The sequence below is a fragment of the Felis catus genome, chromosome X, assembly GCF_018350175.1.
Source record: "Felis catus isolate Fca126 chromosome X, F.catus_Fca126_mat1.0, whole genome shotgun sequence".
Classification (NCBI taxonomy): domain Eukaryota; kingdom Metazoa; phylum Chordata; class Mammalia; order Carnivora; family Felidae; genus Felis; species Felis catus.
The window spans coordinates 73072195-73144283 of record NC_058386.1 but is presented as its reverse complement, the minus strand read 5'-3'; the positions used below and the strand labels follow the sequence as shown (position 1 = coordinate 73144283).

At 35.9% G+C, this 72089-nt stretch overlaps 1 pseudogene; it reads left to right on the top strand.

Annotated features, from left to right (window-relative positions):
* The first annotated feature begins 30790 nt into the window (after window positions 1-30790).
* On the top strand, window positions 30791-47215 carry LOC101100285 (annotated as a pseudogene).
* Window positions 47216-72089: the final 24874 nt, after the last annotated feature.

Sequence of the window (72089 nt, the reverse complement as noted above, 5' to 3'; positions counted from 1 at the left end):
TCTTTAGATCATCTAACCATTGATGTAATCGAGGTGTTAAAATCCCCTAGTGTTATTGTATTATTATCAATGAGTTGTTTTGTTTTTATTATTACTTTTTTAAAATATATATTTGTGTTCTCCCTTCTTAGGTACACATATATTTACACTTTTTAGATCTTGTTGTATTACCCCTTTTATTATGATACAGTGCCTTCTTCATCTCTTGTTACAGACTTTGGTTTAAAGTCTACTTTGTCAGGGGCGCCTGGGTGGCGCAGTCGGTTAAGCGTCCGACTTCAGCCAGGTCACGATCTCGCGGTCCGTGAGTTCGAGCCCCGCGTCGGGCTCTGGGCTGATGGCTCAGAGCCTGGAGCCTGTTTCCGATTCTGTGTCTCCCTCTCTCTCTGCCCGTCCCCCGTTCATGCTCTGTCTCCCTCTGTCCCAAAAATAAATAAACGTTGAAAAAAAAAATTTAAAAAAAAAAATAAATAAATAAAGTCTACTTTGTCAGATATAAGTATTGCTACTCTGGCTTGCTTTTGACGTTCATTTGCATGATAAATATTTCTCCATCCCCTCATTTTCAACTTATAGGTGTCTTTAGTTCTTTTTTTTTATTTTTAATGTTTATTTACTTTTGAGAGAGAGAGAGAGAGTGGAAGTAGGGGGAGGGCAGACAGGGAGGGAGACACAGAACTTGAAGCAGGCTCCAGGTTCCACACTGTCTGCATGGAGCCTGATGCAGGGCCCAACTCATGAACTGCGAGGTCATGACCTGAGCTGAAGTTGGACACTTAACCAACTAGACACCGGGTGCCCCAACCGATGTCTTTAGTTCTTGTATGCAGCTTATAGATGTATCTTGTTTTTGTTTGTTTGTTTTTTGTTTTTTTATCATCCATTCTTAAAACTTGTGATTTTGATTAGAACATTTTGTACATTTACATTCAGAGAAAGTATTGATAAGTATGCATTTAGTGTCATTTAATTAATTGCTCTGTTCTTGTTTCTGAAGATTTTCTCTGTTCTTTTGAAGTCTTGTTTGCTTTTGGTCTTTTTGTCCCCACTCAAAGGTTTCCCTTTAATATTTCTTGCAGGGCTGGTTTACTGGTCACAAACTGCTTTAGCTTTTGTTTGTCTGGGAAACTCTTTTTCTCTCCTTGTATTCTGAATGATAGTCTTGCTCGATAGAGCCTGTTTAATGGCAGCAGAAGAAATATAAACTAAAGGCAAGCTGCAGATTATTCCCATTCAACACTTGAAATTTGTCATGCCACTTTCTTCTGGCTTGCCAAGTTTCTGTAGAGAGATCTGCAGCTAGCCTTATTGGACTCCTTTTTGTAACTTAGGGACTTCTTTTGTCCTGCTGGTTTTCTGATCTTTTTCTTTATTGTTATATTTTACAAATTTAATTACAATACATCTTGGTACTGACCTGCTTTTGTTTATTTTGATGGGAGTTCTCTGCAATTCATAGATCAAGAAGTATGCTTCTTTATCCAGATTAAGTAAGTTTTTTCACTATTATTTCCTCAAATACATTTTCTGTCCATTCTCTCTCTCTTTTTCTTCTGTGACTCCTATAATACGAATGCTATTGCATTTGATGTAGTCACCAAGTTCCTTATGTCTATTATCATGTTCTCATGCTCCCTTTTGTTCACATTTTCATTTCTCTACTTTTTCCAACCAGCCTGTTGTTCATTAAATCAAGCCTGTTTCCATCCTCAGCTATAACATTTCTCATTTCTGACTGATTCTTTTTAAACTCTTTTATTTCTGTGGTAACAGTCTCCCTGAAGTCTTACACTCTTTTCTGAAGCCCAGTGAGTAGCCTTGTGATTGTTCCTTCAAATTCCTAATCAGGCATGTTACTTATATCTGTTTCACTTAGATCTCTGGCCATGACTTTACCTTGTTTTTTCATTGGGAAAAATTCCTCCGTCTTGACATTTTTATCTAAGCTTCTGCATTCTTCTATATGCTAGAAAAGCCTGTTATGCTTCCTGCTCCTGAGGATAATGGCTTTATGAAGAAGAGGTCATAATCAGAGCCTGACACTTCAGGGAGTATCTCTGATGTGTGCTGCATGCACTTCACTATTGAATTTTGTCTACTCTATTCTTCAGGCCCGTTGTCTGCAGAGGCTCTCCTTGCCTGTAGTTGGGCAATGTTTGGTCTTTGGCCACAATATGGCAACTTTTAAGTAGGTGTGTTCTGATCTGCTAGTTAAATGAGACCTGACACTACTTCCACTGGAATTAAAGCACTTCAGACCTCTCTGGTGAGGATTATCATGTGGACAGGGGTTTCTGCTGGTCTTGGTGGAATGGGCCTACTGCACTGGGACTGATCCAATCTTGACTGAGAGGAGCAGTCTTGCCAGAGCACAGAGGTGAGGGACTTGGTGTAAGCAGGTTAGGCAGCTAGTGTGAGTGCTGTATTGCTTACTACAAGTCGTTCTGTCCACTAGCATAGGAGGGAAATGGCGCAAACCAGGTCCTTTGTCCTATGAGACATGTCTCCCTAAAAGCTTCCTTTCAGGGAAGCTCTCTGACAAGAGCTAATAATCTCCTCGCTGAGTACCTAAGGTGTTTTACAGATTGCTGTTTTTACACTGTTTACCTCCAGGTTTTTTTTGCTTGTGTTCTCTCTAGGAGCTCCTTTTCTAGGCTTTATTGCAGCCAAGCATGCTGACTTAAAAAGTCCAGGCTTTAGAGATGTGGTGTGGGGAGGGCTTTGTGCTGGTCTTCTGGGGTGGGGCCATGCCACAGTGAGACTCAGGAAAACTTGATTGAGCAGGGCAATTACTTGAGACTTGATGTAAGCAAGGTAGGTAGCCAGTGTACGTGCTAAGCTGCTTCCAGCATGTAGCTCTGTGTTTATGTTGAGTTGCAGGGCAGGGAAATGGTGCCAAGAGGCACGTTTTTTTTTTTTTTTTCCAAGAGAAGTATGTTGGTAAATGCTGCCTTTCAGGGATATAGGCCAAGAGGAGTGAATAATTCCCTTGTGCCCCAGGAATTCTTCAGATTGCTGTGTCTTTGCTTCTTTCCCTGGGGAGTGTGCCTGCCTTCTCTTCAGGAGTAGGGCAGTACCCTCATGACACTACCCTAGCCAAGCATGTTGACCTTTAAAACTCATCTTTAAGGCCCATAGTTGCCAAAACTCAGGAAAACCAGCCTTTCTCATTTTCCCAGAGAATTCCTATGGGGAAAATTTTCTTTTGTATTCTCTCGTGGGCTCCTTTCTCTCTCACCTTTGTCTACAACCATGACTCTGTCCCCTCCACAGCACCTGTGATCCATTTCTCCCCTAAACCATGTCTCTGCTTTTCCTACCTTCTTTGATGTGGCTTCCTCTTTCCCTTTAGTTGTGGAGTTTGTCTGTCTTCAGGTTGATTTCTGGGGTATTTCAAATGATTTGGTAGTCATCTAGTTGTGTTCAAATGATAAGATGAGTCTATGGTTTCTTACTCCTCTGTATTCTACTGGAATTTTTAACATCTGTTTACTCTTAAGAGGAAAACTTGGTTAGAATACTTTAAGAATTAGGTTATCTAGAACTTCTAACAGCTAAATAGCATTATCCATTTAATAGTATGGATACATGTTTGAAAATTTGCTATTATACGGCAAACAAACAAAGAACAACAAAAAACCTGCTACTTGAATGTAGCCAAATAAACAGACTTGATTCCTTTGATTATCATGTTGCATTGGTGGAACATTATTTCTTAAAGTAGAAGTAAATTAACACCATATTTCTCGTAAAGGTAAGTATAATTTAAAATTGTTCATTATTAATCTACTTTTAATTTTTCAACATTTTCAACATTGCAGGTACAACTTGAAATATTAAGATTTAACTTAAGCTATTTTTTATACTGGATAAATTCTCCACTGTACTTGCCAAATAACATCTCATCTATTTGCTTGGAAAATAAATTCTTTAGCAATTCAATCACGTATTCAACAAATATTTATTAGTATCTATGATATGATGAGTACTGTTATAACAAAAATTTCTGTCATAATGGAGCTTACATTCTACTGGAGAAGTACAGGAAATAAAATAAATATGCAGAATATTAGTGATACATGATATAAAGACAAAAATAGAGTAAAGAAGGAGACAGAGAGTTGGTTGTGTAAGTTTTAATTTCCTGTTTAGGGAAGGTCTGCCTATAAAGATGATATTCAAGTAAAGTCTTTAAGGTGATAAAGGAACAAATTGTGTGGATAAAATTCTAAGCAGAAAGAACAGACATCCCTGAAGAAGTACCAAGACTGTAATTTTCAAAAGATTGATAAGAAGCCTATGTGGCTATAATGGTATGAAGAAAAAATGAGAGATTTCAGGACATAAGGTCAGAGACAGTGGATGGGCCAGATAGTGCAGAGCCTAGTAGGCTGTTCCAGGGATTAGTCGTTGGGTAAACCTTTACATGGTTTTGAGCAAAGTAATTATGTTAACTTATTAATATTATATTATTAAGTAATATTTTTTTCTCTGAACAATGGGCAAAATGGAATGACCACTAACTAGAATAGGAGAGGATTTTAGTGAATCAAGTTTTGTGGAGAAAATGAGACTTAGCTTTGAACTTACTAAAATTCAGTTGTGTTAGACATCCAATTGAATCTTCTACTAATTTACCAGATACGTGAATGTGGTTTAAGGGAGATTTCCAGGCTGGTAATAGAAACCTGAAGCTTGTCAACATATTGATGGGGTCAGTACTAAAATTCAGTTCTGGAAATAACATACTGGATTTATCACAGACCACACAGTTTAAAGGCACAGTTCTCAACAAAGCTTTCCTCATGTCCAATGCCAGCCATAATTTCAGAGATCCCCAGGCCACTCACACTCTGAACAACTGGCTAAAAATTTGGGAGTTCCCATACTGCCTCAAGGTTTGATAATTTGCTAGAACAACTCACAGAACACAAGAAACTGCTATACTTACAATTGCAGTTTAGTATGAAGATTAAAAATCAGAACCAGCCAAATAAAGAGACACTTATGGCAATGTCTGGGAGAGTCCTGAACACAGTATTCCATGTCTTCTCCCCACAAAATCAGTCACCTTCCAGCACATCAATGTTTTTACCAAAAAGGAAGTTTATACTCATTGTCCAGAATTCCATTGGAATGTCAATAAAATTAAAAATTAGGCATGACTTATTGACTCAATGACCATGTGATTGAACACAACCTATAACTTTCCTCCTGTCACCAAACAGGTAGGTAAGGCTAATATCATATGGTTCAATATCTCAACTCTCTAGTCCTAAAGTTGTTCTTTTTGGTGTGGCCTGCTCCCATTCTGATTCATCTCATTAGTATTAACTTGGGGCCCACAATGAATGACCTCATTAACATAAATTGTCTTGGTCTACCATGATAACACAGGCACTTCTAATTTTTTTAATGTTTATTTACTTTTGAGAGAGAGAGATGAGAGAGAGAAAGAGAGCATGAACCAGGGAGGGGAAGAGATAGACAGAGACACAGAATCCAAAGCAGGATCCAGGCTCTGAGCTGTCAGCACAGAGGCCAACGTGGGGCTCAAACCCATAAACTGTGAAATCATGACCTGAGCCAAAGTCAGACACTCAACTGACTGAGCCACCCAGGTGCCCTAATAACACAGACAGTTCTACAATTTAGAAAATTCCAACACTTTAGAGGTTCATTCCCAAGAATTAGAACAAACACCACACAAATTATTATACAATAGATGGTATTTAAGGTCATTACACTGGATGAGATTACCTAGAAAAGTGTGTAGAAAAGAAGAGGTCCAAAGACAGATTTCTGGGGTACTCCAGTAATAAAATGTCAAGAAGATGATGGTGTATAAGCAAAGGAGACTGAGGAAAAGGCACCTATCAGGTAGCACGTGAATTGAGTGTCCTAAACACTACGTGAAGAAAGTATTACATGGAGAGAGGAATGTTTAACTCTGTAAAATGCAACTGACATATAAGGCATGATGAGGTCCTAAAAATGACCATTATATACAGCATGGTGCATTCTCACTAATAACCTTAACAAGAATAGTTCAGTGTGGTGATAGCAAAAATATTAATGGTGTGGATCCAAGATAAGTTTGGAGAATATGGATCTGGTTGATAGGTATATGGGAATTATTTGTGTAATGCCTGCAACTTTTGTGTACATTTTATTTCAATACAAAACTTTAAAAATAAAATAAGCAAGAATAAAAAAGAATTTAAGTAGAAGAATTATGAAAAAAACTACCCTGTACATAAATTTTCAAAGGATTTTCTTATAAAGGGAAGGAAATGAATGCAACAATATCTGGAGAGGGAAGTGGAACTAAGAAGTTTTTTGTTTTGGTAGGATGAAAGAAATAGCAACATATTTTCCCTGATAATTATGTGGTTAGAGAATGGAAGAATTTCTGGAAGAATATCCGTTAGTAGCTAAGGGGGTATGGAATCATATGCCAGTGGAGAGGCTGGCCTTAGCTAGGAGCATGGGCATTGCACTAAGTAACACAAAAGAAAGCATACTGTCTAGGCACAGATTCAGGTATTTAGGTAAGTGGGGTGGTAAGATCCTATGGAAAATGTCTTCTGATTTCTTCAATTTTCTCTATGAAGTAGGAAGCAAGGTTAGCAGATGAGAATGAAGATACATAGGTGGTTTGGAAGTTTGTGGAGAGAAAAGAAAGTATGAAACAATTATCTAGGAGAATGGAAGAATGAACAGATCATGGAAATACCCTATGATTACTTGTCAGCCTTTAGTACCCACTAAATTCATAGTCATGAATTTAATTTTGGAACACAAAGTATTGTTTTCCTCCAGCAACATGCAGTTGCCTGAATGCAGGCTTTTTACATTAGGCAATGTATTAAATGAGTGTTGTAGTTCTGCTAAGTAGGAGAAATGTAGTGGAGAATATATTCAGGGTCTAATGATTGGAATTCAAATTCAAAGAGTAGTAAAAGGGAGCAGTTAATATGGTGGAGTGGTAAGGGGACCTTGGGCTTGTCTCATCCTTGGAATACAGCTATATCAATATCAAACCCTTTTGGATACCCAGGAAATCGATCTGAGGATGAACAGAACAATCTACATAATTTTGAGAGACAGAGAACATGGAAGGTACGGGGGGGGGGGGAGGTGAATTGGGGAAGAAGAAATCCACGGTACCATAGAGGGAATGGAGCCCTTTTTGTGAAGCAGAAAGAGGTGGGGATATTGAACAGTGTGTTGGGTTCATGCAAGAAAAACAGTCCCCACGAAAGTAGCTAGAGAGAAACAGAGAGAAAGATGAAAATATACACAAGGAACTGCACAAGTAATCTGTTTCTTAAAGCTATTTAATGGGAAGAAGTGCATTTCAGTACCACCAGTTATTTTCATATAAACAGTGGAACACGAAGTCTGATGTTTCAGAGTTCTGTGTCTGACAGTGCTCTGAAGGGGAAGCAGGGCAGAGCCCCAGGAGTAGGCAGTGCAGTCTGAGGATCCCCTGGGTTGCATGGGGAGGAGTAGTTCCCCTGCTTTGAGTGCATCTGGAGAGGCAATACAGCCTCTCTATGGGCAAAAGACCCAGCGAGTGCCATAGATCTGTCCCCCATTCACTGGTATAGGAACAGAGGGAACGGTGCCTGGGAAAACCCTGGCAACAGCTGTGTGGTGCGATTTACCATAAACTGACCCACTGCTGCTGTAAAGTTGTGTGAACATTTTCTGGGACAAGATAGTACTGGATATAGTGCAGCAAGACCCTCTCCCAGACGATCAGCACAGTCAGAGCCTCGGGGGTCTCTGACGTGTGGAGTTTTGAAACAGCCTTGCCTGAGATAAAACTCAGTAGAGAGATGCCAATTGGTAGGCAGACAGCTCAGACACAGATAGGGTGAAGATGGGGAGCTGAAGGAAGCCAGGGACATAGGAGAGGTGATTGTCACACATCTGTGAGGACATCTGTGAGAATGTGAACTTGTCACTCCAGAGACTAGAAAGCAGAGTGAAGCCATTTTCACCATTAACCCATCAACATTGATCAGCCAGAGGGAGGTAAACAGAACCATCAAGTAGAGAATGACACCTTTACACCAAGCCCTGCCCCACTGTGCCCTCCAGGCCCATCTCCACTAGGGCAAGTTAGCTGAGAATCAGAGCAGCAGGCCCTTCCCACAGAAGGCAGCACAAATCCTTTCCACACTTTGAGTCTACTGAAAATGGAGTACTGAAGTTTCAGCTCTAGGGGAAAGTGAATCTAGATTCATTTGGGTTTTTTTGTTTGTTTGTTCATGTGTGTTTTTTTTTTTTTTGTTTTTGTTTTTGTTTTTGTTTTTTTTGCTTCTGCTTTTGTTTTTGTTTTTTTTCTCCCTGGATACAGAAAGACCAAATTTCTTTATTTCATTTTGTTTTTAATTTATTTTATTTTTAATTTATTTTTATTTTTTTCTTAGTTCCCTCTTTTTTTTTCTTTTTGACATAAAGCTTCACGTATATAGCAGACAAAAACATTTTATTTTTTTTAATTTTTTCATAAAAACTTTGTACTTTATTTTATTATCTTTTTCTTCCTCCAGATGACAAGATGGAGGAATTCATCCTAAAAGAAAGACAGAAAAAAAAAAATGATGGTCATCAATATAATCAATACAGATATATATAAGATGTCTGAACTAGAATTTTAAAACAACAATTATAAGGCTTCTATCTAGACTTTTAAAAAGCATAAAAGAGATTAAAGAATCCCTTCCTTCAAAGATTAAAAGGTTAAAATCCCATCAGGCTGAAATTAAAAATGCTATAACTGAGACACAAACTCAAATGGATTCCATGACAGCGAGTATGGAAGAAGCAAAGGAATGAATTAGTGATACATAAGATAAAATTATGGAAAATAATGATACTGAAAAGAAGAGGGAAGAAAGGTAATGGATCATGAAGGCAGACTTAGGGAGCTCAGTGACTTATTAAAAAAAAATAACATGCATATCATAGGAGTCCGAGAAGATGAAGAGAAAGAAAAAGGGGCAGAAGGTTTATTTGAGCAAATTATAGCTTAAAACTTCATTAATCTGGGGATGGACACAGACATCAAAATCCAAGAAGCACAGAGAATTCCTATTAAATTCAACAAAAGCCAGACATCACCAAGGCATATCATAGTCAAATTCACAAAACACACAGACAAGAAAAGAATCCTGAAAGCAGCAAGGAAAAAAAGTCCTTAACCTACAAGGGATGACAGATTAAGTTCCCAGAAGATCTATCCACAGAAATGGCAGACTAGAATGGAGTGGTAGGATATAATCAATGTGCTAAATGGGAAATATATGCAGCCAAGAATACTCTATCCAACAATGCTGTCATTAAGAAAAGATAGATAGTTTCCCAGACAAATAAAAAGTAAAGGAGTTGGTAACTACAAAACCATACCTGCAAGAAATAAATACTAAGCAAGAAAAAAAGACCAAAAGCAACAAATACTAGACAGGAGAAGAGAACATAACCAGAAACACCAACTTTGCAGGTAACACGATGGAATTAAACTCAACCTGAATGTTAATGTACTAAATTCTCCAAAGAAAACACATAGGGTATCAGAATGGACAAAATTTTTTTAAAAAAGCAAGAAAAAAAAAGCCAGATCCATCTATATGATGCCTATAGGAGACTCATTTTAGACCTAATGACACCTCCAGATTGAAAGTGAGGGCATGAAGAACCATCTATCATGCTAATGGATGCCAAGAGAAAGCCAGATTAGCCATACTTATATCAGACAAACTGGATTTTAAACCAAATACTGTAAAAGGAGATGATGAAGGGCATTTTATAATAATTAAGGAGTCTATCCATCAAAAAAAAAATAACAATTGTAAATATTTTTGCCTCCAAATTGGAAGGACACAAATATATAAATCAATTAATAACAAACACAAAGAAACTGACAATAAAACAATAATAGTAGGAGACTTTAACATCCCACTTAGAGCAATGGAAGGGTCATCTAAGCAGAAGATTAAAAATGAAACAATGGCTTTGAATGACACACTGGACTGGATGGCCTTAACAGATATATTCAAAAGATTTCACTCTAAAGCAGAAAATATACATTCTTCTCAAGTGCACATGGATCATTCTCCAGAATAGATCACATTCTGGAGGTCACATATCAGTCCTCAAGCACAAAAAGATCAAAATCATACCATGCATATATTCATACTACAATGATATAAAACTTGAAGTCAATCACAACAAAAAGATTTGGAAAGACTACAAATACTTGGAGGAGAACATTATTTGAAATAATAGATGGGTTAACTAGGAAATTAAAAAGAAAATTTAAAAGTACATGAAAGCAATTGAAAATGTAGACACTACAGTCCAAAATATTTGGGAGGCAGCAATGGCAGTACTAAGAAGGAAGTATATTGCAATACAGACATACCTCAAGAAGCAAGAATGGTCTCAAATACACAACATAAACTTATACCTAATGGGCCTATAAGAGCAACAGCAAATAAAATCTAAAGTCAGCAGAAGAAAGGAAGCAATAAAAAGTAGAGCAGATATAAATGATATAGAAACAAAAAAGGCACAGTAGATCAGATCAAAGAAACTAAAAGCTGGATCTTTAAAAGAATGAATAAAATTGATAAATCCCTAGCCAGCTGAGAAAGAGAGAGAGAGAGAGAGAGAGAGAGAGAGAGAGAGAGAGAGAGAAACCAAATAAATAAAAACCACCAATGAAAGGGAAAGAGCATAAACACTACAGAAATACCAACAATTATAAGAGAATATAATGAAAAATTATATGCCAACAAACTGGGCACCCTGGAAAAACAGATAAATTCCTAGAAACTTACAAACTACCAAAACTGAAACAGTAACAAATAAAAAAATTGAACAGACTAATAACCAACAAAGAAATTGGAACAGTAATAAAAAATCTCCCAACCAAAAAAGTTCAGGGCCAATGGCTTCCGAATGGAATTCTACCAGACACTTAAAGACTAGTTAATACCTATTTTTCCCACACTGTTCAAAAACAAACAAAACAAAACAAAACAAAAAATACAAACAGAGAGAGAACTTGCAAACTCATTCTACAAGGCCAGCATTACCTTGATTGCAAAACCAGACTAACACCTCCTAAAAAGGAGAATTATAGGCCAATATCCCTGATGAATATGGATGCAAAAATTCTCAGCAAGATACCAGCAAATCAAATCTAACATTACATTAAAAGAATTATTCACCACAGTCAAGTGGGATTTATCCCTGAGCCACATATTTGCTTCAGTATTCTGAAATCAATCAACATGATACACCACATTAATACAAGCAATGATAAGAACAATATTATCTTCTCAATAGATGTATAAAAAGCATTTGACAAAACACAGCATTCATTCTTGATAAAAACCCCTCAACAATATAGGTATAGATAGAGCCTCAACATCTTAATGGCCGTATATGAAATAACCACAGCTAACATCATCGTCAGTGGGGAAAAAATGAGAGCTTTTCTTCTACAGCAAGGAACAGGACAAGGTTGTCCACTTTCATCATTACGATTTAACATACTACTGGAATTCTTAGCCTGAGAAATCAGAAAACAAAAAGAAATAAAAGCCATCCATATTAACAAGGAAAAAGTCAAACTTTCACTATTTGCAGATATAATTCTCTAAATAGAAAACCGAAAATACTCCACCAAAAATTGCTAGAAATAATACATGAATTAAGCAAAGTCACAGGATATATAACCAACATGCAGACATCTCTTGCATTTCTAAACACTAATAACAAACCAGCAGAAAAAGAAATCAAGGAATCAATCCCATTTGCAACTGTACCAAAACCAATAACATACCTAGGAATAAACCTAACTAAAAAGGTAAAATATCTGTACTCTGAAAACTATAAAAAGCTTATGAAAGGAATTGAAGATGACACAAGGAAATGGAAAAACATTACATGCTCATGGATTGGAAGATCAAACATTGTTAAAATGTCTATACTACCAAAAGCAAACTATTAATTTAATACAATCCCCATAAATATAATACCATTATTTTTTGAAGAGCTAGAAAAAAAATCTTAAAATTTGTATGGAAACACAAAAGACCCCAGATATCCAAAGCAGTCCTGAAAAAAAAAAAAAACTGGAGGCATCACAATTAGGAATTTCAAGCTATATTATAAAGTTGTAGTCATCAAGACACTATGGTATTTGTACAAAAACAGACACATAGATCAATGGAACAGAATAGAAAACCCAGAACTGGATCCACAACTATATGATCAATTCATCTTCACGAAGCAGTAAAGAATATCCAATGGAAAAAGGACAGTCTCTTCAGTAGACGATATTGGGAAAACTAGACAGCAACATGCGTAACAAGGAAGCTGGACCATTTTCTTCCACCATAAATGAAAATAAATTCAAAATGAACAAAAAACCTAGATGTGAGACATGAAACCATAAAAAACTAACTGGAGAAAACAGGCAGCAACCTCTTTGACCTTGGCCACAGCAACCTGTTACTAGACGTGTTTCTAGAGGCAAGGGAAATTAAAGCAAAACTAAACTATTGAGACCTCATCGATATAAAAGTCTACTGCACAGCGAAGGAGACAATCAACAAAACTAAAAGGCAGCTATGGAATTAGAAAATATTTGCAAATGACATAAAAGATAAATAGTATCCAAAATCCATAAAGAAATTATCAAACTCAATACCCCCAAAACAAATAATCCAGTTTAAGAATGGGCAGAAAACATGAATAGACGGTTTTCCAAAGAAGATTTTCAGATGGCTAACAGACACATGACAAGATGCTCAACATCACTTATCATCAAGAAAATACAAATCAAAACCACACTGAGATATCACATTACACATGTCAGAATGTTAATGCTAGCATTAACAACATAAGACAATTGTTGGTGGGATCCAGAGAAAGGGGGACCCTCTTGAACTGTTGGTGGGAATGCAAACTGCTGAAGCCCCTCTGGAGAATAGTAATGAGGTTCCTCAAAAATTTAAAAGTAGTAGTACCCTACAATACACAGAAATTGCACTACTGGTTTTTACTCGACCTATATAAAAATATAGATTTGAATGGGTACATGCATCAAGATATTTATAGCAGCACTATCAACAATAGCCAAGCTATGGAAACAGCCCAAATGTCCATTTACTAATGACATGTAAATATAAATATATAATGGAATTTATTATATGACATTATATATATAATATATATATGACATATATTGTATGTTATTATATACATGACATTTTTATATATGTCACATATACATATATATATATAATATATATATATAATATATATATATTATATATATATATGATGGAATATTACTCAGCCATCAAAAAACGTGAAATCTTGTCATTTTTAATGATGTGGATGGAGCTAGAGTGCATAGTGCTTAACAAAATAAGTCAGAGAAACACAAATACTACATGATTTCACTCATATGTGGAATTTAAGAAACAAAACAGATTAACATATTGGAGAAGGGAGAAATAGAGAGAGGGAAACAAACACTTAAAAAAAGAACAAACAGGGTTGATGGAGGGAGGTTGCTGGGGAATGGGCTAGATCAATGATGGGTACTAAGGAGGGCGCATTTTATGATGAACAGTGGGTGTTATATGTAAGTGATGAATCATTGAATTCTACTCATGAAAAAATTGTTTCATGAGAATTTTATGTTCACTAACTTTGTAACTAGCATTGTATGTTAACTCACTAGAATTTAATTAAAAATTTGAAAAAAAAAGAAGTAGCAAAGGTTAGTATAAAGATGTGCTTAATTAGCTATGCAAGATAAAGTGGTAAATTTTTATATTTATGTGTCAGGATGTTAGATAGTGTTATTGTTATAGAAGACTTTTTTTTAATAGAAAACATAATTATTAGGACTACATGGTTCTATACACCTTACCTTATTTAACAATTTTATGATATATGTTATTTTACTATTTTTCAAATTTTTATTTAAATTCTAGTTCACATACTATGTAATATTGGTTTCAGGAATATAACTTATTGATTCATCATTTACCCAGTGGTCAACCCTAATACCCATCATCCATTTAGCCCATTCACTGCTAAGATCCCCTGCAACAACCCTCACTTTGTTCTCTATAGTTAGGAGTCTTTTATGGCTTGCTTCCCTCTCTTTATTTCCCATTCCCCTATGTCCATCAGTTTTCTTTCTTAAACACCACATATGAATGGAATCATATGGTATTTATCTTTCTCTGAGTGATGGATTTCACTTAGCATAATATAATATATCTCCATCCACAATGTAAATGGCAAGATTTCGTTCTTTTTGATGACACAGTAATATTCTATTTTATGTGTATACCACACTTTATAGTCCATTCGTCATTTGATGGACTTTTGGGCTCTTTGCATAATTTGGCTAATGTGGATAATGCTTCTATAAACTTTGGGGTGTAGGTGACGTTCAAATCAGTATTTTGGCATCCTTTGGGTAAATACCTAGTAGTGCAATTGCTGGGTCTTAAAGTACCTCTATTTTTAACATTTTTAGGAACCTACATACTATTTTCCTCAGCGATTGCACCAATTTGCATTACCACCAACAGCGTAAGAGGGTTCCCATTTCTCCACATTCTTACCAACATCTGTTTTTTCCTTTGTTGTTAACTTCTGCCATTTGGAAAGGTGTGAGGAGATATATCATCATGGTTTTGATTTGTATTTCCTCGCTGATGAATGATGTTGAGAATCTTTTCATGTGTCTGTTAGACATCTGAATGTCTTCTTGGAAAAATGTCTATTCATGTCTTCGGTCCATTTCTTGACTGGATTATTTTTTGGAGGGGGGGATGTTGAGTTTGATAAGTTCTTTATATATTTTGAATAATAACCCTTTATCACGTATGTCATTTGCAAATATGTTCATTCATTCCATAGGCTGTCTTTTAGTTGTGTTGCTTGTTCTCTTCACTGTACAGAAGATTTTTATCTTCATGAAGTCCCAATAGTTCATTTTTCCTTTTGTTCCCCTCGTCTCCAGAGATGGGTCTAGCTAGTAATAAGTTGTTATGGCTGAGATAAAAGGTGTTGCTGCGTGTGTTCTCCTCTAGTATTTAGGTGGTTTCCTGTCTCACATTTAGGTGTTTCATTCCCTTTGGATTTTTTTTTTTTTTGTGCGTGATGTAAGAAAGTTGTCCAGTTTCATTGTTCTGCGTGTTGCTGTCTAGTTTGCCCAATATAATTTGTTGAGGAGACTGTCTTTTTTTCCATTAAGCATTATTTCCTGCTTTGTCAAAGGTTAGTTGACCATATAATTGCGAGTACATTTCTGGGTTTTTTATTATGTTCCACTGATCTGTGTCTTTGATTTTGTTTTTTTAAATTATTATTATTATTATTATTATTATTATTATTATTATTATTTTGCCAGTACCATACTGTCTTGATGACGACAGCTTTGTAATATAGGTTGAATTCCAGAATTGTGATGCCTCCAGATTTATTCAGATTTAGTTTTTTTTTTCTTCAAGATTGCTGTAGCTATTCTGGATCTTTATGGTTTCATAAAGTTTTAGGATTATTTGTTTTAGTTTTGTGTAAAATGCTGCTTGTATCCTGATAAGGATTGCATTAAATGTGTAGATTGTTTTGGGTAGTATACACATTGTAACAATATTTGTTTTTCCAATCCATGAGTATAGTTTTTCCCTTTTTTTGTGTCCTCTTCAATTTTTTTTTTCCTGAGTGTTCTATACTTTTAAGAATATAAATCTTTTTACATCTTTGGTTAGCTTTATTCCTAGGTACCTTTTGAGTTTTGGTGCAGTTGTAAATGGAATCAATTCCTTGATTTGTCTTTCTGTTGTTTAATTACTGGTACATAGAAATACAGAATATTTCTGTATGCTGATTTTATATCCTGCAAATTTGATGAATCTGTGAATCAGTTCTAGGAAGTTTTTGGTAGAATCTTTGGGATTTTACACATAGAGTATCATGTTGTCTGTGAATAGTGAAAAACTGATTTCTTCCTTGTTGATTTGGATGTCTTTATTTCTTTTCATTGTCTGATTGCTGAGGCTAAGACTTCCAGTACTATGTTAAATAACAATGGTGTGAGTTGACATCCTTGTCTTGTTCTTGACTGTTGAGGAAAAGCACACATTTTTTTCCCATTGAAGATGATATTAGCTGTGGGTTTTTTGTATTGGTGGTTATGATATTGAGGTATGTTCTATCCATACCTATTTTGTTCAGGTTTTTTATCAAAAATGGATACTCTATTTTGTCAGATACTTTTCCTGCATCTATTGAAAGGATCATATGATTCTTATCCTTTCTTGTATTCATGTGGTATATCATGTTGATTCATTTGTGAATATTGAAACACCCCTGTATCCCAGGAATAAATCCCACTTGAATGTGCTGAATAACTCTTTTAATGTACTGTTGGATTCAATTTACTAGTATCTTGTTGAGAATTTTTGCATCCATGTTCATCAGGGATATTCGCCAGTAATGCCCTTTTTTAGTGGAGAGTTTGTTTGATTTTAGAACCAAGATATTGCTTGCTTTGTACATTGAGTTTCCTAGTTTTCCTTCCATTTCCATGTTTTGGAACAGTTTGAAAAGAATGTATATTATCCTTTAAATACTTGGATGAATTCCCATGGGAATTCATCTGGCCATGGACTCTTGTTTTATGGAAGATTTTTATTACTGATTCAATTTCTTTGCTGATTATCAATATATTCAATTTTCTATTTATTCCTGTTTCAGTTTTGGTAGCTGTCATGTTTCTGAGAATTTATCCATTTCTTCTAGGTTGTCCAATTTGGTGGTGTATAGTTTTTCATAATATTCTCTCATAATTGTTTGTATTTCTTTGGTGTTTGTTGTTATTTCTCATCTCATTTGTGATTTTATTTATTTTGGTAGTTTCCCTTTTGTTTTTGATAAGTCTGGCTAGTGAGGAGATAGAGAAACATCTACCACGCAAATGTGTTAGAAGAAAGCTAGAGTAGCTGGGGTGCCTGGGTGGCTCAGTCAATTAAGTGTCTGGCTCTTGACTTCAACCAGGTCATGATCTCATGGTTGGTGAGTTCAAGCCCCACGTTGGTCTCTGTGCTGGCAGTGCAGAGCTTGCTTGGGATTTTCTCTCTCTCTTTTTCTCTCTGCCCCTCCCCTCACAAACTCTGTTCCTCTCTCTATGTATATATATATATATATATATATATATATATATATATATATATATATACTAAGAGAGAGAGAAAGAGTAGCAAAATTTATATGGGGCAAATAGACTTTAAACCAAAGTCTGTAACATTTGAAAGGCAGTATATCATAACAAAGAGGCAATTCAACAAGTTTTACATTTTTTGAATATTTATGCCCCCAAAAAGGAAGAACCAAAATATAAAACCAATATAGAACCAAAATATAAAATACATTTAATAACAGACATAAATGAAATCATTGCTAATAATGCAATAATAGTAGGGTATTTTAAAACATCATTTACATTAATAGATAATCTAAGTAGAAAAATAAACAAGGAAACAATAATTTTGAATGAAAATGTAGACGAGATGGACTTAACAGATATATTCAGAACATTCCATTTTAAAGTAGCAGAATACACATTCTATTTTTAAAGTTAACTTATTTATTTTTGAGAGAGACAGAGACAGTGTGAGTGGAGGACGGGAAAAGAGAGGAGAAGAGAGAGAATCCCAAGCAGGCTCCATGTTGTCAGCAGAGAGCCTGATGTGGTGCTCAAACTCATGAAACCATGAGATCATGACCTGATCCAAAAACAAGAGTTAGATGCTTAACCAACTGAGCCACGCCAACGGCCCAGCAGAATACACATTCAAGGGCACATAGGACATTCTCCAGAATAGTTTACATACTAGATCAATGTACAAAAAGATTGAGATCATACCATGCATCTTCTCTGACCACAACACTATGAAACCTGAAGTCACCCACAAGAAAAAAATTGGGAGACCACAAATATGTGGAAGTTACACAACATGTTACTAAAGAATAAATGGATGAACCAGGATGTGAAAGAAGTAATATATATAGATGATATAGATGATATAGAGATAGAGATAGAGATAGAGAGATAGATAGATATATGGAAACAAATGAAAATGAAAACACAATGGTCCAAAACTTTTGGATGCAGAGGGAAGTATATAACAATACAGGTCTACTTCAAGAAGCAATAAAAATTTCAAAGAAAAAATTACCTTACACCAAAATGAGCCAGGAAAAGAACAACAAATGATTCCTAATGCAAGTAAAAGAAGGTAATGATAAACGTTAGAGCATAAATAAATGAAATGGAAACAAAATAACAGTAGAACAGATCAGTGAAACCGGAAGGTGGTTCATTGAAATAGATTAATAAAATTCATAACCACTGTAGCCAAACTTATCCAAAAGAAAAGAGAAATGATCCACATAGATAAAATCACAAATGAGAGGAGAAATAACAACCACCACCATAGCAGTACAAACAATTATAAGGGAATGTTTTGAAAAATTATATGCCAACACATTGAAAAAGAGTAGGAATCGATAAATTCCTAGAAACATATAAACTATAAAAAACTGAAACAGGAAGAAATAGAAAATTTGGACAGAATGATAGCCAGAAAGGAAAGTGAATCAGCAATTAAAAAAAAAAAAATTCCCAGCAAGCAAACTCTAGGGCTTGATGTCTTCACAGGTGAATTTTTACTGAACATTTAAAGAAAAATTAATACCTATTTTTCTTGAACTGTTCCAAAAATAGAAAAGGAAGGAAAATTTCAAAATCTGTTCTATGAGGTCAGCATTGCCCTGATGCCAAAACCAGGTAGACTCCACTAAAGAAAGAAAACTACAGGCCAATATCTCTGATGAACATGAATGTAAAATTCTCATTAAAATATTAACAAAACATATCCAACAATACATTAAAAGAATAATTGACCAAGATCAAGTGGGATCCATACCTAGGCTGCAAGGATATTCACAAATCAGTCAATGTGATACACTACATTAATAACAGAAAACATAAGAAACACATGATCCTTTCCATAGATGCAGAAAAAGTATTTGACAAAGTACAGTATCCATTCATGACAAAAACCCTCCATAAAGTAGGTTTATAGGCAACATACCTCAACATAATAAAGTTCATATATGAAAAACTCACAGCCAGTATCCTCAATGGGGAAAAACAGAGTTTTTCCTATACGGTCTAGAGCAAGACAGGGATGTCCAGTCTCACCATTGTTATTTAACAAAGTATTGGAAGTCCTAGCCTCAGCAATCAGACAACACAAAGAACTAAAAAGCATTCAAATCAGCAAAGAAGTTAAAATTTCACTATTTGTTGATGACATGACATTTTGTATAGATAACTTGAAAGATCACCAAAATTTGCTACAACTGATATACAAATTCAGTAAAGTACCAGGATATAAAATCAACATAAAGAAATCTATTGCAGTGTGCCTAGGTGGCTAAGTTGGTTAAGTGTTTGACTCGTGATTTCAGATTGATCTCATGAGATCAAGCTCCATATCGGACTCTGCCCTGACAGCACGGACCTGTTGGGAATTATCTCTCTCTACTCTTTCTCTCTTCCTCCCCTACTCCTTCTGTCTCTCTCTCTCTCTCAAAATAAATATATAGATAAATAGAACTTAAAAAAAGGGGACTCCTGGGTGGCTCAGTAGGTTAAGCGTCCAACTTTAGCTCAGGTCATGATTTTATGGTTCATGAGTTCAAACCCCACATTGGGCTCTCTGCAGTCAGCAGAGTCTGCTTCAGATCCTGTTTCCTCCTCTCTCTGCCCCTTCCAAGATGGATCTCTCTCTCTCTCTCTCTCTCTCTCTCTCTCTCTGTCTCTCTCTCTGTCTCTCTCTCCCTCTTTCCCCCTCTTAAAATAAATAGGTAAACTTTAAAAAAGAAATCTGTTGTATTTCTATACATCAATAATGAAGAAGCATAAAAAGAAATCAAGGAATCTATCCCATTTACAATTGCACCAAAAAACATAATATACATAGGAATAAACCTAACCAAAGAAGTAGAAGATTTGTACTCTGAAAACTATAAAACACCCATGAAAGTAATTGAAGAGGACAGAAAGAAATTAGATAATATTCCATGTTATAGATTGGATGAACAAATATTTAAAATGCCTATAGAACCCAAAGTAGTCTACATATTGAATGCAATCCCTTTCAAAATTCCAACTGCATTTTTCACAGAGCTAGAACAAACAATCATAAAACTTTTATGGAACCATAGAGGTCCTTGATTAGCCAATGCAAACTTGAAAGAGAAAAGCATACCTGAGACATCACATTCCAGAATTAATGTTATATTACAAAGCTATAGTGTTCAACACAGTATGGTACTGGCAAAAAATTGACACATAGGTCAGTAGAACAGAATAGAAAACTCAATAAACAAACCTAAAACTATACATTCAATTAATATTAAACTGAGCAGGAAAAAGTATCCAATGTTAAAAATACAGTTTCTTCAACAAATGGTTTTCAGAAATCTGGACAGCAACAGACAAAATAATGAAAACAGACAACCTTCTTACATGATACACAAAAATAAATTCAAAATAGATGAAAGACCTATGTGTGAGGTAGGAAACCATTAAAAGCCTAGAGAAGAACACAGGCAGTTACATCTTTGACTTTGTTGGTAGCAACTTCTTACTAGATATGTCTCCTGAGGGAAGAGAAACAAAAGCAAAAATAACCTATTGTGACTTCATTAAAATAAAATCTTCTGCACATTGAAGGAAATAACAAACAAAAATCAACCTATGGAATTGAAGTAGATATTTACAAATGACATATCTGATAAAAGGTTACTATCCAAAATTTATAAAACACTTACAAAACTCAACACTCCCAAACCAAATAATCCAGTTAACAAAAGGGCAGAAGACTTAAATACACATTTTTCCAAAGAGGACATTCAGATGGCAAACAGACACATAAAAATATACTCAACATCACTCCTTATTTGGGAAATGTAAATCAACACTACAATGAGATACTACATCACACCTGTCATAATGGTTAAAATCACCACACAAGAAAGAAGAGGTGGTAGGCAAGATGTGGAGAAAGGTGAAATCTCTTGAAGTCTTGGAGGGAATGCAAACTGGTGCAGTCCTATGGAAAACAGTATGTAGGTTCCTCAAATTTAAAAGAACCTATTATCCTCTGATAATGCAATTATGATCCAGCAATTGTACTGCTAGGTATTTACACAAAGAATACAAAAATACTGATTTGATTTGAAGGGATACATGCACCCTGATGTTTATAGCAGCATTATCTACAACAGCCAAATCATTGAAAGAGTCCAAATATTATCCACCAACTAGTGTATGGATGAAGAAGTTGCAATGTGTGTGTGTGTGTGTGTGTGTGTGTGTGTGTGTGTGTAAAATGGAATATTACTTAGCTATAAAAATTAAATCTTGCTATTTGCAACAAATTGGATGGAGTTATAAATTATTAAGCTAAGGGAAAGAAGTCAGAGAAAGACAAATATCATATGATTTCACTCAAATGTGGAATTCAAGATTCAAAACATATGATCATAGGAGCCAAAGGAAGAAAACCAAGAAACAGACTCTTAACTATGCATAATAAACTGATGGTTACCAGAGGGGAAACAGGTGGTGGAATGTGTTAAATAAGGAATGCACTTGTTGTGATGAGCGCCAGGTGTTGTATGTAATTGTTGAATCACTAAGTTGTACACCTGAAACTAATATTACACTGAATGTCAACTAGAAATTTAAATAATAACTAAAACAGAAATAAAAATGAATACATTCATGCATTATTTCTCTTATACCTTAATGTTGTTGCCATAGATTACATGTACAGATTAAAACAACTTTCACTGTGTAATTTTGATTCTTAAAAATCCTCCTACATTCCACATACTTTGTTTTATACTTGTGTTTATATCCTCATTATTTTTTAATTTAAATTAAAATTACATATTCAACCAGAAAAAAATTAGATTGTTTGGTTAACCTTATTGATTATATTTTTAAATTGATAGTTTTTCCATTACTGTATAGATGAGCACAAATTTAAGATTATTATATTTTCTAGTCATATATTTATTTATTCATTTCTATACAGTTCCAGCCATTAAGAATTCCTTACTTGTAATTTCCTTCTTTAAGGTAATAATATTTCCCTTTAACTTTGGAGAAAAAGCCATGTTTTCTGGCACTTAACCAATCAGAATTCATCTGCCTATCTAAGCATTTTTATTGGTATCTTGCCATTTTACAAGCCTATTAATTTAGTACATTTCACTATGGAAGTTACTGGCAATAGAGATTGCTAGAGGATTTTGATTTTACTCTCTTGCTGTTGAAGAGGGAAGTAAAAACAACATCTCTGATCCTTATGGTGCCAAATACTCTTTTTTTTTCATTTGGGGTTTATGGAAGGGGAAGACCATTTTTAGTTTGTCCAAAAATTATACTAAAACCAATACTCTCATTCAGTCAACATTCTCAGTGTAAGACTTCTATAGTACTTAGGTGATTTAGTGTAGTGGGTAAAATGCTGAAATCTAAAAATTATAACTTAGTTTGTAGCCAAACAATATTACTTAGAAGATTTGTGGCCTTTGACAAGTTAATCTCTACAAACTTTCGTCTATAAAACAGGGATAACAACATGGATTGTTATAAGAATAAAGTAATATACAATAAGTATTTTAAACTGTTTTGAAAACAACAGAGCACTAAATAATTCAAAGAGTATAGATACAGACATAGGGATAGATATATAAAGATAGTTGGGTAAATTGTGTCTTGGATTCTTCCTTACCTCTAGTCTGTCCAGCTGCAGGTATTCCCACTTTCAGTGTTCTGCATTTCTACCTATGCCCAGAGTTCTATGTTACCATTCTCCTTACCATTAGAAACCAAATGCGAAGAATTCGTTCACAGGTGTTAGAAGCTTTTAGTTTCTCTTCATAGTGGCATTTGCCTGTAAATGAATTTGTAAAGAGGATTTTGAGTAAAACGTATTCTCTTTTATAGCATGTTTCTTACTTGAACTTTTCCTTCATGTTGTATTTTATTTATCATCCAAATCATATACTTGTATGATATTTTGAAAATAGTAAATCTTTCTTTGGAATCATTTGTTCAGGTTGTCTTTAGCTGCTAGTGGACCTAGACATAGTCATGGCTCAAGTTATGTAGATGGTTCTGATGAAGTTATTTTCCTTTCTATTTTTGAATTTTATATGAAATAACTTTTATATCTCTACTGGATTAACTCTTCTTTTCCATTCTTAATATTGTAAATATTAAATATTTTATTTTATTTCTTTTAATTTTTAATTTGTTTAATCTTTTATATTTGAGAGAGAGAGAGAGAAACAGATAGACAGAGCTCAAGCAGGGGAGGGGCATAGAGATGAAGACAGAATCTGAAGCAGGCTCCAGGCTCTGAGCTGTCAGCACAGAGCCTGATGCAGTGCCCAAAATCACAAGCAGTGAGATTATGACCTGAGCTGAAATCGGACACCCAACCAACTGAGACACCCAGGCACCCCTTAAATATTAAATATTTAAAAAAAATATTTATCAGTTTCCAAATTTGGTTTGCTGCCAAAATATCAAATCATGCCTAAAATGTTATGTACACAATTTCTAATATTGATATTGATTACTCTTTTTATTAATTTGCTAGGGATTTTCTAATGAAGAACCACAGACCAAGTAGTTTAGACAGCATAAATTTATTGTCTCACAGTTCCAGAGGAAGTTCTAAAAGTCTGAAAACAAGGTATTGGTTAGGTTGATTCCTTCTGAGGGCTGTGAAGGAAGGATCTGTTCCAGGCCTATCTCTTTGGCTTGTGGATGGTTATCTTATGTTTTGTTTCTTTGTACCATCTTTCTTCTGTGTGTGTCTGTAACCAAATTTCGACTTTTTTGTAGAGACATCAGTCATATTTTATATGGGGTCCACCCTACTCCAGTATGACCCCATCTTCACTAATTATATTTTCAATTACCCTATTCCCAAATAAATTCATATTTTGTGGTACTGGGAGTTAGGACTTTGACATATGAATTTTGATGGAGGACACAATTAAACCTATACACTTCCCAGGTGTCTTCTACATATGGTGAGAGAGTTTTTTTCAATTATAGCTTCCATATGAGACATTGGTTATTAACACCAGTGTTACATGGTGATAGCCTGTAGACCCATAACAGACCGTTTTAGAATATCAAATCAATATTATTATCATCAATATTATTTAAATCTATTTTTAACATTTTTTTACATATTAACTTAATTGGATATTGTCAAATCAACCCTCCTGATTTAGAGACACCTAGATACAGAATTTTTCCTTTTACTTGATTATTATTAGCAACTTCATTTTGAACTGGCTGCATTTGCTTACATACTACTCCACCAATCCTCAGCTCATGTACAAGACCACTCCAGTGTGACTCAATCAGATATTCAAAGCAATTAACTAACATTTTAGTATTCTTTTAAGATGCATAGACACAGACGATAATCATTAGTGGTACTATATTAGGTATATATTGTGCCCACTCCCATATGCCCTCTCACCAGGAATTTGTTTATGACACTCAACTAAAATATTTGAAGTCACTCTTCATTAAGCCAGCAGCAGATTAAAAATCACTTTTCTAAATAAATTTCAAGGAGAATTTTTTTTAACATTTTATTTTATTTTTTTATTATTTATTTTTTAAATTAATTTATTTATTTTTTCAATATATGAAATTTATTGTCAAATTGGTTTCCATACAACACCCAGTGCTCATCCCAAAAGATGCCCTCCTCAATACCCATCACCCACCCTCCCCTCCCTCCTACCCCCCAAAACCCTCAGTTTGTTCTCAGTTTTTAACAGTCTCTTATGCTTTGGCTTTCTCCCACTCTAACCTCTTTTTTTTTTCCTTCCCCTCCCCCATGGGTTTCTGTTAAGTTTCTCAGGATCCACATAAGAGTGAAACCATATGGTATCTGTCTTTCTCTGTATGGCTTCTTTCACTTAGCATCACACTCTCCATTTCCATCCATGTTGCTACAAAGGGCCATATTTCATTCTTTCTCATTGCCACGTAGTACTCCGTTGTGTATATAAACCACAATTTCTTTATCCATTCATCAGTTGATGGACATTTAGGCTCTTTCCACAATTTGGCTACTGTTGAGAGTGCTGCTATAAACGTTGGGGTACAAGTGCCCCTATGCATCAGTACTCCTGTATCCCATGGGTAAATTCCTAGCAGTGCTATTGCTGGGTCATAGGGTAGGTCTATTTTTAATTTTCTGAGGAATCTCCACACTGCTTTCCGGAGCGGCTGCACCAATTTGCATTCCCACCAACAGTGCAAGAGGGTTCCCGTTTCTCCACATCCTCTCCAGCATCTATAGTCTCCTGATTTGTTCATTTTGGCCACTCTGACTGGCGTGAGGTGATGCTTGAATGTGGTTTTGATTTGTATTTCCCTGATGAGGAGCGACGTTGAACATCTTTTCATGTGCCTGTTGGCCATCCGGATGTCTTCTTTAGAGAAGTGTCTATTCATGTTTTCTGCCCATTACTTCACTGGGTTATTTGTTTTTTGGGTGTGGAGTTTGGTGAGCTCTTTATAGATTTTGGATACTAGCCCTTTGTCCAATATGTCATTTGCAAATATCTTTTCCCATTCCGTTGGTTATCTTTTGGTTTTGTTGGTTGTTTCCTTTGCTGTGCAGAAGCTTTTTATCATCATAAGGTCTCAGTAATTCATTTTTGCTTTTAATTCCCTTGCCTTTGAGGATGTGTCGAGTAAGAGATTGCTACAGCTGAGGTCACAGAGGTCTTTTCCTGCTTTCTCCTCTAGGGTTTTGATGGTTTCCTGTCTCACATTCAGGTCCTTTATCCAATTTGAGTTTATTTTTGTGAATGATGTGAGAGAGTGGTCTAGTTTCAACCTTCTGCATGTTGCTGTCCAGTTCTCCCAGCACCATTTGTTAAAGAGACTGTCTTTTTTCCATTGTATGTTCTTTCCTGCTTTGTCAAAGATGAGTTGGCCATACATTTGTGGGTCTAGTTCTGGGGTTTCTATTCTGTTCCATTGGTCTCTGTGTCTGTTTTTGTGCCAATACCATGCTGTCTTGATGATGACAGCTTTGTAGTAGAGGCTAAAGTCTGGGATTGTGATGCCTCCTGCTTTGGTCTTCTTCTTCAAAATTACTTTGGCTATTCAGGGCCTTTTGTGGTTCCATATGAATTTTAGGATTGCTTGTTCTAGTTTTGAGAAGAATGCTGGTGCAATTTTGATTGGGATTGCATTGAATGTGTAGATAGCTTTGGGTAGTATTGACATTTTGACAATATTTATTCTTCCAATCCATGAGCAGGGAATGTCTTTCCATTTCTTTATATCTTCTTCAATTACCTTCATAAGCTTTCTATAGTTTTCAGCATACAGATCTTATATATCTTTGGTTAGATTCATTCCTAGGTTTTGTATGCTTCTTGGTGCAATTGTGAATGGGATCAGTTTCTTTATTTGTCTTTCTGTTGCTTCATTGTTAGCGTATAAGAATGCAACTGATTTCTGTACATTGATTTTGTATCCTGGAACGTTGCTGAATTCATGTATCAGTTCTAGCAGACTTTTGGTCGAGTCTATCGCATTCTCCATGTATAATATCATGTCACCTGCAAAAAGCGAAAGCTTGACTTCATCTTTGCCAATTTGGATGCCTTTGATTTCCTTTTGTTGTCTGATTGCTGATGCTAGAACTTCCAACACTATTTTAAACAACAGTGGTGAGAGTGGGCATCCCTGTCGTGTTCCTGATCTCAGGGAAAAAGCTCTCAGTTTTTCCCCATTGAGGATGATGTTAGCTGTGGGCTTTTCACAAATGGCTTTTATGATCTTTAAGTATGTTCCTTCTATCCCGACTTTCTCAAGGGTTTTTATTAAGAAAGGGTGCTGGATTTTGTCAAAGGCATTTTCTGCATCGATTGACAGGATCATATAGTTCTTCTCTTTTTTTTTTTATTAATGTGATATCACCTTGATTGATTTACGAATGTTGAACCAGCCCTGCATCCCAGGAATGAATCCCACTTGATCATGGTGAATAACTCTTTTCATATGCTGTTGAATTTGATTTGCTAGTATCTTATTGAGAATTTTTGCATCCATAATCATCAGGGATATTGGCCTATAGTTCTCTTTTTTCACTGGGTCTCTGTCTGGTTTAGGAATCAGAGGAATACTGTCTTCATAGAATGAGTCTGGAAGTTTTCTTTCCCCTTCTATTTCTTGGAATAGCTTGAGAAGGATAGGTATTATCTCTGCTTTAAACGTCTGGTAGAACTCCCCTGGGAAGCGGCTGGTCCTGGACTCTTATTTGTTGGGAGATTTTTGATAACTGATTCAATTTCTTCACTGGTTATGGGTCTGTTCAAGCTTTCTCTTTCCTCCTGATTGAGTTTTGGAAGAGTGTGGGTGTTTAGGAATTTGTCCATTTCTTCCAGGTTGTCCAATTTGTTGGCATATAATTTTTCATAATATTCCCTGATAATTGTTTGTATCTCTGAGGGATTGGTTGTGGTAATTCCATTTTCATTCATGATTTTATCTATTTGGGTCATCTCCCTTTTCTTTTTGAGAAGCCTGGCTAGAGGTTTGTCAATTTTGTTTAGTTTTTCAAAGAACAACTCTTGGTTTCGTTGATCTGCTCTACAGTTTTTTTAGATTCTATATTGTTTATTTCTGCTCTGATCTTTATTATTTCTCTTCTTTTGCTGGGTTTAGGCTGCCTTTGCTGTTCTGCTTCTAGTTCCTTTAGGTGTGCTGTTAGATTTTGTATTTCGGATTTTTCTTGTTTCTTGAGATAGGCCTGGATTGCAATGTATTTTCCTCTCAGGACTGCCTTCGCTGCATCCCAAAGCGTCTGGATTGTTGTATTTTCATTTTAGTTTGTTTGCATATATTTTTTTTAATTTCTTCTCTAATTGTCTGGTTGACCCACTCATTCTTTAGTAGGGTTTTCTTTAACCTCCATGCTTTTGGAGTTTTTCCAGACTTTTTCCTGTGGTTGATTTCAAGCTTCATAGTATTGTGGTCTGAAAGTATGCATGGTATAATTTCAATTCTTGTAAACTTATGAAGGGCTGTTTTGTGACCCAGTATACGATCTATCTTGGAGAATTTCCCATGTGCACTCGAGAAGAAAGTACATTCTGTTGCTTTGGGATGCAGAGTTCTAAATATATCTGTCAAGTCCATCTGATCCAATGTGTCATTCAGGGCCCTTGTTTCTTTATTGACTGTGTGTCTAGATGATCTATCCATCTCTGTAAGTGGAGTGTTAAAGTCCCCTGCAATTACTACATTCTTATCAATAAGATTGCTTATATTTATGAGTAATTGTTATATATTTGTGGGCTGCGGTATTCAGCGCATAGACATTTATAGTTGTTAGCTCTTCCTGATGGGTAGACCCTGTAATTATTATATAATACCCTTCTTCATCTCTTGTTACAGCCTTTAATTTAAAGTCTAGTTTGTCTGAAATAGGTATGGCTACTCCAGCTTTCCTTTGGCTTCCAGTAGCATGATAAATAGTTCTCCATCCCTTCACTCTCAATCTAAAGGTGTCCTCAGGTCTAAAATGAGTCTCTTGTAGACAGCAAATAGATGGGTCTTGTTTTTTTATCCATTCTGATACCCTATGTCTTTTGGTTGGCGCATTTAATCCATTTACATTCAGTGTTATTATATAAAGATACGGGTTTAGAGTCATTGTAATGTCTGTATGTTTTATGCTTGTAGTGATGTCTCTGGGACTTTGTCTCACAGGATCCCCCTTAGGATCTCTTGCAGGGCTGGTTTAGTGGTGACAAATTCCTTCAGTTTTTGTTTGTTTTGGAAGACCTTTATCTCTCCTTCTATTCTAAATGACAGACTTGCTGGATAAAGGATTCCCGGCTGCATAGTTTTTCTGTTCAACACATTGAAGATCTCCTGCCAATCCTTCCTGGCCTTCCCAGTTTCAAAAGAGAGATCAGTCACGAGTCTTATAGGTCTCCCTTTATATGTGAGGGCACGTTTATCCCTTGCTGCTTTCAGAATTTTCTCTTTATCCTTGTATTTTGCCAGTTTCACTATGATATGTCGTGCAGAAGATCGATTCAAGTTATGTCTGAAGGGAGTTCTCTGTGCCTCTTGGATTTCAATGCTTTTTTTCCTTCCCCAGTTCAGGGAAGTTCTCAGCTATAATTTCTTCAAGTACCCCTTCAGCACCTTTTCCTCTCTCTTCCTCCTCTGGGATACCAATTATGCGTATATTATTTCTTTTTAGTGTATCACTTAGTTCTCTAATTTTCCCCTCATACTCCTGGGTTTTTTTATCTCTCTTTTTCTCAGCTTCCTCTTTTTCCATAACTTTATCTTCTAGTTCACCTATTCTCTCCTCTGCCTCATCAATCCGAGCCGTCGTGTTTTCCATTTTGTTTTGCATTTCGTTTAAAGCGCTTTTCAGCTCCTCGTGACTATTCCTTAGTCCCTTGATCTCTGTAGCAAGAGATTCTCTGCTGTCCTCTATACTGTTTTCAAGCCCAGCGATTAATTTTATGACTATTATTCTAAATTCACTTTCTCGTATATTGTTTAAATCCTTTTTGATCAGTTCATTAGGTGTTGTAATTTCCTCGAGATTCTTTTGAGGGGAATTCTTCCGTTTGGTCATTTTGGATAGTCCCTGGCATGGTGAGGACCTGCAGGGCACTTCCTCTGTGCTGTGGTGTATAACTGGAGTTGGTGGGCGGAGTCGCAGTCAGACCTGAAGAGTGCCCCCAGCCCACCGCTGGGGCCACAGTCAGACTGGTGTGTGCCTTCTCTTCCCCTCTCCTAGGGGCGGGATTGACTGTGGGGTGGCGTGGCCCATATGGGCTACTTGCACACTGCCAGGCTTGTGGCCCTGGGGATCTCACGTATTAGCTGGGGTGGGTAGGCAAGTTGCACGGGGGCAGGAGGGGCAGGCTTAGCTCACTTCTCCTTAGGTGATCCACTTCAGGAGGGACCCTGTGGCAGCGGGAGGGAGTCAGATCTGCTCCCGGAGGTTTGGCTCTGCAGAAGCACAGAGTTGGGTGTTTGCGCAGAGTGAGCAAGTTCCCTGGCAGGAACTGGTTCCCTTTGGGATTTTGGCTGGGGGATGGGCGAGGGAGATGGCGCTGGGGAGCGCCTTTATTCCCCACCAAACTGAGCTCTGTCGTCTGGGTGCTCTGCAGCTCTCCCTCCCTTTGTCCTCCAGCCTTCCCACTTTCTGAGCAGAGCTGTTAACTTACGACCTCCCAGACGCTGTCACGCTTGGTGTCGGAACACAGTCAGTTCGGCCCCTCTGCTTTTGACAGCCAGACTCGGGGGCTCTGCTTGGCCTGCAGGCTGCCCCTTCTCCCCAGCTCCCTCCCGCCAGTCCGTGGAGCGCGCACTGCCTCGCTGCCCTTCCTACCCTCTTCCGTGGGCCTCTCGTCTGCGCTTGGCTCCAGAGACTCCGTTCTGCTAATCATCTGGCGGTTTTCTGGGTTATTTAGGCAGGTGTAGGTGGAATCTAAGTGATCAGCAGGACGCGCGGTGAGCCCAGCGTCCTCCTATGCCACCATCTTCCAACCCTCCTCGAAAATGTCAGCTACTTCTGACATCAGGGGGATCATCTGCTCCCGGACCACCACTGACCACAGGTACCTGAAACTGTTGAGCTCCCCTGAGCTTGTCGCTTTCTCGCAGGCTCTGGAGGTGGTAAGTCCCTCCTGGAGCCTAGCTCTGCAGCTGCTCTGTGAGACGCTTTCAGACAGCAGGCATTTCCTTTCCTGGGCTGGGTCTGGAGTCAGACTGGGTGCACCCGCGAAACCGAGGGAGTCCGAGGTCGAATGGCAGCTCCAAGAAGAATTCTTAAACAAAATGTTGAAATAATCTTCCTCATATACGAGTGTTAGAGGTTAAAATTAACACACTATTTTGATAAAATGAGAACAATTGGATGAAGTAAAAATAAATAATCTCATGTATGTATTGCAAAAAATAATTTTGAAATGTGACTGAAAGGAATATGAATTAATAGTGCTTTTTCATTTCACACAATATGATTGGAATCTTTATGGTTATCTATTGTTTATCTAATGCTGCCATCTAGTGTACGTATGAAACTGAGATTAAAATTTCTTCTAGGCATTTCAGTGCTTATTAAAGATTTTACACACGAAAAAATATATATCTTTAAAAGATTCTCATATATTTTATCTTGAAGAATAAAGTTAAAGGAAGAATTGAGTGAAAAAGATAAATAAAATAACTGGCTTTACTTTGGGAAAAATACCTTTATAAGGTGATATTCTTTTAGTCTAGCTATTTTATTTTTTTAATTTTTTAATGTTTATTTTTTGAGAGAGAGAGAGTCAGAGCACGAGCAGGGGAGGGACATAGATAGAGGGAGACACAGAATCAGAAGCAGGCTTCAGGCCCTGAGCTGTCAGCACAGAGCCCGAAAAGGAGCTCAAACCCATGAACCATGAGCACATGACCTGCCTGCAGTAGGACACTTAACCAATGAGCTACCCAGGATCCCCAACTGTTTTATTTTTCTTGAATTTCATTTCAGTAATTAACTATTACTTTCTAAAAGTACAGCTATAACTTTTATTTCATAAAGTGAGGCTTATTTTTGTGCTGTAATAAATGTGAAATTACTTTTGTACTTTCCTGTATTAATAATAATTGTATGACTGAGGCTTAATGTACCATATGTAAAATTTAAGTATTATAAACATACATTTTGAAGCATATATTTTAATTTATTATAGAATTAGCTAACTCTTATTATAGGCTATAAAAAGCATACTGCCCTTTTTAATAGTTATATGTAAATGCTGTTCATATAATTATTACACTTTCTCAATTTTATACAGACGAATGTTGGTTATATTTGCTTTAGTTCATTGCATTTATAACACATCATATTAATGGCACCTGAAATTCATTGTAACACACAAACAACATAGTTGTTACTAGCATCAACTTATTTTTACTTTTTACTTAGTACTTTTCATTGGGTAATATAAATTTAATAAACTATAGCATTATATAGTGTAAAAATCACGGGCAAATTATAGACAGGAATTATGGATTTAAATCCTGGATCTCCTACTTGCAAAATTCTGAACTAACTGTACCTTAAACTCACTGTACCTGAAACTATAGGAATTCAAAAGACCCCCAAAGAATTGAACCAGAGTAACCTGACAGACATAATATTTCTCCTTGGTTTAATAATTTTATTAAAAATATAAGTTCAGTTCTCAGCCAAAGTTTGGTTATCTGCATTTACTAAATAGGTACCAGAGTCTATGAAACATCAGGTAGGTGCAAAAAACTGCTTTCTCAAAAGTTATATGAAAAGACATTGAACTATACAAAGCCTAAAACATTAGAATGGTTTTGAAAACACTATAACTGTTATAAAATTGCAAGCCATTGTAGCCAATGTACTGATATATTTGTAACAATTGATTTTGGGCGGGCAAATAGCCTTGATTTGTAGTATTTCAAGATTTTTGTGCTAAAATACTACCATGGTAATTTAAGTTAGCAACGTTATATCAGCTACCTTGCAAATTTCCAGAACATTAACAATTGGCCCCGTAAGTCATTACAAACAAGTTCCAGCATAACATTATTTCCACTTGGATATCTTTCTGTCATGTTATTCTTTCATTAGTATTGTATGTAGTTCTTTTTTTAAAGTTTATTTTGAAGGGGAGCAGCAGATGGGGTGGGGGAGAGAATCCCAAGCAGGCTCTGCGTTGTCAGTGCAAAACCTGAAATGGAGTTTGATCTCACAAACCATGAGATAATGACCTGCACCAAAATCAAGAGTTGGACACTTAACCATCCAAGCCACCCAGGCACCCCTTTCGTTAATATTGTATGTAGTTCTGAGTCTCAGAATCAAGATGCTATGATTCTTGGGGTGACTAAGGTAAATTGGTATTCAACATTGATTCTTTCATCCTGTTATAATGAAAAAGCTTAGGAAACTGAAAAGTACATTTTTCAAACTACCTTGCTGCTAGAGTTTGGGATGTGATTATATTTGGCTCATCAAATACATTTGCATGAGATTACAAAGCAAAAGAATTTTGTTCCTCTACATCCATGTTAACAGAGGTACCAGTATGAGGTTACCAGCTTCCTGGTTATCCATAGACAGATGGAGTTTGGGGATTTTATTATCTTTGTGTGTATTATAGTGAGCATGTAGTGGTTTCAGAACCCAGAGCATTTGCAGTGTCTTCATGGTTGTGCAGGATTCTCTCTTCTAATGGTTTCCTTATAATGGAAGCTTCTGGATTGTGGCAGTGTCATTGTGTAACTTAGCAGGAAGATTTTTGACTCTAGAGTTTCCCTATTGATCTGGGCACTCTAATCATAAAAATCTCTTAGAAGTCCTTTAAAAATGCTATACTTATTCATATCTTTATAGTTTTGCTTAGCTGTCGTAATTACACATGGCTTATTCAGTTACTGCCCTATTCAATTTGTCCCCATTATTGCTAAGATTTAAAAACTATACACATTTTTTTAGTTTTTATTTGCATTCTTTAGTTCACTTTATTTTGCCTTCTACTCTGACTACTCCACCAAAATTTATTTTTCTAAAGTCATCAAGGATATTTGTGTTACCAAATCTAAATTTTTTTAATGTTTATTTATTTTTGAAACAGACACAGAGTGCAAGCAGGGGAGGGGCAGAGAGGGGGGGAGACACAAAATCTGAAACTGGCTCCAAGCTCTGAGCTGTCAGCACAGAGCCTGATGTAGGGCTCGAACCCACAAACTGTGAGATCGTGACTTGAGCCGAAGTCGGAGGCACAACTGAGCCATCCAGGCACCCCTGTGTTACCAAATATAAAGGATACATTCTAGATCTCATACAAGGAAAATATGGTCTAAACATAAAGCCAAGGGTATGACTAAAATCATTTGTTAAGACTTCGAAAAGTTCTAAGGTTGGGTTTCAGTATATAGTGCAGTCTGATAAAAAGCCTTCTAAAGAGTTTAAGGGTGTGCCTCTTAGATTTTATCAAACAATAGTGTTTTCAGGAAGTTTCAGGGTGTGACTCTCAGCAATTTCAATAGAAATCCAAAGTACAGAGTGCATATTTTAAGGAAATTTGTGGGCATGGCATTAGTGTAATGAAGTGAACCCCAATGGGACTTGAGGGACACTCACAAAGTGTTAAAGATAAGTACATTCACAGAAACACTGCCAGTTTGAACTGACATGGCCAGAGACAAGTAGGAAATATATATATATATATATATATATATATATATATATATATATATCCTTTTGACCACTAGATACTACTGATGGAAAGCAAACTGAAAAAAAAAAAAAACCAAGAAAACAAAACACTCAACTGCAAACATGTACTACCTTTCATGAAGATGGAAGGGTGATTCTGAGAGCATAACCAGGAGACCAGGGAGACAGGAAATTATTGCTAGGCAGGCATAGGATGGTGTGGAACCTCAAGTATCTGACTGGCTGGATTTTAGAATTGTTATGGCTATTGTGCCTCTAATTTCCCCTTTTGTGAAGAGGACCATCTATATAGCCCTTATGCTATTACTGTCCCACTATTGTATGGTGGTGATGTGAGAGATAGATAACTTGTTCCTTTCATTCCCAAGTCTTCAGATGGAAAAGAAATGTACTTGAGGTTCTCTGCTTATTAAAATATATGAGGAGCTTCATCCACAACATAACCTAATTTGGATGATGACATCGTGAACTTTGAACTGATTCTGTAATAGCATGATGCTTTTGGGTACCTTTCTATCATAAGCTAAACTCCAAGACCTGACTTTTACTTCCCACCTGCTTGTACTCACTGACCTTTGTCCCACATTTTCCCTTAAGCTCTTCTTTCCAGCTAATATCTTAGCTCAGGCAAATGGAAAGTGAAACTGCCCCTAAATTGATAGCAATTGCCCTGACAATGCCTCCATCCAGCCCAGACCACCCAGACCAGTTTGCACTTATCACCTGTGTATGCATGTACAAATAGACCATTAAGTGACCTCTAGAATGACTGAAAACTACCTTTACCTCATGATAATACTAAAATATCTGCCCAAGGAGGAGCATAAGCCTCATTTACATAACATACAATGTGTGTATAGGCATGTATCATTAAGACACATGCTTGACCTTATGCCCGCCTCTATGTACCATGACGAGGCTTCCCGATCTAATTTTTTATCTTAACCCTAAATTTAAAAAAAAAGCCACTCATCCTTGTTTGGGGAGTCACAGCTTTGGAAGTCATTCTCTGTGATCTCCGTATTTGCTGCAAATGAAGTTTTCTTTGTGAGACAGCTCAACCTGGTGAGGTTTCTGATTTGCCAAGGAACAAACTCACATTGGTTTAGTTACATTAAGAAAGGATGAATATATTTTACCAACAAGAAGGACAAATATTTTTTTCCAGAAGAATTTGACACTGATACTTTTAAAATATATCAACAAGTTCTTTGATACTCCTTTCTTCAAGATGTACAAACTAATTCCCCTCCACTGAATGTGTTCTGGATTTAGTAAATCACTTCTAATGAATGGAATAAATAAAAGTGATGGTAGATGGCTTCAGAAACTAAGTGATAAAAGGCATTATAATTGCATTTCTGCTCTTTTTTCTTAGATTATTATCTCTGGGGGAAGTTTCCTACTGTTTCCAGAAGATGCTGACATGGAAAGTGACTAGGTTCATGATGCCATAAAAAAAAATGTTATAGACCAGGAAGCTTAAACAATACACATTTATTTCTCACAATTTTGGAGGCTGGGAAGTCCAAGATAAAGGTGTTGGATAATTTGCTTTCTAGGGAGATCTGTTTTCCTTATTATGTCTTCACATGGCAGAGAAATAGGGATTGAGGGTGACTATAAGAGCACTAATGAATCCCATCATAAGAGCTTGCACCCTTATGACCTAATTATCACCTACAGTTCTCATCTCCAAATACCATTATATTGGGGATTAGGACTTCAACATATGAATTTGGGGATACACAAACATGCAGTCCATACCATAGAGGAAATGAGGCCTCCGGCTAACAATCCCAAAGGAATTTAAGCATCCTGACAACAGCCCTGTGAGTGAGCCAACTTAGAAGTGGATCCTCCCCTTCCAGTCAAATTTTCAGAAGACTGCAGCCCAGACTGAGAGCTTAATTGAAGCCTCATGAGAGACTATGAACCTGAAAGATCCAGCTAAACTGCTCTCAGATTTTCAACCATTAGCAAATGTGCGAGATAATAAATGTTTGTTGTTTTGAGCTGATAAATTTTGGGTAAATTTTGACATGAGTAAATTACTATGATAGAAATTTTGCTTTAAGCATAATTAGTTAATTTCATTTTCTTGAAACGTTCAATTGGTTTCTAGATATCACACTCATGGTTTTCTCTTCCCACTCTGGGTACTTATTTTCAGATGAATTTAACATTCCATTATCAATTTATAAATATTTGAACTTGAGTTCATCTTAACTCCACTAGTCCTTTTTAAAATGTTTCTGTATACATCCAAACCCTAAGTGGTCTCCTGTAGACTTATGGCTTTAAATATAACCTTTATGAAGATTACTTTGTAATTTATAAATCAGCCCACATCTCTCCCCTGATCTCCAGACCCATGTGTCTCTTTGATATTTTTACTTCTGAAAACCAAAAGTTAGTTTGAAGTATTATATATATATATATATATATATATATATATATGTATATATATATACATATATATATAGTTATATATATATCTACATATAATTATATATATATAAATATATATATAGTTAAACTATATATATATATATATAGATTTTTTCCAATATATGAAGTTTATTGTCAAATTGGTTTCCAATACAACACCCAGTGTTCATCCCAAAAGGTGCCCTCCTCAATACCCATCACCCACCCTCCCCAACCTCCCACCCCCCATAAACCCTCAGTATGTTCTCAGTTTTTAAATTTTTCTTTTTAACGTTTTATTTCTTTTTGAGACAGAGAGAGACAGAGCATGAATGAGGGAGGGTCAGAGAGAAAGGGAGACACAGAATCCGAAACAGGCTTCAGGTTCTGAGCTGTCAGCACAGAGCCTGACACGGGGCTCGAACTCAAAGACCGTGAGATCATGACCTGAGCCTAAGTCGGACTCTTGACAAACTGAGCCACCCAGGAGCTCCTGTTCTCAGTTTTTATGAGTCTCTTATGCTTTGGCTCTCTTCCACTTTAACCTCTTTTTTTTTTCTTCCCCTCCCCCATGGGTTTCTATTAAATTTCTCAGGATCCACATAAGAGTGAAACCATATAGTATCTGTCTTTCTCTGTATGGCTTCTTTCACTTAGCATCACACTCTCCAGTTCCATCCATGTTGCTACAAAGGGCCATATTTCATTCTTTCTCATTGCCACGTAGTACTCCATTGTGTATATAAACCACAATTTCTTTATCCATTCATCAGTTGATGGACATTTAAGCTCTTTACATAATTTGGCTATTATTGAGAGAGCTGCTATAAACATCGGGGTACAAGTGCCCCTATGCATCAGTACTCCTGTATCCCTTGGGTAAATTCCTAGCAGTGCTATTGCTGGGTCGTAGGGTAGGTCTATTTTTAATTTTCTGAGGAACCTCCACACTGCTTTCCGGAGTGGCTGCACCAATTTGCATTCCCACCAACAGTGCAAGAGGGTTCCCGTTTCTCCACATCCTCTCCAGCATCTATAGTCTCCTGATTTGTTCATTTTGGCCACTCTGACTGGCATGAGGTGATATCTGAGTGTGGTTTTGATTTGTATTTCCCTGATAAGGAGCGATGTTGAGCATCTTTTCATATGCTTGTTGCCTATCCGGATGGCTTCTTTAGAGAAGTGTCTATTCATGTTTTCTGCCCATTTCTTCACTGGGTTATTTGTTTTTCGGGTGTGGAGTTTGTTGAGATCTTTATAGATTTTGGATACTAGCCCTTTGTCCAATATGTCATTTGCAAATATCTTTTCCCATTCTGTTGGTTACCTTTTAGTTTTGTTGGTTGTTTCCTTTGCTGTGCAGAAGCTTTTTATCATCATAAGGTCCCAGTAGTTCATTTTTGCTTTTAATTCCCTTGCCTTTGGGGATGTGTCAAGTAAGAAACTGCTACGGCTGAGGTCAGAGAGGTCTTTTCCTGCTTTCTTCTCTACGGTTTTGATGGTTTCCTGTTTCACATGCAGGTCCTTTATCCATTTTAGGTTTATTTTTGTGAATGGTGTGAGAAAGTGGTCTAGTTTCAATTTTCTTCATGTTGCTGTCCAGTTCTCCCAGAACCATTTGTTAAAGAGACTGTCCTTGTTCCATTGGATGTTCTTTCCTGCTTTGTCAAAGATGAGTTGGCCATACATTTGTGGGTCTAGTTCTGAGGTTTCTATTCTATTCCATTGGTCTCTGTGTCTGTTTTTGTGCCAATACCATGCTGTCTTGATGATGACAGCTTTGTAGTAGAGGCTAAAGTCTGGGATTGTGATGCCTCCTGCTTTGGTCTTCTTCAAAATTCCTTTGGCTATTCAGGGCCTTTTGTGGTTCCATATGAATTTTAGGATTGCTTGTTCTAGTTTCGAGAAGAATGCTGGTGCAATTTTGATTGGGATTGCATTGAATGTATAGATAGCTTTGGGTAGTATTGACATTTTGACAATATTTATTCTTTCAATCCATGAGCAGGGAATGTCTTTCCATTTCTTTATATCTCCTTCAATTACCTTCATAAGCTTTCTATAGTTTTCAGCATACAGATCTTGTACATCTTGGTTAGATTTATTCCTAGGTATTTTATGGTTCTTGGTGCAATTGTGAATGGGATCAGTTTCTTTATTTGTCTTTGTGTTGCTTCATTATTAGTATATAAGAATGCAACTGATTTCTGTACATTGATTTTGTATCCTGCAACTTTCCTGAATTCATGTATCAGTTCTAGCAGACTTCTGGTGGAGTCTATCAGATTTTCCACGTATAATCATGTCACCTGCAAAAAGTGAAAGCTTGACTTCATCTTTGCCAATTTGGATGCCTTTGATTTCCTTTTGTTGTCTGATTGCTGATGCTAGCACTTCCAACACTATGTTAAACAACAGCGGTGAGAGTGGACATCCCTGGTGTGTTCCTGACCTCAGGGGGAAAGCTCTCAATTTTTCCCCATTGAGGATGATGTTAGCTGTGGGCTTTTCATAAATGGCTTTGTTGATCTTTAAGTATGTTCCTTCTATCCCAACTTTCTCATGGGTTTTTATTAAGAAAGGGTGCTGAATTTTGTCAAAGGCCTTTTCTTCATCGATTGACAGGATCATATGGTTCTTATCTTTCCTTTGATTAATGTGATGTATCACGTTGATTGATTTGCGAATGTTGAACCAGCCCTGCATCCCAGGAATGAATCTCAGTTGATCATGGTGAATCATTATTTTTATATGCTGTTGAATTCTATTGGCTAGTATCTTATTGAGAATATTTGTATCCATATTCATCAGGGATATTGGTCTGTAGTTTTCTTTCTTACTGGGTCTCTGTCTGGTTCAGGAATCAAAGTAATACTGGCTTCACAGAATGAGTCTGGAAGTTTTCCTTCCCTTTCTATTTCTTGGAATAGCTTGAGAAGGATAGGTATTATCTCTGCTTTAAACGTCTGGTAGAACTCCCCTGGGAAGCCATCTGGTCCTGGACTCATTTCTTGGGAGATTTTTGATAACCGATTCAATTTCTTCGCTGGTTATGGGTCTGTTCAAGCTTTCTATTTCCTCCTGATTGAGTTTTGGAAGTGTGTGGGTGTTTAAGAATTTGTCCATTTCTTCCAGGTTGTCCAGTTTGTTGGCATATAATTTTTCATAGTATTCTCTGATAATTGCTTGTATCTCTGAGGGATTGGTTGTAATAATTCCATTCTCATTCATGATTTTATCTATTTGGGTCATCTCCCTTTTCTTTTTGAGAAGCCTGGCTAGAGGTTTGTCAATTTTGTTTAGTTTTTCAAAGAACAACTCTTGGTTTCGTTGATCTGCTCTACAGTTTTTTTAGATTCTATATTGTTTATTTCTGCTCTGATCTTTATTGTTTCTCTTTTTCTGCTGGATTTAGGCTGTCTTTGCTGTTCTGCTTCTATTTCCTTTAGGTGTGCTGTTAGATTTTGTATTTGGGATTTTTCTTGTTTCTTGAGATAGGCCTGGATTGCGATGTATTTTCCTCTCAGGACTTCCTTCACTGCATCCCAAAGCATTTGGATTGTTGTATTTTCATATTCATTTGTTTCCATATATCTTTTAATTTCTTCTCTAATGACCTGGTTGACCCATTCATACTTTAGCAGGGTGTTTTTTAACCTCCATGCTTTTGGAGGTTTTCCAGACTTTTTACTGTGGTTGATTTCAAGCTTCATCACATTGTGGTCTAAGAGTATGCATGGTATGTTTTCAATTCTTGTATACTTATGAAGAGCTGTTTTGTGACCCATTATGTGATCTATGTTGGAGAAGGTTCCATGTGCACTCGAGAAGAAAGTATATTCTGTTGCTTTGGGATGCAGAGTTCTAAATATATCTGTGAAGTCCATCTGATCCAATGTATCATTCAAGGCCCTTGTTTCTTTATTGACGGTGTTTCTACATGATGTATCCATTTCTATAAGTGGAGTGTTAAAGTCCCCTGCAATTACCACATTCTTATCAATAAGTTTGCTTATGTTTGTGAGTGATTGTTTTATATATTTGGGGGCTCCCGTATTCGGCGCATAGATATTTATATTTGTTAGCTCTTCCTGATGTATAGACCCTGTGATTAATATATAATGCCCTTCTATATCTCTTGTTACAGCCTTTAATTTAAAGTCTAGTTTGTCTGATATAAGTATGGCTACTCCAGCTTTCTTTTGACTTCCAGTGGTATGATAAATAGTTCTGCATCCCCTCACTCTCAATCTGAAGGTGTCCTCAGGTCAAAAATGAGTCTCTTGTGGATAGCAAATAGATGGGTCTTGTTTTTTTTATCCCTTCTGAAACCCTATGTCTTTTGGTTGTGCATTTAAGCCATTTACATTCAGTGTTATTCTAGAAAAATATGGGTTTAGAGTCATTGTGATGTCCGTAGGTTTCATGCTTGTAGCGATGTCTCTGGTACTTTGTCTCACAGGATCCCCCTTAGGATCTCTTGTAGGGCTGGTTTAGTGGTGACAAATTGCTTCAGTTTTTGTTTGTTTGGGAAGACCTTTGTCTCTCCTTCTATTCTAAATGACAGACTTGCTGGATAAAGGATTCTCGGCTGCATATTTTTTCTGTTCATCACATTTGAAGATCTCCTGCCATTCCTTTCTGGTCTGCCAAGTTTCAGTAGAGAGACAAGTCACTAGTCTTATCAGTCTCCCTTTATATGTTAGAGCACGTTTATCTCTAGCTGTTTTCACAGTTTTCTCTTTATCCTTGTATTTTGCCAGTTTCACTATGATGTGTCGTGCAGAAGATCGATTCAAGTTACGTCTGAAGGGAGTTCTCTGTGCCTCTTGGATTTCAATGCCTTTTTCCTTCCCCAGATCAGGGAAGTTCTCAGCTATGATTTCTTTAAGTACCCCTTCAGCACCTTTCCCTCTCTCTTCCTCCTCTGGAATCCCAATTTTGCATATATTATTTCTCTTTAATGCATCACTTAGTTCTCTAATTTTCCCCTCATACTCCTGGATTTTTTTATCTCTCTTTTTCTCAGCTTCTTCTTTTTCCATAATTTTATCTTCTAGTTCACCTATTCTCTCCTCTGCCTCTTCAATCCGAGCCATAGTTGTCTCCATTTTATTTTGCAGCTCATTAATATCATTTTTTAGCTCCTCTTGGCTCTTCCTTAGTCCCTTGATCCCTGTAGTAAGAGATTCTCTGTTGTCTTTTATACTGTTTTCGAGCCCAGTGATAATTTTATGACTATCTAAATTCACTTTCTGTTATATTGTTTTATTCATTTTTGATCTGTTTGTTAGTTGTTGTTATTTTCTGGACGTTTTTCTGAGGGGAATTCTTCTGTTTGGTCATTTTGGATAGTCACTTGAGTGGTGTGGGACTTTGGGGCACTTCCATTGTGCTATCTTGAATAACTAGCATTGGTGGGCGGGGCCTTAGTCAGACCTGATGTCTGCCCCTAACCCACCGCTGGGGCCACAGTCAGACTGGTGTGTGCCTTCTCTTCCCCTCCCCTAGGGGCGGGTTCACTGTGGGGTGATACGTCCTGGCTGGGCTACTTGCACACTGCCAGGCTCATGGTGCTGGGGATCTGGCTTATTAGCTGGGGTGGATCGGCAAGGTGCATGGGGGCTGGAGGGGCAGGCTCAGCTCTCTTTTCCTTTGGAGATCCGCTTCAGGAGAGGCCCCGCAGCACCAAGAGGGAGTCACACCCACCTGAGGGATGGATAGGCAGAAGCACAGTTTTGGGTGTTTGCGTGGTGCAAGCAAGTTCCCTGGAAATTAACTGGTTCCCTTTGGGATTTTGGCTGGGGGATGTGCGAGGGAGATGGCTCTGGTGAGCTTCTTTGTTCCCTGCCAAGCTGAACTCTGTCATCTGGGCTCAACAACTCTCCCTTCCATTGTCCTCCAGCACTCCCATTCTCTGAGCAGAGCTGTTAGCTTATAACCTTCCAGATGTCAAGTCCCTCTTGCTGTCGGAACACACTCCCTCCAGCCCCTCTGCTTTTGCAAGCCAAACTCGGGGGCTCTGCCTGGCTGGTGGGCTGCAACTCCACCCTGCCTCCCTCCTGCCAGTCCCTGCAGCGCACACCACCTCTCCACCCTTCCTACCCTCTTCTGTGGGCCTCTCGTCTGCGCTTGGCTCCAGAGAATCAACTCTGCTAGTCTTCTGGCAGTTTTCTGAGTTTTTTAGGCAGGGGTACGTGGAATCTAAGTGATCAGCAGGATGTGCCATGAGCCCAGTGTCCTCCTACGCCGCCATCTTCCCAGGATCCCTATATATATATATATAGTTAAATATATTGATTGATTGATTGATTGATTGATTTAGAGGGTGGGAGGGCAGAGAGATAGGGGAGAAAGAATCCCAATAGGCTTCGCGCTGTCAGCACAGAGCCCAATGCAGGGATCAATCACATGAACCCTGAGACCATTACCTGAGCGAAAACTGAGAGTCAGATACCCAAATTACTGAGGCACCTAGGCACCCCTGATGTATTTTAAGTTGATGTTTTGTGGAATAAATGTGAGTCAAGTGTAGACTCACCTTTTAATGACATTTTTAGACCATATAATTGTGTACAGTTGAAGTTCATGTTGATCAAATTCAAGAATATGAAATTCAGTAACTTTGTTCACAAAGCATGTTATTTGTTAGGACAACAAATTAGTCCTCTGGGTTTACTGGCCACATGCATGCATGAGCCTGTATCTTGCTCATAATTATTTAATTAAACTTTGGTATAATTAATTTTTTATAATAAATTCTTAACATTGAGGGCTTAAGGCTAGTGAGTGTTATTAACTGAAATTGAAATTAATGTATTATTTCCCTTTTTCAATTTTTATTCACAATCTGTGTACTAGTGATTTGTTGATTGGATTAAATTTGTGATAACCATTAAAATAATTCAGCTTGTAGTATTGCATTTGGTGATTAATATCGATAAAATTCCAAGAAGACTTTATTACCACTTTACAGATGAAAATATCACTATGATATGAGATATCAGTGCGGAACTCCCCCCAATGCCTTGTGTTTAGTCGTGAATAAAATATTTGAAACATTGAGATACACATTGGCAAGTCAAGATCAAAGTAGAACAGTATTCAAATGTTACAAAATGAGATGAGCAGTTACATAATGAGATATTTTAATTTGCCTTTTGCTTTTATTTCTCTCTCAGCAGGCTGACTGAAATTTATCTGGATTCTGGCTCTTATTAGTCTTAGAACATTCTTATGGGTGCTGATATTTTCCTTTTAGTCACAGTCTCTGAGCTCTGTTGATACATGAAAAGTAAAAATGGAAATAAAATCTTAAAATTTAAATTGAACCAAATTAGGACATTAATATATGAGTTAATATCATTCTAACATGGGAAATTTTATGTTCTCAACTTTTGAAAACTACTTAGAAATAACTAGTTTTGTTTTCTAATTTTCTGCAACTACCTCTATTTAAAATACCTGAACATTTTAAAATTAATTTTCATTTTTACTGAAGTGTAGTTGACACACAATATTACATTAGTTTCAGGTGTACAACATGTTGATTAGACAACTATATACATAATGCTATACTCACTATAATTGTAGCTAACATCTGTTACCAAAAATCATTATTACAACGCCATTGTCTATATTCCCTGTGTTGTAACTTCCATTCCCCTGACATATTCATTCCATATTTTAAGCTCATACATCCGACTCTTCTTTACCCATTTTGCCCATTCCTTCCCCCCCACCCTACAACCACCAATTTGTATGGGTCTATTTCTGCTTTTTTTTTTGTTTTGTTTTATTAACTTTGTTTTTTAGATTCCAAATATAAATGAAATCATTCAGTATTTGTCTTTCTCTGATTTATTTGATTTAGCATACTATCCTCTAGGTCGATCCATATTGTCACAAATGACAAGATCTAATTTTTTTATGTCTGAGTAAAATTCCTGTTTTGTTTTTGTGTGTGTGTGTGTGTGTGTGTGTGTCCATATATTTTTCAATCTATATCTTCTCAGGCAAGGAAAACAAACCAGAACATTTACAGCACTGAACATAAAGGACATACATGTATATAAATGGCTTGGCCAATGTGGGGGATAAGCTTAGGAATCCCCAGGCTTACACCAATGGGTTAACAAGGCATAAAGAAATCACTTGCTCACACCTGAGTTTGGGTAAACCAGATTGGCACCCCAAAATAGAGAGGGGGTGCAGAGTCCCCAGAATAGAGAGGGAGAGGCAAAGGCCTAAAATGGGAATAGCACAAAGGTGCCCAATACATAGGTATATGAAATAAAGAAGATTAGATATTCAGAGTGGAAGCACCCCCAATTTAGTACTATTGCAGAAAAGCTGCTTTCACAGGAGGATAGGGCCAAGTTAGTGAATTAGACTATTGGTGAATTGGACTATGGACTGCTTCACTGCAGGCAAAGCAGCCCAGAGTGGAAATGGTTAACAAAAGAAAATATGCCTTATTGACCCTGAGGTTATTTCCCCTATCTGTCTCATCCCCTAGGCTAGCTCAGATAAAACAGGCATGGAACCTCCTGTCTGCCTTTAACAACCATCTACCCATTTGCCCAGCGCCAGGATTTTGTTTTATATTGACCCAAACCCCAAACACTGTATATCTTCAAAACCCCCCTCTTCCCTCATGCCCCCAAGTTAATGTCCAGTTTCTTTGTCTCTTTGTACACTCCCATCACGTTTGTAAGCCTTCTGATCTGAATAAATATGAGGCAAGGGCCCTTATTTGGGGCTCTTGTCTTTTTCTGGACATTAGCCATCTCTTGCTTCAATCCTGCATCCTCTCTTTTGCTGGCCAAAGAAGAACTTTAGACTTAGAGTCTATGACAGGCCAAGCCTAGTGACCAATGATGGTGGTTAATGTGCATACTAAATAAGAGACCCAAATGTTGAAAGATGAATTCACAAAAAAAAAAGAGTTATACTATACATAAAATCAAGTAATATTTAAACCATGAAGAAAGTGGAATTTACAGAGAAACCCTGGGCTAATATCTGTATAACTATTTCCTGACAAAAGGAAACTGCAGGTCCAAGTCCTTTAGACCTCACTGAAAGGAAAATCTCTGAGAACAATTGTTGGTTTGAGAAGAGGGGTATAATTGAGTTTCTAAAGAGGATGACTACTCTTTTAAAGAAAATATTTCTATCTGATGGGGTCGAAGCTACAAGTTGATAAGAAACATATTGGTTAGATTTTGTCATTTGTACTTATTGTAAATATATACAGCCATTCTAAAATGCTCATAAAATTATACATAGTTTGTAAAAATGCAGTGAATAAGTGTAAGTAGCTGTGATATTATGATGAGTTAATAATAGTTAATAATGGTTTCCTGAGTAAAATAGGAACTAAATGAATTGGTAGAATGGAGTGACTTTCAATAAATGAAGAATGGCATCTTATGAATTGGTACAAAAGAGCATAATTGGAAATTGGAATGAAATATAATTATATTAGTCCATGTTGTATTAAAGAATGGTATTAAATACAATTAAAATTCAATAACCATAACATTTACTAAGTAGTGCCAAGGACAAGGAGTGGATCCTGTCACCAAGCTGTGCCACCTGATCAAGGACATGAAGATCAAGTCCCTGGAGGAGAGCTATCTCTTCTCCCTGCCTTTCAAGGAGTCTGAGAGCATTGACTTTTTCCTGATGCATCCCTCAAGGATGAAGCTTTAAAGATTAGGCTTGTGCAAAAGCAGATCCATGATGGCCAGTGGACCAGGTTCAAGGCACTTGTTGCCATTGGAGATTACAATAGGCATGTCGTTCTGAGTGTTAAGCGTTCCAAGGAGGTAGCCACTGCCATCCACGGGGCCATCAACCTGGCAAAGCTTTCCATTTATTGCATGTGTCAAGGCTACTGGGAGAACAACATAAACAAACCCCACACTGTCCCATGCAAGATGGACCAGCCACTGTGGTTCTGTGCCTGTGTGCTTCATCCCTGCCCCAGAGGTATTGGCATTGTGCCCAAGAAGCTACTGATGATGTCTGGTATTGACAATGGCTACACCTCGACCAGGGGCTGCACTGCCACCCTGGACAACTTCACCAAAGCCATTTGTGATGCCATGTCCAAAACCTACAGCAATCTCACACCTCACCTCTGGTAAAAGACTGTGTTCAACAAGTCTCCCTATCAGGAACTCAGTGACCATCTTGTAAAGACTCACACCAGAATCTCCGTGCAGAGGTCCCATGCTCCAGGTGTGTCCAACACAGATTTATACAAGAAAATTAAAGCGAAATAAAGCATCTTAAAAAAAGAAAAAAACAAACACAGCAAAACAAAACCATTTATTAAGTAGAATAATGCATTAATGCAACCATTGCATTAAGAGGCTTAATCATTATTCCCAATATTGAAGTTATTGATGAGTACAGTAGGAAAAATCACTTATAATAATATAGCTGAATTTATTGCAGATAAAATATGATCATAAAAATATTGCAAGCGCTTGTACAAAGGATGTGAAATCCAGAGAATAACTTAGATTGTTATTCATGTGTTGGATAACAATCTAAAATAAATTGAGTTTTGTATATTAATTGCCTTGCTAAGCTATAAATATAATTAGTAATGTAGCATAATGAATGCTATGATGTATAAAAATGTGTATTCTTTTCAAATGATTTTAAATCTTGAATTCCAATATACATAACATGCAGTGTTATATTAGTTTAAAACATACAATATCGTGATTCAACAATTCTATATATTGCCCAGTGTTTGTTAAGATAAATATACTCTTAATTTGATTCACTTATTTCCCCATGCCCTCACCCACCTCCTCTCTGGTAAAAATCTGTTTATTGTTAATATTTAAGAGCCTCCTTTTTGGTTTGTATCTTTATTTTTCCTTTGTTCATTTGTTTTTATTCTCAAATTCCACATGTGACTGAAATCATATGGTGTTTGTTTTCCTGTGACTGACTCATTTTAATTATACCCTCTAGATTATACTCTCTAAATCCATCCAGGTTATTGAAAATGGCAAGATTTCATTCTTTTTATATAGCTGAATAATATTTCATTGCATATATATACCACTTTTTTATCCACTCACATAACAGTGCACACTTGGCCTGCTTCAATAATTTGTCCATTGTAAATAATGCTGCAGTAAACATAAATTGTGCATATACCCATAGTGTTTTCATATTATTTGGGTAAATACCTAGTAGTGTCATTACTGCATTATATGGTAATTCTATTTTTAATTTTTTAAGGAACCCATAGTGTTTCCCACAGTAGTTGCACCAGTATGCATTCTCACCAAAAATGCACAAGGGATTCTTTTCTCCACATCTTTGCCAACACTTGTTTCTTGTCCTTTTGATTTTAGCCATTCTGATATATGGAGTGATATCTCATTGTGGTTTTGATTTGCATCCTCCTCATGATGAATGATGTTGAACATATTTTCCTGTGTCTGTTGGCTGTTTGTATATTTCCTTTAGATAATATCTGTTAATGTCTTCTGCCCTTTTTTATTGGATTTTTTTTGTTTTGATTGGTATAAGTTATTTATATATTTTAGTTACTGACCCTTTATCGGATATGTCATTTGCAAATGTTTTTTTTTTTCCATTCAGTAAGTTGTCTTCTAATTTTGTTGATTGTTTCTTTCACTGTGCAGAAGCTTTTTATTTTGATATAATACCAGTAGATTTTTTGTTTGTTTTTTTTTGGCGGGGGGTGTTTTTTCTTTTGTTTCCCTTCCCTCAGAAAACATATCTAGAAAATATTCCTACAAATGATGTCAGAGAAATTACTGCCTGCAGTCTCTTCTCAGATTTTTATGGTTTCAGGTCTCACATTTAGGTCCTTAATTCATTTTGAGTTTATTTTTTATGTATGAAGTTAAAAAGAAGTCAAGTTTCAATCTTTTGCATGTAGCTCTCCAGTTTTTTCAATACCATTTGTTGAAGAGACTGTCTTTTTCTCACTGCATATCCTTGCGTCTTTTGTCAAAGATTAATTGACCATGTAATCGAGGGTTTATTTCTGTGTTTTTTATTCTGTTTTATATAAGTATGTGTCTATTTCTGTGACTATACCAAACTGTTTTGATCACTACAGTTTTGTAGTGTAACTTGAAATCTGGATTTGTGGTAATACCAACTATTTTTTTTCTTTTTTCTTTTTTCCTTTTTCTTTTTTCTTTTTTCTCTTTCTTTCTTTCTTTTTTTTCAAAATTAGTTTCAAAATTAGTTCAAAATTATTTGGAGTCTTTTGTGGTTCCCTACAAATTTTAGGATTGTTTGTTTTAGTTCTGTGAAAAGTTCTGTTGGTATTTTGGTAGGGATTGCAATAAATCTGTAAATTGCTTTGGGTAGTATAGACATTTTAACAATATTCTTCCAATACAAGAGCATGGAAAATCTTTCCATTTGTGTGTCATCTTCAATTTCTTTCATCAATGTTTTATATATTTTTCAGAGTACAGGCCTTTCACCTCTTTGGTTAAATTTATTCCTTGGTATTTTATTATTTTTGGTGCAATTTTAAATGATATTGTTTTAACTTCTTTCTGTTGCTTCATTATTTATGTACAGAAATGCAACAGGTTTCTATATACTGACATTGTATCCTTCGACCTTAACTGAATTTATTTATCAGTTCTACTAGTTTTTTTTTTTTTTTTTTTTTTTGGTTGTTGCAGTTGTTGTTTGTTTGCTTTGGTATAATTTAGGTTTTTCTACATATAGCATCATGTCCTCTGCAAATAGTGAAAGTTTTACTTCTTCCTTACTGATTTGGGTGTTTTTATTTCTTTTCGTTGTCTGATTGCTGTGGCTAGGACTTCCAGTAGTATGTTGAGTAAAAGTGATGAGGGTGGATATCCTTATCTTGTTCCTGACTTTAGGGAAGAAGCTCTTAGGTTTTCCCCACTGAGGATGATATTAGCTGTAGTTTTTCGTATATGGCTTTTATTATGTTGAAGTATGTTCCCTCTAAACCTACTTTGTTGAAGGTTCTTATCATGAATGGATGTTGTACTTTGTCAAATGCTTTTTCTGCTTCTATTGAAATGATCAAATGGGTTTTGGCCTTTTCTTGTTTATGTAATGGATCACATTGATGGATTTGTGAATATTGAGCCACACTTGCATATGAGAATACACTCCACTTGATCGTGGAGAATGACTTTTTTTAAAATATTTTTTTCATGTTTATTTTTGCAAGAGACAGAGAGAGAGAGACAGAGAGAGAGAGAGAGAGCATGAGCAGAGCAGGAACAGAGAGAGGGGGATAGAGAAATTCCCAGACAGTCTCCATGCTGCCAGCACAGAGCCCAACACAAGGCTCAATCTCATGAACAAACCAAGAGCCAGATTCTTAACTGACTGAGCCACTCAGGTGCCCTAATGCATGACTTTTTAAATATGTTGTTGGATTTGGTTCCTCAGTATTTTGTTGGGAATTTTTGTATTTATTTATATTCATCAGAGAAATTGTCCTATAGTTCTCTTTCTTTGTAGTGTCTTTATATGTTTTTTAAGTGTATTTAACTTGATTTGATATATATTTTTGGCTTCTTAGAATGAATTTGGAAGCTTTCCTTCCTCATGTGTTTTATGGAATAGTTTGAGAATAATATGTGTTAATTCCTGGCCATTTGTTTGTTGGGAGGCTTTTCTTCTTACTGTGATTCTCTGTTCAGGTATATTGTTTATATCTGTTTTGAGTTTTGATCAATTTTCTGGCTGTGATTTCTTTTTGATTGCAGTTTCAATTTTAATGTTTGTAATGGTTTGTTCAAATTTTTATTTCTTCTTGATTCAGTTTTGGGAGGCTATATGACTCTAGGAATTTATCCTTTTTTTCTAGATTGTGCAGTCTGTTAGCATATAATTTATCATAATATTATCTTATGATTCTTTGTATTTGTGTGGTGTCAGTTGTTATTTTTCCTTTTTCATTTTGATTCTCTTTATTTGCCTGTTTTCTTCTCTTCTCTTCTTTTCTCTCCCTTTCTCTCTCTCTCTCTGGTCAAAATTTTATCAATTCTTGTGATTTTTTTCAGTTAACCAGCTTCTGGTGTCATTGATTTTATCTTTTGTTTGTCTGATTGTTAGATTCTATTTCATTTATTCCTGATCTAATTGTATTATTTTATTCCTTCTGCTTCCTTTTGGCTTCATTTGTTTTTCTTTTTCTAGCTTCTTTCGGTGTAAGGTGAGGTCACTTATTTGAGATTTTTCTTGCTTCTTAATGTAGACCTATATTGCTATATGCTTCCCTCTTTGGATTGCTTTTGCTGCATCCCAAAGGTTTTGGATATATTTTCATTTTCATTTGTTTCCGTATATTTTTGTATTTCTTCTTTGATTTCCTGATTGATCCATTCATTGTATAGTAGTATATTTTTTAACCTTCATGTATTTGTGGTCTTTCCAAATTTTTTTTGCATTGATTTCTAGTTTCAGAGCATTGTGGTCAGAAAGATGCATGGCATGAGTTCAATTGTTTTGAATTTGTTGACACTTGTTTTGTGGTATAATATGTGATCTTTCAGAGACTGTTCCCTGTGCACTTGAAGAGAATGTGTATTCTGCTGTTTTAGGATGGAGTGTTCTGAATATATCTGTTAGATCCATCTAAGCCAATTTGTCATTCAAAGTCACTATTTCCTTGTGGATTTTCTGTGCATTGATTAAGTACGGTGTTAAAGTCCTTCACTATTATTGTATTATTATCTATTCCTTTTTCGTTATTAACTGTTTTATGTGTTTGGGTTATCCCATGTTGAGTGCATACATATTTACAATTGTTATATCTTCTTTTTGAGTCGTTCACTTTATAATTATATGTCCTTTTTGATCTCTTGTTATAGTCTTTATTTTAATGTCTTTCTTTTGCAATATAACTATTGGTATCCTGACTTTCTTTCCACATCCATTTGTATGATAAATGCTTCTCCATCCCATTTCTTTCATTCTGTACATGCCTTTAAGTCTGAAATGAGCCTCTTATAGGCATCATATATATGGATCTTGTTTCTTTTAATCCATTCTGTCACCTTGTATCTTTTTATTGGAGTGTTTATGAATTTACATTCAAAACACTTATTGATACTTATGTACTTACTTCCATTTTGTTACTTGTTTTATGGTGGTTTTTGTAGTTCTTCTCTGTTATTTTCTTTCTTTTTTTCTCCCTTGTCTCACATTTGGTGGGCTTTCTTTAGTGATATATTTAGATTAATTTCTCTTTATTTTTTGCATACCTATTAGTGGTTTTTGACTTATGGTTACCCTAAGTTTATATATAATATCTTCTGCATAAGTTGATGCTCACTTAACCTTGAATCCTTTCTTTACTCCTCTCTCCCCTCTATGTCTTAGGTATATAATATCATATTTATATAATATCATATTTTGTGATTCTTTTGACTAATTTTTACAGATATAATTATTTTTGTAGATTTTGTGCTTCCTACTCGTCTTACTCCTACTTATGGTCTTTCCTTTCCACTCAAAGAATCCTCTTTCATATTTCATATAGGACTGCTTTAGTGGTCATGCATTCCTTTAACTTTCATTTGTCTGGGAAACTTTATTTCTCCTTTTATTCTGAATTATAGCCTGCTGGATGTAATATTCCTACCTACATTTTTTTCTTTCAACTCTTTGAATATATCATGCTGCTCCCTTCTGTCTTAAAAATTTTTTTTTACTATAAAATCTGCTGGTAGCCTCAAGGGATTGTATATAACTGTCCTCTTTTCTCTTGCTGCTTGTAAAGTTCTCTCATTACCATTACTTTATGCCATTTTAATTGTCATGTGTCTTTATGTGGAACTCCTTGGGTTGATTATGTTGGGGCCGCTCTCTGTACCTCCTGGATCTTGATATCTGTTTCCTTCTCCAGATTAGGGAGGTTTTCAGCTATTATTTCTCCATGTAAATTTTCTGCCTCCTTTTGTCACTCTTCTCCTTGGATACCTATGATGCAAATAACATTTTACTTGATGATGTCACTGAATTCCTTAGGTTTATTTTCATCCTTTTTTTTTTTCTCACCTACTCAATTTGATTGCTTTCCATTACTATACTCCAGGTCACTGATCCATTCTTCTGCTTCTAGTCTACTACTTACTCCCTCCAGTGTATTTTTAATTTCAATTAGTGAGATTTTCATCTCTAATTTATTCTTTTTTAAATGTTTATTTATTTTTGAGAGATAGAGACAGACCATGAGTCAGAGAGGAGCAGACAGAGGGAGACACAGAATATGAAGCAGGCTCCAGGATCTAAGCTGTCAGCACAGAGACCGACATGGGGCTCAAACTCATGAACTGCAAGATCATGACCTGAGCCAAAGTCAAATGCTTAACCAATTGAGCCACCCAGACTCCTCTCTGATTGTTTATTTTTAAAATATATTCTAGGGGCGCCTGGGCGGCTCAGTCGGTTAAGCGTCCGACTTCAGCTCAGGTCACGATCTCGCGGTCCATGAGTTCGAGCCCCGCGTCGGGCTGTGGGCTGATGGCTCAGAGCCTGGAGCCTGCTTCTGATTCTGTGTCTCCCTCTCTCTCTGCCCCTCCCCCATTCATGCTCTGTCTCTCTCTGTCTCAAAAATAAATAAAGGTTAAAAAATGTAAAATATATATATATATATATATATATATATATATATATATATTCTATGTCTTTGTTAAGGGTGTCACTCAAGTCCTGCTTTCTTTTCTCAAATCCAATGAGTATATTTATGAGTATTTAAATTCTCTATCAGGCATATTATTTATCTCCATTTTGCTTACATCTCTTGCTGTCATTTTGTCCCATTGTTTCATTCAATACATATTCCTTTGTCTCCTCATTTTATCTAACTCTCTGTGTTCGTTTCTATGTGTTAGGAACATAACTACATTTCCTGCTCTTAAAGGTAATGGCTTTATGAAGATGAGGTCCTGTAGTACATTGCAATTTAGTGTCCCCTGTTCCCCAGGACCTGGTGTTTCAGAGAGTGTCTCCTGTGTGTGTTGTCCTGGCTGGTTTTTCCTTAGGTCAGTCTTCTACAGAGGCTCTCTTTGTCTGTTGTGGGGATTGTTTAGTCCCTGGCTAGTTGTGGCATGTTTTAACATGATGTGCACTTGTCTGCTTGTGAAATGAGACCTGTGGTCACTATCACTGGAACCAAGGCCCCACAAAATTCACTGGTCAGTAGATGTGGTGTTGGCGGGGTTTGCACCAGTCTTCTGGGGGAAGGGACCCATAGTGCTGGGACTGAGACAATGTGACTAGGAAGGGTATATCCATTGAAGTGTAGGGGAGCAGGGCTTAGTCAGAGCAAGTTAGATAGTGAGTGTTATAGAGAGCAAGACAATTTTAAAAATTATACTGGTTCCCACAGGTGGCCATATGCTTATGCTGGGCATGGTGAAGGATATTGTGCCTGCAAGCTCCTTTGTTCCCAGAGGCATCTCCCTGTGATTTCTGACTCTCTCTGGGTCATGCTCTGAGATGAGTAAATAATGCTCCCTTCAATCTACCACCAGTGTTTTTAAAACTGCTGAAACCAAGCTGTATTTCATCTGCTTATTGTCATGCCTCTCTTTAAGGATGGGGACTCAGCTTTCTAAAGTCCTCTAGGCTCTTCCAGAGCTAATCCTACTGGTTTTTAAAGTTTTAAAGCTTTAAGTATGGCTGATTGTAAGAACTATGAAATTCGACCCTTCTTGCTTTCAAAGCCAAATATGGGGATTGAACTTCCTTGTGTGGGCTTCCTGGTGTGATCCTCTGTTTTTCACCCTTCTTCCCATCACCAGCTCCCTCCCAACTGTGTATGGCCATGGTTTGTTTCACTACCAAACCATATCTCCATACTTTATACCTTCTTCAATGTGGCCTCTTGCCTACCTTTATTTGTGGAGTTTGTTCTGATAGTCTGTGGGTCATTTTCTGGGTTATTCATACTGATTTAAATGTTATCTAGTTATATCCATGGTACTAGATGAGCTTAGGGTCCTCCTACTCAGCCATCTTTCCCAGAAGTACCCAAAAAAAGGTATATTATTGTCCATATTCCTAGAAATAGACAAAACAGTTCCTTTTGCCTTTCCAGTCTCACTTGGAACAACTATGTAAACATAAGTCATATAATAGAATTATTATTAGCAGAAATTGTATTTTAATAAATAAGATTATCCTAGTTAAGTTTTTCAGCTAATCTAATAACAATATTCATATTTTTATGTCAGTAAAACAAGCATGTTCTCAATAAGAGGATTTACACAATTTGTATTTGATGGAAAAGTAGTTCTGTCATTTAGGAGTTAAAGGGCAGTCCTAGGCTAAATAGAGTAAGAAACTTAGTGACTAACTCTCAAATTTGAATGATGAAAAATATTTTATTATATCCAAGACAAAGAGCATAATTTATATCAGACTTGAACATATATTGTTTTGACATAAAATTACACTGTTTAATGGCAAACCACAGATGAATGGAAATCTGTTGAAAGCTTCACCACCCTCATGTGATTCCAGGAAAAGGTACTGACAATAAATGTAGAGAAACAAGTAGACATCTCTATTCAATTTTACATATCTTTTGCTGTAAACTCATTGATTCCTCCTAAATGGACATTTTATAATATCACTAGACAGCACTTAGGAATCAAAGTTACTTTTTATAAGTCAACTGAGTTTTTCAAACTAAGCCATATGTGAAATTTAGGGTATCAATTGGTTCTAATTTAACCTACATAAGAAATGTTATAGCTATTCAATTTATATTTTAAGAACCTGGATCTTTCCTTTTGAGGTTGTCAAATAAATTTAAAATATTTTTAAACAATTTTGCATTTAGAAAACGGCAAAAATTTCAGCCCTAATTCAGGAAAGATGAAATGTCAGAGGAGGATAGTAGAAGCACTTTATAAATGAGTATATTAACAAAAATTATCTCATAGAATTTGAGAATTGAGACAACAAAAAGCTTACTGAGAATTATTTTATATTCTTACTAGCTTCATTTTATTTATGAGGGTTGTGAATTCTAATAGTCTTTTAGCCATATTGTTATAAACACTAATTAAAAAATATTTTCCTATATACTCTACCTTACTTTTTATTAAAAATGAAAGCTTCTAATTTGAAATCACTGAAGCCAACAACAAAAATATCAATAGTTTATAAATGGAAGTGAAAGTTGTTTTTTATCTTGTTTTCAGAACCCCTCAAATATTTTTTTCTTTATTATAATTTAACTTGTTTATCTCTAAAATTTATTATTTTTTCTTAATGTTCTTATCCATTCACTGGGAGTCTTCTTATTCCAACCCACCATTTTCTATCTGATTACATTTTTTGGTTACTTGGGTAACTGTATCAATAATTTGTTTCAAGGAATTTGAATTTAAAGTCACTTCATCATAAAATTGGTTAGTTGCCATATACACTTACCAAATTCTAACATAAATTATTTTTATTGTGTCAGAAATAATCTGAATAGCTTAGTTTGTTGGTGACTTGCTCTTGAAGAAATGCTTCCAAAGAGTAATACAGATTATAAATTAAATGTCAAAGTGAGTGAAAATAAGAATTGAGTGATTAAAACGAGAAGAAATATTTAAATAGGGACTGTGAGCTACAGGATCTCATACAATAAAGCTATATTTTTCCCTCAAAATGCTTATTTCAAAAAAACAGCTTGATTGGCAAATATTAATTTTTAGAAAAAAATGCATCTCATTATATTTTGCAACTATATCCGGAGCATATTTTAGATATAAAAACCTTCACAAAGTATCAATACTCTGGAAAAAATTATGAAACAACATCTTCTTTACATGTCTGTTTCTTCATGAAATTTGTAAACTTTGACCCATAAAAATGTTATACACACTGCAATTATTTTACATCTTTCTTTTACATGAGGAAGAAAGATAATCCTTAATGCTTTCAATTCTCTTGAAATATTAGTTGAGTCATAAAAGGGGTGTGTCATTACATGGAGACATTCTTCAACAAAATGACAGAAAACCATAGTATTTCATTTTTCCAAATATATACAAAACCATATTTCATTTCTTCCAACATGGTAAACATGATGAAGAAATCAGGTTGTGTGAATTCAAAAAATTAATTAGAAACATCAAAAGCAGTACTCACAGAAAGGTTTTAGGTTGTTTTAGACATTATGGTGCCTAGCACATTTACTGAACCCATTTTTGCCATAAATTAGCTGCAGTTTTGTGTAAGCATTATGTTCATATATAAAACATAATCTTACGTAGTTTCTATGTGTATGAATGTATATTCTACAAATTCCTAAAAAGGATATACAAGCAAATTATCCATTTTTCTGGTTTTAAAATCATTATAGCTAAGTAAAACAAGGCACAGTGAAAAAAATCAAGATGGTTATTTATGAGCAATATTATTTGGACAATATGTTTGCTGTTTCTGAATAAAAAACAAACATTCGTGAAATTAAAAGTTGCCTACAGATTGAAAAAATATTGCAATATAATCTGTGTATTAATGTTACATGTCTAAAGTGCGTTCCAGATATTCATGTAACAAAAGAAAATGAAGATGTCTATATTATGTTCTAAAGAGGTTAAGGTGTCTATTTTAATTTTAATTTTAAAGAGCAAATAAGTAAAATTATTATTTATTTTTCAAGGTTACATTTCATCCAGATGATGGGATGGGTTTATTACATGATTGCTTTTAAGAAAATGGGATCAACAAGGACGCCTGGGTGGCTGTCGGTTAAGCATCGGACTTCGGCTCAGGTCATAATCTCACGGTTCAAGGGTTCAAGCCCCACATCAGGATGTGTGCTGACAGCTCAGAGCCTGGAGCCTGTTTCAGATTCCGTGTATCCCTCTTTGCCCCTCCCCCACTCGTGCTCTGTCTCCCTCTGTCTCCCTCTGTCTCAAAAATAAATAAATAAACATTAAAAAAATTAAAAACAAAAAAAGAAAATGGGATAAATCTAAATATCTAAGACTAGGAGTTTTGTTTTGTTTTTTTTTTAATTTTATCTTTTTAATTTACACCCAAATTAGTTAGCATATAGTGCAACATTGATTTCAGGAGTATATTTCTTAATGCCCCTTACCCATTTAGCTCATCCCCCTCCCACAACACCTCCAGTAACCCTCTGTTTGTTGTCCATATTTATGAGTCCCTTCTGTTTTGTCCCCCTCCCTGTTTTTATATTATTTTGTTTCCCTTACCTTATGTCCATCTGTTCTGTGTCTTAAAGTCGTCATATGAGTGAAGTCATATGATATTTGTCTTTCTCTGACTAATTTCGCTTAGCATAATACCCTCCAGTTCCATCCACGTAGTTGCAAATGATAACGTTTCATTCCTTTTGATTGCTGAGTAATACTCCATTGTATGTATATATACCACATCTTCTTTATCCATTCATCCATCGATGGACATTTGGGATCTTTCCATACTTTGGCTATTGTTGATAGTGCTGCTATAAACATTGGGGTGCATGTGTCCCTTTGAAACAGCATACGTGTATCACTTCGAGAAATATCTAGTAGTGCAATTGCTGGGTCATAGGGTAGTACTATTTTTAATTTTTTGAGGAACCTCCATACTGTCTTCCAGAGTGGCTGACCCAGCTTGCATTCCCATCAACAATGCAAAAGAGACCTTCGTTCTCCGCATCCTCGCCAACATCTGTTTTTGCCTGAGTTGTTAATGTTAGCCATTCTGACAGGTGTAAAGTGATATCTCCTTGTGGTTTTGATTTGTATTTCCCTGATTATGAGTGATGTTGAGCATTCTTTCATGTGTCAGTTGACCATCTGGATGTCTTCTTTGGAGAAGTGTCTATTCATGTCTTTTGCCCACTTCTTCACTGGATTATTTGTTTTTTGGGTGTTGAATTTGATCAGTTCTTTACAGATTTTGGATACCAACCCTTTATCTGATATGTTATTGTAAATATCTTCTACCATTCTGTCAGTTGCCTTCTGGTTTTGCTGATTGTTTCCTTTGCTATGCAGAAGCTTTTTATTTTGATGAGGTCCCAGTAGTTCATTTTTGCTTTTGTTTCCCTTGCCTCCGGAGACGTGTTGACTAAGAAGTTACTACAGGCAAGATCAAAATGTTTTTTGCCTGCTTTCTGCTTGAGGATTTTGATGGCTTCCTGTCTTTCATTTAGGTGTCTTATCCATTTTGAGTTTATTTTTGTGTATGGTGTAAGAAAGTGGTCCAGGTTCATTCTTCTGCATGTCGCTGTCCAGTTTTCCCAGCACCACTTGTTGAAGAGACTGTCTTTATTCCATTGGATATTCTTTCCTGCTTTGTCAAAGGTTAGTTGGACATACGTTTGTGGTTCCATTTCTGGGTTCTTGATTATGTTCCATTGATCTGTGTGTCTGTTTTTGTGCCAGTACCATACTGTCTTGATGATTACAGCTTTGGAGTATAGCTTGAAGTACGAGATTGTGATGCCTCCTACTTTGGTTTTCTTTTTCAAGATTGCTTTGGCTAATTGGGTCTTTTCTGGTTCCATACAAAACTGCTATATCAGACTCATGAATTTATCAAAGTTGCAGGATGTAAAATCAATGCACAGAAATTGGTTTCATTCCTATACACCAACAATGAAGGGACAGAAAGAGAAATAATGAATCAATCCCATTTACAATAGCACCAAAACCCATAAAATACCTAGGGATAAATCTAACCAAAGAGGTGAAAAATCTATACACTGAAAACTATAGAAAGCTTATGAAAGAAAGACACAAAAAAATGGAAAAATATTCTTTGCTCCTGGATAGGAAGAATAAATATTGTGAAAATGTCGATATTCCCCAAAGCAATCTACATATTCAGTGCAATCCCTATCCAAATATCACCAGCATTCTTCACAAAGCTAGAACAAATAATCCTAAAATTTGTATGGAATCTAAGAATAGTAGTTTTAAAAATATATCAAAACACATCCATTCCAAGGAGACCTTAAGATTACTGGATTTGTAAAGAATTTTTTCATTTTATTTTATTTTATTTTATTTTATTATTTTATTATTTTATTTTATTTTACTTTAAATTCCAGTATAGTTAAAATACAGTGATATATTAGTTTCAGGTATACGATATAGTGATTCTAAAATTCTATACACCACCCAGTGCTCATCACAATGGCACTACGTAATTCTCATCATTTACTTCAACCATCCCCCACCCACCTTCCCTCTGAGAATCATGATTTGGTTTTCTATACTTAAAAGTCTGTTTCTTCCTTTACCTCTATATCTTTTATCTTTTCCTCATTTTTAAAAATTCTTTAATTCTGCACATGAGTGAAATCATATGGTTTTGTCTTTCTCTGACTGATTTATGTCACTTAGCATTATACTCTTTAGCTCCATCCATGTCATTGCAAATAACAGGATTTCATGCTGTTTCATGGCTGAATAATACAACTTCTTCTTTTTCATTAATCAATTGATTAAACACTTGGGGTTCTTCTGTATCTTGGCTATTGTGCATAATGATGCTATAAATATAGGGGTGCATATATCCCTTTGAATTAGTCTTTTTATATTCCTTGAATTCCCAGTATTGCTATTGATATATCTTAAGGTAGTAATATTTTTAACTTTTTAAGGATCTTACATACTATTTTCCAGAGTGGCTGCACCAGTTTCCATTCCTACTAACAGTATAAAATGATTCCCCTTTCTCCACATCCTCACCAACATCTGTTGTTTCCTGTGTTGTTAATGTTAGCAATTGTGATAGGTGAGCATCTTTTCATGTGTCTGTTAGCTATCTGTATGTCTTCTTTGCCAAAATGTCTATTCATGTCTTCTTCCCATTTCTTAACTGGGTTTTTTGTTCTTTGAGTGGGTGTTGAGTTGTAAAAGTTCTTTATACATTTTGGATACTAAGCCTTAATTGGATATGTAATATGCAAATAACTTCTTCTATTTTGTAAGTTGCCTTTTAGTTTTATTGATTGTTTCTTTTGCTGTTCAGACGCTATTTGTTTCAATGAAGTCCCAATGCTCTGTTTTTGCTTTTGTTTCCCTTTAATTAGATGGCATATCTAGAAAACTGTTGCTATGGACAATGTCAGAGAAGTTACTGCCTGTGCTCTCTTCTGGGATTTTTATGGTTTCAGGTCTCCCATTTAGGTATCTAGTCCATTTTGAATTTACTTTTGTTTTTGGTGAAAAAAAGGTTTTTTGGCATGTTGCTGTCCAGTTTTCTCAACACCATTTGTTGAAAAGACTGTCTTTTTCCCTTTGGATATATTCTTAGCTGCTTTGTCAAAGATAAATTAATCATAAAATTGGGGGTTAATTTCTGGGTTTTCTATTCTGTTACATTGACTTATGTACCTATTTTTGTACCAGTAGCATATTGTTTTGTTTACCAAAGCTTAGTAATATAACTTGAAGTATGGAATTGTGATCCCTCAAAAAGATTTGCTTTTCTTACTAAGATTTCTTTGGCTATGTAGGCAATTTAATGTTCCATATAAATTTTAAGATTGTTTGTTCTAGTTCTGTGAAAAATTCTTTTGGTATTTTGATAGGGATTATATGCAACGTGTGGGTTGCTTTGGGTATTATAGACATTTTAACAGTATTCTTACAACCCATGAACATGGAGTACCTTTAAATTTCTTTTTTCATCATCAATTTCTTTCATCAGTGTTTTATAGTTTTCAGAGTACAGGTCTTTCACCTCTTTGGTTAATTGTATTCATATGTATCTTATTGTTTTGATGCAATTGCAAATAAGATTGGTTCTTTATTTTTCTGCTGCTTCATTATTAGTATGGAAATTAAAGACATTTCTGTACATTGATATTGTATCCTGTGACTTTACTGAACTCCTTTGTCATGCCTAAGCAGTTTAGTGGTGAAGTTTTTTGGGTTTTCTATATTGATTATTATGTCAACTGCAAATTATGAAAATTTTACTTTTTCCTTGCAGATTTTGATGCCTTTTATTTCTTTTTGTTGTCTGATAGCTGTGGCTAGGACTTCCAGCACTACGTTGAATAAAAGGGGTGAGAGTGGATATCCTTGTCTTTTTCCTAACTTTAGTGGGAAAGCTCATGTTTTTCCCCCATTGAGAATGATATGGGTTTTTCATATATGGCCTTTATTATTTTGAAGTATGTTCCCTCCAACCCTACTTTGTTGAGGGCTTTTATCATGAACTGATATTATAGTTTGTCAAATATTTTTTTCTATATGTATTGAAATGACCATATGAGTTTTATATTGTCTATTATTGATGTGATGTAACCCATTGGTTGATTAGCTACCTGAATAATTCCCACATGATTGTGGTGAATGACATTTTAGGGTATTGTTGGGTATGATTTGCCAGTATTTTGTTTAGGGATTTTGCATCTATATTATTCAGGGATGTTGTCCTAGAATTTTCCTTTTTGTGGTGCACTTTTCTGATCTGGTTTTAATATTAGGGTGATAGCCCACAGAATGAATTTGGAAGTATTCCTTCTTCTATTTTTGGAATAGCTTTTGAGTACAGTATGTATGAACTCTTCTTCAAATGTTTGGTACCATTTGCCTATGAAGCCATCTGGTTCTAGGCTTTTGTGTGTTGGGATTCTGACTATTGATTCAGTCTTCTTGCTGGTAATTGGTCTGCTCAAATTTTCTCTTTCTTCTGGTTTGGTTTTAGTAAGTTATATGTTCCTAGAAGTTTATCCATTTCTTCTATGTTGTCTAATTTGCTGCCATATTGTCTCTTATAATATTCTCTTATAATTGTATTTCTGTGATGTTGATTGTTATTTCTCTTCTTTCATTGGTGATTTTGTGTATCTGAGCCCTTTCTAGTGTGTGTGTGTGTGTGTGTGTGTGTGTGTGTGATGAGCCTGGCTAAAAGTTTATCAATTTTATTTTATTTTATTTTCCAAAGAACCAGTTCCTGGTTTCATTGATCTGTCTATAGCTTTTTTAGTTTCATATCATTGATTTATTCTTTAGTCTTTAATATTTCCATCTTTCTAGCTCCATTAGGTGTAATGTAAGGTTATTTATTTAAGATTTCTCTTGCTTCTTAAGGTAAAACTATATTGTATAAACTTCCCTCATAGAATTGATTTTGCTATATCCCATAGGTTTATGAAAATTGTGTTTCCATTTAAATTTTTTAATTTAATTTGTTTTTAGGTATTATTTGACATAGTCTTTTCTTTTTAAGATGACCAAGTCATTGTTTAATAACAGGATATTTAAAGTCCATGGATTTGTGGTCTTTTCAGATTTTTTTCTTATGGTTGACTTCAAGTTTTATTGTGTTGTGTTTAGAAAAGATGTATGTATGACTTTGATCTTTTTCAGTTGGCTATGGCTTGTTTTATGGCTTAATATGTGATAATTTATAGAGTATTCTCTGTGCACTTGAAAAGAATGGGTATTTTGATTTTTTAGGATGGAGTATTCTAAATATATCCATTAAACACGTGTGTTCTTGTGTATCATTGAAAGCCCCTCTTTCTTTGTTGATTTTCTGTTTGGATGATGTGTCTATCAATGTACATGGGTTTTAAAGTCCCATACTACTATGACATTGTTATCAATTGGTTCCTTTAGGTTTCTAAATAACTGTTTTATGTATAAGGGTGCTCTCATGTTGGGTGCATATATAGCTACAATTGCTATATCTTCCTCTTGGACTATCTTATTTTATTATATATATATATATATATATATATATATATATATATACATACTTATAAATTTACACATATATATGTAAATAACTTGAGGGAATATTTGTCTCTTTACAGTCTTTGTTTTATGTATGTATGTATATTTAAATTCTAGCTTTTTAAACATATAGTGTAATATTGGTTTCAGAAGTAGACTTTAGTGATTTATCAATTGTATATTACACCCAGCACTCAAAATAACAACTGCCCATCTTAATATCCATTACCAATTTAGCCCATCCCAAAGCCACCTCCCTCCATCAACCCTCAGTTTGTTCTCTATAGTTGAGACTCATGGTTTGCTTCCCTGTCCGTTTTTTTCCCTTCCCATGTGTTGATTTGTTTTGTTTCTTAAATCACACATATTAGTGAAATCATATGTTATTTGTTTTTCTCTAACTTATTTCACTTAGCATGATACACTCAAGCTCCATTTATGTCATTGCAAATGGAAATATCTTATTATTTTTGATGGTTGAGTAATAAACCATTGCATATATATACCACATCTTCTTTATCCATTCATCTATCAGTTGATGAAGATTTGGGCTCTTTCCATAGTTTGGCTATTGTTGGTAATACTGCTATAAACATTGAGGTGCATGTTCCACTTTGAATCGGCATTTTTGTATTCTTTGACTAAATACTTAGTAGTGCAATTTTTGGGTCATAGTCTAGCTCTATTTTTAACTTTCTGAGGAAACTCCACACTGTTTTCCAGAGTGGCTGCACCAGTTTGCATTCCCACCTGAAGTTTAAGAGAGTTCTTTCTCTGCATCTTTGCCAACATCTGTGGCTTTTTGTGTTGTTTATTTTATACATTTTGACAGATATGAGGTGGTATCTCATCATGATTTTGATTTACATTTCCCTGATTATGAGTGTAGTTGAACATGTTTTCATATGTCTGTTAGCCATTTGTATATCTTCTTTGGAAAATATCTGTTCATGTGTTTTTTACATTTCTTAACTGGAATATTTATTTTTTGGTTGTTGAGATTTATAAGTTCTTTGTAGATTTTGTATACTCACATCTTATCAGATAGGTCATTTGCAAATATTTTGTTCCATTCTGAAGGTTCCCATTTCTGAAGTTTTGTTGATTATTTCCTTCACTATTCAGTAGCTTTTTATCTTCATGAAGTCCAATAGTTCATTTTTGGTTTTGTTTCCCTTACCTCTGGCCATGTGTCTGGTAAGAAGTTTCTATGGCTGACGTCAATGAGGTTGCTGTCTGTGTTCTTCTCTAGGATTTAGATGTTTTTTTGTCTCACATTTAGGTTTTTCATCCATTTTTAATTTATTTTTGTGTATCGTGTAGGCAAATGTACCAGTTCCATTTTTATGCATGTTTCTGTCCAGTTTTCCCAGCACAATTGCTAAAGAGACAGTCTTTTTTCCATTCGATACCTTTTACTGCTTTATTGAAGTTAATTGACCATACATTTGCAGGTCTATTTCTGGGTTCTGTTCCATTGATCTATGTGTCTGTTTTTGTGCCAGTACCATAGTGTATTGATGACTACAGCTTCGTAATACACTTAAAGTCCAGAATCATGATGCCTGAAGCTTAGCTTCTCTTTTTCATGATTACTTTGAGTATTCAGTGTCTTTTGTGGTTCCCTACAAATTTTAGCATTGTTTGTTAAAGTTCTTTGAAAACTGCTACTGTAATTTTGAAACATTTTGCATTAAATGTGTAGATTGCTTAGTGTAGTATAAACATTTGTTCTTCCAATCCCTAAGTATGGAATGTTTTTCCATTTCTTTGTATCCTCTTCAATTTATTTTATAAATGTTATACATTTTTCAGAGTACAAGTCTTTTATCTCTTTGATAATGTTTATTCCTAAGTATCTGATGGTTTAGGGTGCATTTTTAAATTGGATTGATTCCTTGATTACTTTTTCTGTTTTTTCATTGTTAGTGTGTACAAGTGCAACAAATTTGTATACATTGATTTTACATTCTTAAACATTATTGAATTCGGGTATCAGTTGTAGTAGTTATTGGTCTTGTCTTTTGGGTTTTCTACATAGTTTATCATGTTGTCTGTGAGTAATGAAAGTCTTATGTCTTCTTTGCCAATTTGGATGCCTTTTGTTTCTTTTTGTTGTCTGATTGCTGAGGCTGAGATTTCTTTTTTAATTTTTTTAACGTTTATTTTTATTTTTGAGACAGAGAGAGACAGAGCATGAACGGGGGAGGGTCAGAGAGAGGGAGACACAGAATCTGAAACAGGCTTCAGGCTTTGAGCTATCAACACAGAACCCAACGCCAGGCTCGAACTCACGGACCGCGAGATCATGACCTGAGCCGAAGTCAGCCGCTTAACCAACTGAGCCACCCAGGCGCCCCGTGAGATTTCTAATACTATGTTCAATAACAATGGTGAGAATGGATATCCCTGTCTTGTTTCTGAACATAAAAGTTCTCAGATTTTCCCCATTGATGATGATATTAGCTGTGGGTCTTTTGTATATGGCCTTTATGAGGTTGAAGTATGTTCCATCTATGCACACTTTATTGAGGGTTTTTTATCAAGAATGAATGCTGTATTTTGTCAAATGCATTTTCTGCTACTATTGAGAGGATCATATGGTTCTCATCTTTTCTTTTCTCATATTTTCTTTATTTTTTTTATTAATTTATTTTATTATCATGTCGATTGATTTTTGCATGTTGAACACACCCTGAAGCCCTAGAATAAATCCCACTTGGTTGTAGTGAATAGTTCTTTTAATATACTGTTGTGTTTAATTTGCTAGTAACTTCTTGAGAATTTTTGCATCCAGGTTCATCAAGGATATTGGTCTGTTACTCTCTTTTTGTTGGAGTGTTTGTCTGGTTTTGGAGCCACGGTAATGCTTACCTCATAGAATGAGTTTGGAAGTTTATCTTCCATTTCTATTTTTTGGAACAGTTACAGAAGAAGAGATATTAATTCTTTAAATGTCTGGTAGAATTGCTTTTGGATGCCATCTTACCCTGTGCTTTTGTTTTTTTGGGAGATCCTTGATTACTGATTCAATTTTTTTTGTTAGCTATGGATCTGTTCAAATTTTCTATTTCATCATGTTTCAGTTATGGTATTTTATATTTTTCTAGGATATCATTTCTTCCAGATTTTCCATATGTTGGCATCTAATTTTTCATAACATTATCTTAGAATTGTTTGTGTTTTTGTGGTGTTGGCTGTGATCTCTCTCTTTCATCCTGATTTTATTTATTTGGGTTTTTGTTTTTGTTTTATAAGTCTGGCTAGGAGGTTATCAATTTTATTAATTCTTTCAACAAACTAGCTCTTAGATTTGTCAATGTGTTCTACTGTTTTTTGTTTGTTTCCTTTTATACTATTTATGCTCTAATCTTTATTAATTCTCTTCGTTTCCTGGCTTTAGGATTTAAATTCTGTCCTTTTCTAGCTCCTTTAGATGAAAGGATAATCACTGTATTTGAGACTTTTCTTGGTACTTGCATAGGGCTGTACTGCTATATACTTCCCTCTGATGACCACCTTGGCTACATCCCAAAGGCTTTGCAATGTCATGTTTTCATTTTCATTTGCTTCCATGTATTTTTTTTTAATTTCTTCTCTCTCCATGATCAGGGCTCCCTCCCCTCTGCAGCACCTGCAATATTTTCTCCCCAAAATCAACTCTTCATAGCTCCTACTTTTATGATGTGGCTATTTTTCTTTCTCTAGATATGCAGTTTGATCTCAGTCCTCAGATAGATTTCTTGGGTGTTCAGAATGATTTAATATTTATCTGGCTGGGTTCAAGAGATGAAGAAAGCGTAGGGTCCCACTACGACTCCACCATCTTAATTCCTTATTACAGACTTTATTTAAAAGTTTATTTTGGGGACGCCTGGGTGGTGCAGTCGGTTAAGCGTCCGACTTCAGCCAGGTCACGATCTCGCGGTCCGTGAGTTCAAGCCCCGCGTCAGGCTCTGGGCTGATGGCTCAGAGCCTGGAGCCTGTTTCCGATTCTGTGTCTCCCTCCCTCTCTGCCCCTCCCCCGTTCATGCTCTGTCTCTCTCTGTCCCAAAAATAAATAAACGTTGAAAAAAAAATTAAAAAAAAAGTTTATTTTGTAAAATATAAGTAATGCTACCCTGGCTTTCTTTTGACATCCATTTGCATGATAAATATTTCTGCATCCCTTGACTTTCAATCTGCAGGTGTCTTTAGATCTGAAATCGTTCTCTTTTAGACAGCATATAGATGGGACTTTTTTATTCACTGTGTCACCCTGTGTCTTTTGATTGGAGATTTGAGTTCATTTACGTTGAAAGTAATTATTGGTAGATATATGTTTATTGTCATTTTATTGCTTGTTTTGTGGTTGTTTTTTGTAATTATTCTCTGATCTTTTTTTTCTTTCTTTCTTTCACAGTTTGCTTATTTTCTATCATAAAATATTTGGGTCCTTTACTCTTTTTTTTTGCATATCTATTTGTTGTTTTTTTTTTTTATTTTTGGTTACCATTTGGTTTATATATAACACCTTCTGCATATAGTAGCCTATATTAAAGCTGATGTTTGCTTATTTTGAACTCATTTTTTACTCCTTTCCCCTCCACATTTCATATATTTGATACCATTTTTGACATCCATTTATTTTGTCCTTCCTATTTTTTTTATTCTTACTTATAGTTTTTATTCTCCACTCACAGAGTAACTCTTAACATTTCTTGTAGGAGTGGTTTAGTCGTCATGAATTTTGTTTGTCTGGGAAACTTTTTATGTCTCCTTCCATTCTGAACAAAGGATAGGCTTTCTACGTAAAATATTCTTAGCTGCAGATTTTTCCCACTCAGTACGTTCAATACATCCTATCACTCCCTACTGGCCTGCAAAAAAATCTGCTGAGAAATCAGCTGATAGCCTTACGGAGTTTTCTTTGTATGTAACTGTCTTCTTTTCTCTTGCAAACTTAAAAATTCTTTATAAATACTGTTTTACACATTTTAATTACTATGTGTCTTGATGTGGACCTCCTTGGTTTGAATCTGTTGGGGGATCTCTGTATCCTGTATGTGCATATCTGTTTACCTTCCCAGATTCAGGATGTTTTCAGCTATTATTTCTTCACATACATTTTCTTCTCCCTTTCTCTCTCCTTTGTGATCTTTACAATTTGAATTTTGGTACACTTTATGGAGTCACTGAGTTCTCTAAGTTTATTATCATTATGCACTATTTGTCTCTTACCTGTTCAGCATGATTGCTTTCCTATTACTCTATCTTCCATTTCACTGATACAGTCTTCTGCTTCCTGTAACCTGCTATTTATTAGATCTGTTGTATTTTTACTTTATTTATTGAGTTCTTTGTCTCTGGTATGTTATTTTTTATCACTTTTTCAAGTGTCTCACTGATGTCATCCACCTTTTTCTGAAGTCCAGTGTGTCTCTTTATGATCATAACTTTAAATTCTGGGTCAGGCATATAACTTACTTCTCTTTCACTTAGATCTCTTACTGTGATTTTGTCCTGTTCTTTTATTTGGAACTTATTTCTCTGTCTCCTCATTTTATCTACCTTTCTTTGTCTGTTTCTGTTTGTTAGTGAAGCCAGCTATGTCTTCTGCTCTTGACAGCTGTGGCTTTATGAAGACGAGGTTCTATATTGCCCTGCAGTGCAGCATTCTCCATTCACCAGAACATGGCACTTCAGGGGAATCTCCTATGTATATTGCTTGCATCCTGCTATGGTGTGTGAATCATTTTTCCTTTAAGTCCAGACTATTGCACTGACTCTTTGCCTCTTTTGTGCTGTGCTTACAGTCTGTGATGTTTGTGAGATCCAGACAGGCTGGCTCTGTGGGGCCATGACAGCATAAGGGCTTGGTTTGGGGGTGGGCCCACAGTGGTAGAAAATTTTCACTGAGCCTAGGCCAGATCCCCACAGCTGGATGACTACCAGGGGCACAGTGCATGGTGGTGCTGGTGGCAGCTAGAGGTGTGTGATGTTTCTGTGATTGGCAACTGGGCAGGGCTCAGATATGACATTATTAGAATTTGCACTGAGCCACTAGTCCTGGGCAAATCTCCCAAAGCTTGGCCACAGGCATGTGTTGCACAGAGGCAGCTGCTGGGCAAGGTGTGTGTAGCTTTAGCAAAAATTGCACTGAGCTCTGGGCTGAGTCTAGGAAGCTTGGAGTGGGCCAGTCCTCATTAGAACTTGTGGGTGGGGCACAGTGTTAGCAACATAGGTAGCAAGTGTCTGTGCAGGGCTGCCTTCTGCAGATGGTCCTGTGTTTGTGCTGGGAAGTGGGGGAGGAAAATGGTGTCCCCCAGCTCCTTTCTTCCTGGAGAAATCCCCCAGCATGTTCTGAAATCAGTATAAACAGATATCCCTCCCACTGTGTAAGTTTTCACTTCTATGTTGCCTCTTCTTGGGCTGTTGTTTCTTTAAGGGTGGAGACCCAGCTATTAAGTCACCCACCCAACTCAGTGTTGAGTCAACTACTAGTAAAGCTCCTGGATGCAAGTCCCACTGGTTATACAAACTCAGATAATTCAGACCCTCTGGTTTTTAAGGTCAAATGTTATGGGGATTTGTTTTCCCCCTGTGTGAGCTCCCTTGTGCTTTCCCCTCTCTTTGGCCACAGCTCCGTCCCTCGTGTGGACAGCTTCAGACCAAGGTTTCTGTCCTCCCTAGACTCTCTGATGAGGCTTCTTCTCTACATTTAGAGGGGGTGTCTGTTCTGACACTCTTTGGATTGCTTTCCCATTTATTGACTTGGATATGAGTGATATCTAGTTGTAAATGTGGATAAGTTGAGCTTAGGGTCCTCCTACTTTGTCATCTTCTCAGCACTCCCCACCCCGTCAATAAAATTGTTATTTGAACTAGTTTCTTCTTTAAACCTGAGAGAACTCTGAATCTATTATTAAGTATATACAGTAGTTAGTGGATGTAAGTAACCATTTTCATGGGTACTTCTTCATTTTTTAAGTTTTTATTTAAATTCCAGTTAATTATCATACAGTGTAGTATTAGTTTCAGGTGTGCAATACAGTGATTCAACACTTATATACAACACTTGGTGATCATCACAAGAAGTGCACTCCTTAATACCCATCGCCTATTTAATCCTTACCCACTTGTCTTCTGTTAACCATCAGTAATTTTTTTATAGATAAGAGTCTGTTTCTTGGTTTCCCTCTCTGTCTGTCTCTCTCTCATTTCCCTTTGCTTATTTGTTTTGTTAAATTCCACAAATGAGTGGATGTCCACTTTCACCACTGTTATTTAGCATACTACTAGAAATCCTCTTCACTTTTTTTAAAATCATTCAGCTGGACCTTGCTAGCTTTCATGATGATTTTAGCTATTATATAATTTTCAATTATTTTGCTTATTATTCATATATTTAATTTATAAGATAAAGAACATTAGTAGTGAATCAGAATAAAAAATTGATAATCCATGTAATTCAACATGACCTTCATCAGATACAAAAATACATTAATCTCATCAAAATCATACATGAAGCATAAATGTATCTTTAGCGATTTAAAATCAACACCACAAAAGTAAAAGTATATTGAAAACTAAAATTATATCCCTTCTCATTATTTTATTAAATTGAAATAGAAGTGACTCCCACCATAACACAATAGCTACCAAGCTAAAAACCTACACTTGTAATCTTATAATCTTGTAATTTGGAAATAAAACATGATTCTAAAAACTAATAGATTTCCCTAAGATGTCAGATACTTAACCATTAAACATCAAATCATAAAACAATTTTATCTATTAACTCTGTGCATAGCATAGAGTTAATTTTCTGTCTGTTTGATAAGTTAAATTAATTTCCAAAAACAAACATGAGTTTATTTTTCAAGAAATCACATTCATACTTACAGAATTAATGCAAATTAAAACAGTGGACATGGTGAATACTGTGAATTAGCTTGTTCATTTTCATTCCAACCTTCTCCTAATTTATTTCCTTTGCTACACTGCAGAGAGTGGAAAGCTAAAAATTACATTTTCCATACTCCTTACAACACAGGTGTTATTTCATTCTTCTAATCAGATGCATTCACACGAAGTATAATTTGAAAGTGAATTTACTAGACAAAAAGATGCAAGCTTTAAGGCATCCATCTGGCTAATGAAATTTGTAGGATGAGCCCTTAGTCATCAACTTCCTTATTTAGCAGCAGTGGCATCCTAAATGATATAGAAGTTTATGTCTATCTCATGCAAAAGAAGACTAAAAGTAAGCAGCTCAAGGATACGTTGGCTTCACACCAGCTCCTTCTAGCTTACTGCTCTCCCATTATTATCAGGTAGCTTCCACTTCATAATGCAAAAGGTTTATTATCACATCTAAATTCAGCCAGCAGGAATGAGTCAGAGGAGGCATGATTCTTTCCTTTAAAAACACTTAGTTATAAGGCCA